Genomic DNA, 72,089 nt, shown 5'->3' on the forward strand with positions numbered 1-72,089 from the left:
AAGGAAAGCTAGCCAGGAGCTTTTTTGCATGGCGCTTCGGTTGACCAATTTTTCAACCATAGGTTTCTACACATATGCAACCCAAGCGTAAAGTGAGAGGTCTGCAGAATAGAATCTCTGATTGCATCAATTGCAAAACACAAAGCCCCTGGCAGCTCAGCTAAAGCCTGGGCTTGTTGTTAAGAGAAAACCTTGAGCATCTGTTTCAAGTGGTCTCTCAAGAATTGACACACTCCAATTGCCGCTACTGCAGGTTGAGCCACTGAACCTGCCAAAGAAAAAATGTTTTTTTTTAACAGGAATTCCAACTTTTTATTGGTTGGATAAGCAATTCAGCATTGTCAACAGGACAAGTCAAACTTTTACTATTTACAGAGGATATAGCACCGTCAATTGCTAGTATACCCCACATCTTTGTAAATTTTTCCTTCATAGGTTAAAGTGTTGAAAACTTTTTAGGAGGGAAAAAGTGCTTATCTGGGTGATCCCACTCAGACTATATAAGCTTTTCCACCAATTAATGGACGGGAAAGGCACGCAAATTGTTGTCACTTTGGTTGAAAAGTCACAAATATTATTTGAAACACAGAGTTTATTTATCACATGGTATTGGAGTGGAATCATCTAGAAAGAATTTGGAGCGGTTTTGCACTTTATATGATATATTTGTTTGAGCAATCATAAATATATTAATATAAAATATTTGTGCACATATTTAAAGTGAAGTCATTCACTAATACACATTTATACAAGGTTTTGTATGTATACATACTATTTGTATAAATCACTTTTTGCATTTTTAATGATTGTATTGGGAGCGCCCTTTATCACAGCATTCAATGAATGGGAAGTGCTCAGTGCTGAGCGGCTTCCCATTCATTCACAAACTAAAACATAGTAAGCATAGTGAGTAAGTATGTTCATGACATATTTACTAGTCCATTTCCCCCACCCTCCATCCTGAAACATCCCCTGCAGCCAGGGGCAGACTGACCATTGGGCCACTCGGGCACTGCCCGAGGGCCCCGTGCCACTAGTGGGCCCCATCAGGGTTGCCAGCCTCAGTAAAACCAGGGAAAGTATGTAAAAATCTGTATTTTTTTTTTTACATCTGTCTCTGAAATGTCCTCTACCGACATCCTTTTGGTCTAAAAATCCCGAGATTATAGCTGCCCCACCTCTTCAGTACCTTCTCAGCCAACAGAAACATGTCTGTGTATACTGTGTGATTGTATACTGTGTGTGTGTGTGTGTGTGTGTGTTTGTGTATACTGTGTGATTGTATACTCTGTGTGTGTGTTTGTGTATACTGTGTGGCCCCATAATGTCTGATTGCCTGGGGGCCCCATAATCTCCTATTGCCTGTGGGCCCCATGAGTTGTCAGTCCGCCCCTGCCTGCAGCAGCTGGGGGGAGAGGAGAGGAAGGAAACCAGCAGCACTGTTGGTTGGGGGGGCCAACACAGTGGAAGCCCAGGCAGTAGGGGGAATTGCCACTGCACGTAGTGATTAGGGTGTGCCCAAGCACACCTGGTACACCCCCTGCACACATGCCTATGATTGCTATATTATGCCTTAATTTCCTATCAGAAAACTGCTTAAAACTGCCATTTTGCTGTTATCGGTATTCTATTATTTTTCTTAAAAACATCAGCAGAAATACATTTGGTCAAATAAAATATTAATCAAAGCAAAAAATAAAGCAAGCTTTATCTTTTTTAAAAGTATACATTAATACAACCCATGTCAAGTCAACAATATTGTGATACAGTAAATATTGTGATAAAAGTACCATGGCACTGCTTGTGTCCTGATGGCCCTAAAGCCATAAACAGATTAATATGATATGTAACAATCAAGGCTTTATTTGTTAATGAAGTGCTATCATTTATTAAATCCAATTCATTGTAGTGACTGTATTTGGAGTGCTCAACTAAACCTATAACAAACTTATTTCCACCTTTTTATTGCTATTAGGTTTATGGATCACTGGTAAAATAAGTAAGTGGATAGGGAACAGTGCAGAAATAAAGTGTGAACTTTGTATGGTTATATTATAGATCTGATATGCAGTATAAGGTTTCATATGTCTCCTAATTTAAACAATCAAAAGAGACACACCATGTGTGGTGTATTTAAGTGTATCTGTCCTCAAAAATTCTTTGCTTGCTTTATTTTCAATTGGTAATAACGCACTTCCTGTCCCTGGGTACCCTTTCATATATCTAAGGGTGTCACCCTAGTCTGCTCTCCTTATATGGACTACAAACATGCCCATATCTCTTCATCTCCATTACATCTGGGAGCAGGGTAATTGGTAGATTGCAGAGGATAACTAGGAAGGAAGGTATTCTTCTGTGCAACTGACAGAAAGTAGACACCGCATTTCTCACAAGTTCATTACGTATTTCCTGAAAACATCTTTAGCTTGCAAAAAAAAAGAAAAAAATCCCCATGTGCCCTTGGCACGATCTCCTTTCTCTACTTGCAGGTTCTGACACCTTTGTTCCAGGAGCCAGTGGCTTATACTGAAAAATGTGCAATGGGTCTTGATATAGAATTAGATAGCCAAGCATAGGCCTAAATTTGGGATACCGCCCATGCTCCACAAATGGACAGGCAGTGAAAACAAACAATTAAGTTATAACTAGGTGGTATCTTGTCCCCACTAGAATGGCTCACTACCCCTCAGAACATTCTGCTCAGTGTTTCCCAAAACTGCTTGTTTCTTCACACTTGGTGGCAGTGTCCCATTGCACACCACTTTTGGTCCACTGTATATCAGATGATCTTGAAACTTTTTGAAACCCCTGCTTGCTATGTGCCCTACAGCAGCGAACAAAAGATTGTTAAAGCGTGGCACTCCTTCACTCTGTCCCCAAGAAAGACTGTTTCTAGAATCAATGCTGTTCTTTTGCATGAAATATCCAAGCACATTTAAAGGATAGGGTCAAAAAATACCAAGCATGCTGGGGACCATGAACTTTACTTTACTGGTCCTTATAGTTGGGCTAACAGATATATCCACCGCAAACTCAATACTATATTCACTGTAAACTATACTTCCTTACTTTTTATACCTTCAATCTTTATGTTCATTTCTGACATCCAATCTGCAGAGCTCATCAGAAGATGTACAGGTTTATGGTCATACTTACATTAAAAACTCAATAAACAAATTGAATAACAAAAAAAAAAAAAGACGCTATCCAAGGCTGAGTTCACACTTATGCAAATTGGATGAGGTTTCTTCGCATCCAATTCACATGACAGAAGAGTGTGCCCAGCTCTTAATGGAGCTGATTTTACACATCACCAGGGCGGCTATGGTACGCATTGGAAAAGGGTCCTGTCAGAAGCGTAACTAAAACCTTCAGGGCCCTGGTGCAAGAAACCATGAAGGACTCCTCCAACACCTCCACCCTTACATTACAGTCCATAGCGTTCCCCTTTATATAGCAGTCTGCAGCGTTCTCCTTTACATCAGAGCTCTCCCTTACATCAGGGTCTGTAGCATTCCCCTTTATGTCAGAGTTCTCCTTTACATCAGGATCTGCAGAGTTCCCCTTTACATCAGAGTTCTCCTCTAGATCAGGGTCTGCAGAGTTCTCCTTTACATTAAATTCCATAATTCCCCTTTACATCACAGTCCACAATGTTCTCCCTTCCATCAGAGTCCGCAGGGTTCCCCCTTATAGTGTACCTTGCTGAAGAGGAGAGCTCTGTGGATCCTGATGTAAAGGGGAACTCTGAAAAGGGAAATATGGCAGACCACTATGTAAAGGGGAATGCTGAAGGCTCTGGTGCCCATGGTCCCCCTTACATCATGTTCCACAGTATTCCCCATTTACATCAGAGTTCCCCTTTACACAAGATTCCGCAGGGTTCCCCCTTACAGTGTAAGGTAGAACTCTGCAGGCCCTGATGTAAAGGGGAACTCTGATGTAAAGGGGAATGCTGCAGACCATGATGTAAGGGGGAATGCTGCAAACTCAAGTGTAAAAGGAAACTCTGAGGTGGCCCCTCCCATTACATCTACAGCATTCCCCTTTGCATCATTGTCCTCAGTATTCCCCTTTACATCAGAGTTCCCCTTTACATCAAAGTCTGCAGAGTTCTCCCTTGCACTGGGGGGAATCTGTCAGACTTTGATGTAAAGGATATGATGTGGAGTGGGTACGCTGGTGACCACAGTGACCCCCCCATAGACTCTGTGTGGCCGGGTTGGAGCTGTCAAACTGACCTCACCTCCTCCATTACTTGGGTGCAGGACAGCCAGACCTTGGCTTTAATCTTTGATCCTCTTCTCCTCCAGGCTCTCCCACTCCCCCTCCTCATATCACCCACCCGTTCAGTGTAATTTATCTCATTCACAAATAACATTTGTCCCCAGTTCTGGGTTTTGGGCGCCATTTTTTGACAACCAACTCCACTCTGTGTATATGGGCAAACTTCAACAAAATGGTGCCAGCAATGGAGACATTTGCTTGGCTGGGGGGCGGGCTCCAGCTGATGGAGAGCTGAGGGCTGATTTCCCGCCCAGGCCAGCCAGTGTGCGACTCTGCAGACATTCTGCAGGATTGGTGTGTGCTGACCTAGCCTCCTCCTCCTTGAAACGTCACCACATGGCCATCCCGCCCCCGAGTCTGTCCAAACCCAAACACTATTTGGCCGTCCTGGGGTAACCCCCCACCCCTGATATTTCTGCCACTGGGTCCTGTGCGTCTTTGGTTCTGATTCAGGTACAAACTCAGGCAAAAATGTGGACCTGATTCACACCGGAATTGGAGCACAAGGATGCACTGGGTCCCCTGCTGCAATCCACGGCCGTAGCATGTCTAAACCCAGCCTAAGACAGGTCACACTTCTAAGAACTGTACACTTTAATATATTGCATTTTGTTCTTGATTTTAGTTGTCCTTTAATTCTATAGAAAAATATGTCCATAAGGACATGAATACACTCAATTGCAATTTCTGATCCACTCATATACAAACTCTGGGAGTGTGAGTCAGAGATCATTACCAACAGGGATCCTAAGAATTCTCAAAAGCACGCAGGAATAGTCTGACAGAGACTAAAGGAAGCCTAAAGTGGTATTAAACCCAAAACCGAAAATTTAATATATTGCAGCTTACCAATCATTAGATGTAGTGGCTATATTTGTTTTCTTTTTAGGCTTTTTTCTCGCTGTTTTCACCTGTTGATCTGGCCAGTAACACACCATCTATATCAGAGGGCCCCCTCTCTGGATGAAGGAGCACAAGGGGCAAATTTGGATAGGAGCTTTGTCAGTTTGGGGAGAGGGGAGTGTGAGATGTACTGGCAGATAGGGATAGCCGAACTGTTCGTCCAGCAGTCGTTTCGTGGCGAATTTTGCGTGTTCGCGATTCGCCCGATCAGCGGACTATTGCCGCTGTTCGCCCAGTGGTCATATGTGTTTACAGTGTGAAAAAAACTTTGACCCATGATGACACATCCATCATGGGGTACAGGATAGCCAATTGAGACATTTCAGCACATGGACAATTGAACATTCCCCCTACCTTATAAATAGACCTGATCTGGCGGCCATTTTACATTCTGTCTTATTTCAGTGTAGGGACAGGACGCTGTGTGCAGCAGGGAGAGACTGTAGTGACACAAATCGCTAGCTATTAGGTCCACAAAAGTAGGACTGGTATGGTATAGGTGTAGTGCAGTATATAGGGTTCAGTGCACTGTTGTGCTGGTGATTGCAGCAGCCTGTCTTTTGTCAGTGCGGGGAGGGACAGTACGCTGTGTGCAGCAGGGACAGTCAGTTTAATCACTAGCTATTACTATTAGGTCCACAAAGGACCTTTTAAGAAATGGTATAGGTGTACAGTATATAGGGTTCAGTGCACTGCTGTGCTGGTGATTGCAGCAGCCTGTCTTTTGTCAGTGCAGGGAGGGACAGGATGCTGTGTGCAGCAGGGACAGTCAGTTTAATCACTAGCTATTACTATTAGGTCCACAAAGGTTCTTTTAAGGACTGGTATAGGTGTCTAGTATATAGGGTTCAGTGCACTGCTGTGCTGGTGATTGCAGCAGCCTGTCTTTTGTCAGTGTAGGGAGGGATAGGATGCTGTGTGCAGCAGGGATAGTCAGTTTAATCACTAGCTATTACTATTAGGTCCACAAAGGTCCTTTTAAGGACTGGTATAGGTGTACAGTATATAGGGTAGTACACGTATAATATACTTTCTTCCAAATGTAGAAAGAATATTATACTTGACTGCTGCATTATTCTGCAGCAGTCCTTTATCAGTGTAGGGACTGAGGTACAGTCTGCAAATCCCTAGCTACTAGGTCCACAAAGGTCCTTCTAAGGACTGGTATAGGTGTACAATATATAAGGTTGTTGTGCACTGCTGCTGACTGCTGCCCTATTCTGCAGCAGTCCTTTATCAGTGTAGGGACTGAGGTACAGTCTGCAAATCACTAGCTACTAGGTCCACAAAGATCCTTGTAAGGACTGGTATAGGTGTACTATTTGGTGTGCAGTATATAGGGGTGTAATACACGTATAAAACACTTGCACATATAGAATGCATAGTATAGTGCATTTCCACTGTGCAGCATTGTGACTGCTGAGCGGTTCTGCAGCGATACTACAAAGAGTGATAAGCGCAATTTAAAAAAAAAAGGATTATAACTGGTGTGATAGACCAGTGGCCCCCAAAAACAACAGATTGAAGCGCGGTGTTATATACCTTCTTCCACATATACTGCACTTCTGTCACAGGGTCATTTAAAAATGACAGGCAGAGGAAGAGGCAGACCCTTCCGCAGGGGTGGTAGGGGTAGGGCAGGAGCAACAGACTTGAGCCAAAGTGGCAAATTGCAGAAGGTGCATGCGATTACATCAAAGGACGCACCAGACTTTGTTGAGTGGCTCACTCTGCCATACTCTTCTGCACCCTTCTCATCCTCTCGAGCTGCACCCTCTTCTTCACTCTCTGCTATGTGCACCCCCAAAGACACTACCACCAACACCGCCACCACCATATACCTTCCACTTGAGTCACAGGAATTATTTTCCGATCCATTTCAAGACATTTCCGATTGCCAGCCACTCATTGGATCAGGAAGAGGAGATAGCAACAACCGCCACTCAGCAGTCTGACGACAGTACCCAGATCAGCCCAAGGAGGAGCTTGGTCCCCGCTGTTGCTGCCTACTCCGAGATCTCTAATTATAGCGGTGGGGAAGGTGACGTTGATTATGACGTGCCTAGTGATGCCACGTGGGTGCCCACAAGAGAGCAAGAGGAGGGGAGTTCAAAGGGAGATATGGACCAGCAGATAGGGAGGAGAAGCAGGAAGAACTTACATTGCACAGGAGGGACAAAGCAGACTGCGAATGTATCAGGAGCGAGGCATCAACCATGTACGGTCACATCTGGCGCTCCCAGGACGCCGACACATGGCTCCGCAGTGTGGTCTTTTTTTAACGTGTCCGCTGCTGACAATAGTGTTGCCATCTGCAGCCTTTGCAGTCAACGCATAAGTCTCAGTAAGCCCCACACTCACCTAGGGATGACCGCCTTAAAGTGTTTGTAAACCCTTAAAAACCACTTTGACCTACAGGTAAGCCTATACGGTTTAGGAGATATTTACCAGAAGACAGCCACCTCTGTCTACGGCGCATGCGCTGTAGACAGCCAGCACAGGCGCACTGAGCAGGCCGCAGATCACGGCGATATGCCGCGAGTGTCGGCTCATGTGCGCATGCACGGGAGTGACTTCATCACTGCTCTGGCGAATCACAGCCCCAGAGCAGCGAGACCCGGAAGTCACTCCGGGATCCATGGCAGCGGCAGACATGAAGATGGAGGACCGCTTTGGGGGCTTCGTTCTCAGGTAAGTTATTCAAAATGAGCTAGTATGCTATGCATACTAGCTCACTAGGCCTTTGCCTTGCAGGGTGTGTTTTTTATTTTTTTATTTTTTTCCTTTACTTCAAGAAGGCACATGAGCTGCCATCACCGAGCCCAGTGGGAGCAACGGAACACACAAAGCCACACTCCAGGCTCTCACCGTCCAGCCTCGTCTTCTACTTCTCCTTCTCCTCTCTCCTCACAATTGTCCTCCACTCCACCTTTCATCATGCCAAGCTCACGTTTTTCTGCAAAAAGGCAGGCTTCCGTGAGCCAAATGTTCGAGCGTAAAAAAATGATGACGCCGGATAACCCTCTTGCCCAACGGTTGAAGGATGGCTTGTCAGAACTGATAGCCCGCCAACTACTGCCATATAAACTGGCGGACTCGTAGGCCTTTCGAAAATTTGTGGCCATTGGAACACCACAATGGAAGGTCCCAGGAAGGAAGTATTTCTCACAGAAGGGCATCCCAGAGCTATATGGCCGTGTTCAGCGCCAAGTGAATGTATCTCTGGCACACAGTGTCGGTGCCAAGATACATCTGACCACAGACACGTAGTTTAGCAAACACGGGCAGGGAAGGTATATAACTTTTACTGCCCACTGGGTGAACCTTCTGATGGCCGTCAAGCATGTAACCCGTGGCACCCGTGTAGATTTGGTTTTACTGCCACGGATTGCATCCAGGCTCTTCTTCTCCTCCTCCTACTCCATCCTCCTCCCTCTCCTCCTCGGCTGACTCCTCCTTTTCCGTTGCTAGCATCTCTTCCGCTGCCCCGCCCAAGCTCCCCAGAACCTATTCGACATGCCAAGTGAGACGTTGCCATGCCGTGCTGCGTCTGTTGTGCCTGGAAGCCAAGAGCCACACTGGCTCGGCACTCCTTTCAGCTTTGCGTTCACAGGCAGATCAGTGGCTAACACCGCTCAATTTGACAGTGGTGTGTGACAACGGTGCCAATCTGCTTAGCGCATTGAAACAGGGCAAAATCACGCACGTGCCATGCATGGCACACGTCTTAAACGTGGTCGTGCAGCGATTCGTTGTCAAATACCCTGGGCTCCAGGACATCTTGCGGCAAGGAAAATCTCGGCCCATTTCAGAAGATCTTACACGGCCATGGCTCGCCTTGCTGACATTCAGCGGCGACACAATCTGCCGGTCAGACGTCTTATTTGCGATTGCCCGACGCGAAGGAACTCCACCTTCTATATGCTTGATAGGCTGCTCCAGCAGAAACGTGCAGTTAACGTCTACCTGTATGAACTCTACGGCAGAACAGGTTCTGGGGAGCTGCTTTTTTTCACCGTGCCAGTGGCTGCTCATGCGTGACGCATGCAGACTTCTGCGGCCATTTGATGAGATCACCAAATTGGTCAGTCGCAGCCATGGCGCCATCAGTGACATGGTACCTTATGCCTTCTTTATGGAGCGTGCATTGCATCGTGTCATTGATCAAGCCATGAGGAGCAGGAGAGGGAAGATGAGGAAGTCGCAATGCTGGATGAATTCCCGGGGGGCTACTCTATCTGAGACAAGTCAACAACAGGAGTTTGAAGAGGAATCAGAGGAGGGTGGTGCCGGGGCAGATGAAGAGGAGCAAAAAGAGCATGCTTTAAACCTTTCTGGGATCCCTGTTGCTGTGCATGGATGGGGAGAGGAGAACGAGGAGGACGACATTATCCTGGATGATGAGCATTCTGCTTTTGCGTGCGCTGGCAGAGGAGCAATTCCCACTCCCAGAGAAAGAGTTGCGGGTACTAATCCAACAGCGCCTGCAAGAATAGGGCGGTTTGAAGATGTGTTGGTGACTTGTGATATGAGGTCATTCTTTCAGCCGACCCATCGACAGGTCTCATCCGGATCCAGCATCAGGGAACGCCTTGACCGACAGGTGTCCGACTACATCGGGTTAACGGCCAATGTGGACGCTCTGAGGAGTGATGAACCCCTGGACTACTGAGTGGGCAGGCTTGACCTGTGGCCAGAGTTTGCCCAATTTGCAATGGAACTGTTGGCTTGCCCCTCGTCCAGTGTCCTGTCTGAAAGGACGTTCAGCGCAGCAGGGGGGATCGTGACCGATAAGCTCACTCGCCTAGCTCACGACAGTGTTGACTACCTCACATTTCTAAAAATGAATGAGGCATGGATCTCGGAGGAATTCAACACATGTGACCTGTAGACCATGTATATCTCTATAAATGATTTATTTAATCGAGCACACAGACCTTTTTTCTACATTTGGCTCACTTCTTTGTAGAAAAAAAGCACACCGTACTATATGCTCGTGCCCTCCTGTTTGAAGAGGTTGAGCGGTGTCATATTTTTGGTGCCCAGCAGCGAGTTGCTGGTATCAGTGCTGCTGTCAGTGCTCTCTATCTTGGTGCTGGTGTCAGTGCACTCTATCTCGGTGCTGGTGTCAGTGCACTCTATCTCGGTGCTGGTGTCAGTGCACTCTATCACGGTGCTGGTGTCAGTGCACTCTGTCACGGTGCTGGTGTCAGTGCACTCTATCTCGGTGCTGGTGTCAGTGATCTATATCACGGTGCTGGTGTCAGTGCTCTATATCATGGTGCTGGTGTCAGTGCACTCTATCACGGTGCTGGTGTCAGTGCACTCTATCTCGGTGCTGGTGTCAGTGCTCTATATCGCGGTGCTGGTATCAGTGCTCTATATCACGGTGCTGGTGTCAGTGCTCTCTATTTCGGTGCTGGTGTCAGTGCTCTCTATCACGGTGCTGGTGTCAGTGCACTCTATCACGGTGCTGGTGTCAGTGCTCTATATCACGGTGCTGGTGTCTGTGCACTCTATCATGGTGCTGGTGTCAGTGCTCTAGATCACGGTGCTGGTGTCAGTGCACTCTATCACGGTGCTGGTGTCAGTGCACTCTATCACGGTGCTGGTGTCAGTGCTCTATATCACAGTGCTGGTGGTCATCTCCTGCACCCTCTTCATAGCCTACCCTGACCTTTCCTCCCCTCCATTGCCTTCATGCGCTCCTGAGTCCTGAATTGTCAAAATTTCACATATAAAAAAAGAATGCTTGTATTTGTCGATCCCAGATTTACTTCATACATGTATTATGTCAGTGGCCATGTGGTGGGACTATGTGTGCACAGCTAGTAATTATTTTGTGGCTGAAAATATGACCTGAAGGTTGTTAAAGTTCACCTGTCATTGAAGTCAATGGGGCCCGCTGCAAACTTTGCAGTTCGCGAACTTCCGGCCGCGTTCGCGATTTGCGTTCGCGAAATGCCCCATCGGAAGTTCGTCCATCTCTACTGGCAGATTAAAATAAATGAATAAACTGAAGCTGAACTCCAGCTAACACTTTTTAATACTTATACATTTTAATCAGTTATAGCACTATATTTACTTTTGGGATAAAGACTTTATATAAATGAAAGCTGATCATTTTAAGCACCCCTGCAAACACCCCTGTACCCTTGTAACTGCAAAAGAGCTTGCTTTGTTGAAAAACAACAGGCTTACTGGCTGGATCACCAGATGAAAGTAGAAGAAAGAAATCCTAAAAAAAGAAAACAAATGCAGCCATCACATCTAAACATTGGTAGGCTGAAATATAATACATGTTTGCTGTTGGGTTTAATACCGCTTTAAAGGTCTTTATCAGTACTAAAGTTTATTCTCAGGCCTATAAACTTAGTTCAATGTACAGCAGGTCCAGGAAAAGTATGTTAATATAGAAAAAAAGTATCTATTAGGAAAGCTTGCCATCAACTTGTGTTACATGGTAAACAAGGAAGTTAACGGCTTTCTTCCAGGTGATAAACAGACCATGCATGCTAAGATTGGCAACTCAGAAGACAGGGGATCGGCTGCAATAGCGTTGCCACTCAAATGAAGGAATTACGGGCAACCGGCAGGACCAACCAGGTATTTTTAAGCAATGCAGAAAGTAATGAGAGAAGTATTTTTACAAGTAGTTTTAGCCCCTGTTCAAACCTGTGCAACTTGTCATGCGATTTGACAGTTCCAAATTGCATGGCAAGTTGCACCCCATTGCCAGCAACTGAGCCGTTCATTTCACTGCGAATCATGTGGCAGCGATTATGAAAAAGGTGCCTGTACTACTTTTTACTGATTTCATTGTGACTTTCATAGACTTCAGGTCAATGAAGTTGCAAGCCACAATAAAATCGGCAGTGTAAATCGCACTGATGTGCAGCTATGATGTCACGCTCAAGTATCGCTATTTCAAAGCCATAGCGGTGTGAACCAGGGCTTTGAGACAATGGGCTTGACTAAAGGCCAATAGGTTTATGTTACAAGAGAAGTTGCATTTTGCAATGGAATTTGTCCCAGAGCTTAGCGAATGTGATGAAGTTTCACTTTGCAAAGAATAATTGTGTACAAAGAAAATTTAAAAAAAACATTTTTTTACCTGCACATGATTTTATGATGGAAATGGCATAAAATCATGTGCAGGCAAAAAAATTTGCCTGCACATTCACTAAACTCCAGGGAAAATTTCCCTGCAAAAGGCAACTTCCCTTGCAAAGTTGACAGCCTATTTGTTTTTAGTAAATCAACTTCAATGACACCAAAAAAAGGTTTAGGTTTGCTGACTCTAAGTTCTCAGCCCTTACAAGTAGCCTCAAACTGTAGCCACCCTGGCAGTATGATTATGTCAGATTTTTGCGTCTCGAAGCAGTACAATTGTTTTGCATAGAAATTTGGCGTTTTATATTGTAGGCCTGTAATTCTTAGTAATAACTCACTTAAATTTGTCCAGACAAGAGTCTAGTAGACATCCCGGGTATGATAAAGTTTGAAACACAAAATCATAAATTATAATATAATAAATAACTATAAAGAATTATAAAAAAATAATAATAAAATGAATTTCCCCACGATTCACTATCGCTCAATTCTGCAAGTGTTCTAATTTACTATCGCTGTTTTCTAGCTGGTCCAAAACCACTTTTGACATAAAGGGACACTTTTTGGTTGCCATGGACAATCTCAAGTTTCCAGGCAGAAAGAACAGTATATATAATATAAAACTGCATGCAGGGCACTGAACAAACCACTAGGGACAAAAGGGAGGTGAAATGATTTCATACAGTAATGTAATCTCTAATCTGTAAGATTACAGTGTACTGTATGTGTTTTGTATTGTGTACTTTTTTTTTTTGGGTTGATTCTACTGTTTTCAGCAATGTTGATATAGCAACTAACCCTAGGGCATGGACGGAGTATGAGCCCATAAGGTCATCTGTTCTAAGTTTGTGTTTTTGTTTGCCTATATAAACCAGCTGTTCATATTTATTTGAATGTATTTGCTTCATTGGCTCCACTTTTTTCCCTTTACGTTACATGCTGTTTGATAAAATTGTAGCCAGATTTGTCAAACCCAGCTCAATGCCCCAATAGGTTTCTATATGGTATGTGAAAGGGTCCACATTTGAAACAAATCAAGGGTATTTCATTTTCAAGACTCCACTTTAAATTGTGATGCTCAGCTTTGTCTTAAATCCACAATTAATCTACAAAATGCACCACGTCTTGGGATACATGATAATTAGGGGTCTCTAGCATTAGTGAGAGCTGATTAATGCCTGATTGACACTATTTCAGCTCTGCAAGCCATGTTTGTGTGGGCAAGGCAGCCCATTCATTTGAATGGGCTGCCGTGCCTTTGTTTCATGCAGGAAAAAAGGTTCCTGCACTATTTTTAAAATGCAGCAGCTGGGAAATCGCATGGTGCTTTGTACCGTGCAAATTCCCAGCAGTTCCCTGACCCTCAAACGTTCTGCATTTTCAGATGTGTGGGGGTGCCATTAAGAATGATCGGCAGCCCTGTGCATGTTTCCAGTTTTAGTAAATCAACCCCACAGTTCTCCTTGTTGTGAAAACAAGTAGAGGGTTAAATGAATGTATTTAAATCCCAAAACAAAATTTGAATATATTGCTGCTTACCAGACTTTAGGATGTACATTTGTTTTTCTTTTTTGCTTTGTTTTTTTTCCCCTTTATTTTCAACTGGTAATCATGTGACTAACACAGGTTCTTGTCCTTGTCCACTATATCTATGGACGGAGCTATGGTTGTCACCCAGGCTGGACTGCAAGCATGCTTGCCGTCTTTGTTTGTCTCCATCACAAAAACAGTATTCAGATTGGTAGTGTACACAAGTGGGATAACATTGCATACCTCCCAACATTTTGAGATGGGAATGAGGGACACCTACTTGCAAATGTATGTAGGCATAGGACACACCCCCTGCCACACCCCCTTAAAGCAGAAATAACCCCAAAAAAGGTTAATAAAATCCATAAGTGCTTTTTTTACCACTTCTATTCCTATTGGCTTTTAAAATGTACAATTGCAGCAATTTAGGAATTGGATGAAAATTTTAGCACTGGGAAACACTTTTTGAAAGATAAAAAGTGCATTTTATATACAACTATATAGATCAGACCAAAATGAGGGACAGAGGGACATTGATCCAAATCAGGAACAGTCCCTCAAAATCAGGGACAGTTGGGAGGTATGACATTGTGTTTGCTTTCAGGCTATCTAACAAGGGGCAAGAATATGGCCTACAGTATTTTGTTGTACTTGCTAAAAATACTCCTAACCAAAAAACAAAGGCAGCCATCTTGTCTAGGATCTGGTAAACTGAATAATATTGCATTGTAGTAGTCATATGTAGGCTGGAGCAGAGGCCACGGAAAATGGCACAGTTATTATTTGGTTCCGTGGAATAACAATTAGCAATTGAAGAACAGCGACAAGGCGCTAGTTTCACAATCTCAAAGTAATGCAATGTCAGAGTCTCTATATCACAGGTAACACAAGTGCGAGTGCACATTGCAGAAGCTCCAGTACTAAAAATAATCACTCAACAAGGCTTAAGTTATTGGAGCAGCATCTGAGTAGTCGGGTGGCTGTTAGGCAGGGAAGCGGTATAGGCATCACTTAGAAGACTAATGACCAGATCCCAGTGGTAGTGTAGCCAGCAGCAATATCCCTATTATGCTCCTCCTTGGCAGAAACCTTTCCCTAGGGATCCTGTCCCTACACTATCCACTTCACAAATGGGCACCAACTGAAGTGGGGCAGTGCTATTTATTAGCATTGCCCTCAATAAGGTAGCCACTGAGGTCATCCAGTGTTGTAGCGTCCAGTCGGACCACAGCTCCCCTGATGACACCTACAGAGGCTTCAGAGGAGCTAAGTACAGCAGCCAACAACACAGCAGTACCTACTGAGGGGAGGGAAAACTGCACCTGCCTACAAGTAGTGAAGTCTAAGCCCCTGTACACACGGTCGGACATTCTGCCAACCAAATCCGTCGGATTTTGTCCCTCGGATTTTGCCCGTCGGATCTTGTCCGAAACTGTTGCATACACACCGTAGGACTAAGTTGTCGAAAAATCCGATCATTCAGAACATGATGACGTAATTTCATTACGATGGGACTAGTAGCCAATAGCTTTAATGTAGGAATTTGATCTGAGCATGCGTGGCACTTGGTCCGATCAAAATTCTCTACACATGATCGGAGTATGTCCGATCAAACCAGTTGGTCGGAAAATATTTCCAACATGTTGGAAAATTGGGTCCGACAGAGATTCAGACAGGAATCAGTCCGATGCATACCACACACAGTCGGATTATCCAACGACACGGTCCGATAAGACGCATTCCGACGGATTCTCCGACCGTGTGTACAAGGCTTTAAAGGCTTTTTACCAAAATGCATTCTCTGGTTTAATATAGAAAAACTCCTCACTGTCTGTCCTTCCCACTTCCATTCCTAAATAGTTACCTGACTCGTGTCACTTCCTCCCCTACCCAACACATCAGGTCCAACACCACACTCAGTACTCTCCTCCTTCTGCCTAGTTACCACCAATTAAGTTGATAAACTCCTCTCCATGGTCCACCTCACCACCTGTCCCCTGGACCCTGTCACCTCACAATTACTGCGACCACCTTCCTACTCCATCCTAAACTCCCTAACCCACATCTTCAACCTCTCCCTCTCCTCCGGCACCTTTCCTTCCCTGCTCAAATATGCACTGGTTACCCCCATACTTAAAAACCCTCACTAGAACCCACCTGTTTGAATAACTTAAGACCCAACTCCCTGTTTCCATTTGTCTCCAAGATCATCGAACACCTTGTCCATGACCAAATGAGTCTCTATTTCCTGGACAACAACCTTCTCGACCCCTTACAGTCCAGCTTCCATCCACAACATTCTACTGAAACTGTCCTACTAAAACTCACCAATGACCTACTAACTGCTAAAACCAAAGGTCATTACTCCATACTCATACTCTTAGTCCTCTCTGCTGCCTTCGACACAGTTGACCACCTGCTCCTCCTCAGCAAACTACACTCCCTTGGCCTCTGTGATTCTGCTTTATCCTGGTTCTCCTCTTACCTATCTCAGTGCACTTTCAGTGCCACTTACAACTCCATCTCCTTTACTCCTCTTCCTCTCTATGTTGGGGTACCCCAAGGCTCTGTCCTTGGGCCCCTCCTATTCTCGCTCTATACCTCTTCCCTGGACCAGTTGATAACCTCCCATGGCTTCCAATACCACCTCTACGCCAATGACACTCAGATCTATCTCTCCACTCCTCAACTCACCCCCTCGATCTCCTCACGGATCTCAAACTTACTGAATGACACCTCGGTATCGTGGATGTCACACCACTTTCTCAAACTCAATCTTTCTAAAACTGAGCTTGCAATATGTCCTCCTTCCCGGTCCCCCCCCCCTTCATGACTTTACCATTAAGATCAACAGTACAAACATTGGTCCCTCCACACATGCCAGGGTGCTGGCTTTCATCCTTGACTCTGACCTCTCCTTCAACCCCCACATCCAATCACTGGCTAAAGCTTGCCGCCTTAAAGCGGAAGTAAACCCATCCATAAAACATGCCGAAAATGTAACACTCCCATTGGTTGTGCTCTCAATCAAACTGTTAAACCATCCAATGGCTGGTGTCATGACTGATCACATGTGCAGCATCATGGTAGTTTTATATTAAACAGAGGCAAAGATGGCAGCTTCCTTGGCTGAAAACCATAGGGGGGTTTACTTACACTTTAACCTCCACAACATATCAAGAATTCAACCCTTCCTGACTAATGACACCACAAAGCAACTTATTCACTCCTTGATTATTTCCCGCCTTGACTACTGCAACTCTCTCCTCAGTGGCCTACCCTTACACAGGCTATCCCCCCTTCAGCCTATTATGAATTCTGCTGCTAGGCTAATACATCTCACTAACCAATCCCTGACTTCTGCCCCTCTCTGCCAATCCCGTCACTGGCTTCCTCTACCCCACTGTATAAATATCAAAATGCTAACAACAACATACAAGGCCATCTACAACATCATCAACCTCATCTGCAGATACCTCCTCTCATGCTCGTCATTAGGACTTCTCCAGAGCCTCTCCCATCCTCTGGAATTCCCTGCCCCCATATATCCGATCAGCTCCTAACCTGTCCACCTTTAGGAGATCCCTGAAAACTCACTTATTCAGGGAAGCCTATCCCACACCCAATAACCCCATCAAATCATTCCCTGCATCTTTTACCTTTTGTACCACCACCCTCTCCCTTTAGAATGTAAGCTCTATGAGCAGGGCCCTCCTGTCCCTTCTGTATTGAACTGTAATTGTGCTCTTCCCCCTCTACATTGTAAAGCACTGCATAAACTGTTGGCATTATATAAATCGTGTATAATAATAATAATCTCTGTTCAAACTCCTATTGTAAAGAGCTGGTAAATATTACATCTTTTTTTTATTTTAAACCCCCCAAAAAAGGTTAGTATTTAGTATCATTCTAATTACTGGTATTTGTTGTTGAGAACCAAGTTAGCTCGTGTTCACCCTGGTGCGACCTTTCATGTGATTTTGCAGGTCCAAATCACATAACAAGTCACACTCTATTTCTGCAATTAAACTGTTATAAACGGTGCAATGCTGACTTTTTTGTGATTTCATGTGCGACTTGCATAGACATCTGTGCATGAAGTTGCACAGATGTCAGCCAAGTCACACCTGAAATCACACTGACATGCGGCTTTGAAATCGAGCGATTGCAAGTGAAGTCGCACAATTTCAAAGTCAGATTCGGTGTGAACCAGGGCTAAGGCTGGATTCACACTGATGCAAATTGGATGCGGTTTCTTCGCATCCAATTCACAATAGCAGGAGATTTTGACCAGCTCTCTATGGAGCCAGTTCACATATCTCCGCTAAGGCTCCGGTGCGAATTTGCACAGGAGCCCTGTGCGTCTTTTGGTCCATTTCAGGTCCAAATTCAGCCAAAAATTCAGGCTGAAATTGGACCTGAAGCAATGAACAATGACTCATCAGACACCTGCTGTGAGCTGCATGCGCAGGTAGTGTGAACCCAGCCTCAAGTATTATTTTACTAGGCACCTGGCTGGTAAGCATGTTTTCTAAGAGCATCTACATTGTTGTACCTGAAGCACTTTCTGATATAAATAATCTTGTGTATTCATGTTACTTGTTCGGACTTGTTTTCTGTTTGCTTGCCACCAGTTAACCTGGTGATAGCCCTGGTGATAGCCCTAGGTGTTTCCAAAACGACCTTGACCTGATTCTTGAATGAAGCGCAACGCCTCTATCTTCTGCATACAAAACCTAAAATATACAGATGTCAACAAAATAGTTGTCCTGTAAACTATTAATTATTAATTATTAATACTTATTTGAAATATTGAAATATTTTTTATTACAATTAAATATGACATTGGGTTAAACGTGATATTAACCACTTCAGTCCACTGCTGAATGACTAGGCCATTTTTTGCAATTCAGCACTGCGTCTCTGACTGATAATTGTGCGGTTGTGCGGTTGTGCGGTCGTGTGGTGCTGTGCCCAAACAAAATTGATGTCCTTTTTTTCCCATAAATAGGGCTTTCTTTTGGTGGTATTTAATCATTGCTGCATTTTTTATTTTTTGTGTTATGAACAAAAAAAGAACGGCAATTTTGAAAAAAAAAAATTATATTTTTTACTTTCTGCTATAAAACGTATCCAATAAAAATATGTAAAAAGTCTAATTTCTTTATCAATTTAGGCCAATTTGTATTCTGCTACATATTTTTGGTAAAAAAATCTTAATTAGCCTATACTGATTGGTTTACACAAAAGTTATTGTATCTACTATCGGATAAATTCAGGGACTTTTTTTTTATAGTAGTAATGGCGGCGATCAGCAATTTTTTTTTAGCAGGACTGCGACATTGCGGCAGACAAATTGGAAACTAAGGGACACTTTTTGGGGACCAGTGACACCAATACAGTGATCAGTGGTAAACAAAAATGCACTCACACTGTACAAATGACACTGGCATGGAAGAAGTTAACATCAGGGGCAATCAAAGGGTTATATGTGTTCCCTATGTGTGCTTACTAACTGTGTGGGGGATGCTGACACTAGACAAAGTGAGAGATCCGTGTTCCTGATTAGTAGGGATCACAGATCTCTCCCTTCCTCTGTGACAGAACGACTGTCATTCTGTCATTCCCCTGAACAAACGTGGGTGATCGTGTGTGGTCAGCCGGGCCTTTTGCCACAGTAAATGAGCAGTGGGCGGTCTGGAACTGGTTATCTGATGATGTCATTGGTTGTTAGGATGCCAGTGTCTAGAAAGTCGTAATGGTGCATAATGAAAACCCGTGGCTTTGAGTAAATAAAAGGCAGGTTTGTATACAATTTTTTTATCAATTTTAAGGCTGGGTTCACAGTATTGCCACATGTGGCTCCCAGCAGGGGTCCAGTGTGTCCCCGTTCACCGTTTCAGGTCCGTTTTCAGCCCGAATTTTTGGGCTGAATTTGGACCTGAAACTGACCAAAAAGACGCATATATGACCCCTGTGCAAATTCACACCAGAGCAGCAGCGGAGATATGTGCACCAGCTCCATAGAGAGCCAGTCACAATCTCCTACCATGCGAATTGGATCCGGAGAAACCCAAATCCAATTCACATAGGTGTGATCACAGCCTTAGGCATTTTGCCAAGGCACCCCTGAAGAAACCTCAAGGCACCCTGGTTGAAAAAGATATAGATAGTGTGTCAGATCTTCATTCATATTATAAAAACAATGCATCCAAAGGAAATTAAATTTAAATAAAAATTATATACTGTAACAATAAAACATCAAACATGATATAAATCCATTCCTGGATGTGTAGCTGATAACTAACATAGACCACTTAAAATGGTTAATAAAATGGGTGAAGCAAGGTTGCCCTCTCAAACATAGGCATGGGGAACTAATATCTGTAGTAGTTTGTGGTTGTAAAGGATTTTTTTTAAAATAAAAAACATGTCTATACTTACCTGTGCGATAGAATTGCACAGAGTGGCCCCGATCTTCCTCTTCTCGGCTCCCCCGCCGGTGTTCCTGGCTCCTCATGTCTTGCTGGTACCCCCAATAGGAAACCGATTCCCATGGGGGCACTCGTGCGGGCTCACTCCCAAGCCCTGCTGCTGCATCCATTGACACACACAGACAATGGGACTCAGCCCCACGCCCCACTCCCTCGTCACTGGAGTTGATTGCCAGGAACCAGAGCCAATGGCTCCCATTGCTATTAATCTGCCCAGGGAGAATGGACAATGCCAGGAGAGCTGCAGCTCTCATGCGCAGCGCTGAATCACAATGGGGTTCAGGTAAGTATAAGGGGGGTGGGGAAGCGAATCTGTGACAGTGTTTTTAACTTAATGCACAGAATGCATGAAAGTGATTGTAAGGCTTAATTTTTTATTTTTATTTAATAACAAACATGCTTATCTCCACTGTGCAATTCGTTTTGTTCAGTGGCCCCGATCCTCGACTTCTGGGGTCCCCTGGTGGCAATGGTAACTCCTCCCACATGGTATAACCCCCTAGGAGAAGCGCTCTCCCAGGGGTTTACCTTGCGGGCATGCTCCTGAGTCCAACATTTGCATCCATAGATGCCCCCCACACCCCAGCGCCCACATCATTGGATTTGATTGACAGCAGTAGGAGCCAATTGCTGCACTGCTATCAATCTATCCAATCAAGAGCAGAGACAACGGGCAGAGGGGAAGAGTGCACCTCTGGCGTGTGAATCACAGGACTCACAGGTTAGAAAAATGGGGTGGGCTGGGGGACCGGTCAGTGACAGACGTTTTTTCACCTTAATGCATAGGATGCATTAAGGTGAAAAAACATGAGGGTTTACAACCCCTTTAAAGTAAAAAACCTTGCGGCTTTAGAACCACTTTCATTTATTGAATAAACAGGTAAAACAAAATTCTCACAAGGGTATGTTTGTCAGGCATATCTGTGATGTGACAACACTTTAGTTCTGCACTCCTGTGACCTGTTTTGAGCCAGCAGCCGACTTTAGCCCTCTGTCGGCTGATGTTACTCAGCTGGTCCAGTCGTTGCATTGATCCTGACTTTACAGTCAGGATCCATCCAGATGGCTGGATTGGCAGCTGTCTCTGCATCTCAACAAGCCGCAGGGAGACTGAGCCAGCATCTTCTGTCCCCTCCACAGTCCAACACTATAGTGAGGCAGGGGTGGATCCAGAGTCTAGTCTTGGGAAGGGCACTTCTATAAAATATGATTTTTTGGGGGCAATTTATATGGGCAATGGCTGGTATTGGCACTTCAATCATTACGGCACCATGGCTGTTATGGTGTCAGGATGATTGAAGCGCATTATTTATATTAATACATTGTAATATAAAATTAAATGGTTCAACTCACCATAACACAGAATCAATGGGAGCCCTGAGGGTGTCTTTGGCCATGTCGCCTGCCACCAAACACGGATTGTCACTTGCCACGTTACTTGTCACCAAATGCGGATTGTTACTTGCCACGTCACCTGCCACACATTGCAGATTACCACTTGCCACATCACTTGTCACCAAATGCGGATTGTTACTTGCCACGTAGCCTGCCACACATTGCAGATTGTCACTTGCCACGTTATCTGCCACACATTGCGGATTGTCACTTGCCACGTAGCCTGCCACACATTGCGGATTACCACTTGCCACGTAGTCTGCCACACATTGCGGATTGTCACTTGCCACGTCACCCGCCACACATTGCTGATTGTCACTTGCCACGTAGCCTGCCACACATTGCGGATTGTCACTTGCCACGGCGCCTGCCACACATTGCGGATTGCCACTTGCCACGTCACCTGCCACGTCACCCGCCACACATTGCTGATTGTCACTTGCCACGTAGCCTGCCACACATTGCTGATTGTCACTTGCCACGTTACCTGCCACACATTGCGGATTGCCACTTGCCACGTCTCCTGCCACCAAATGCGGATTGCCACATAGCCTGCCACACATTGCGGATTGTCACTTGCCACTTCGCCTGCCACACATTATGGATTGCCACTTGCCACGTCACCTGCCACACATTGCTGATTGTCACTTGCCACGAAGCCTGCCACACATTGCAGATTGTCACTTGCCACGTCGCCTGCCACACATTGTGGATTGCCACTTGCCACATCACCTGCCACACATTGCGGATTGTCACTTGCCACGTCACCTGCCACACATTGCGGATTGCCACGTAGCCTGCCACACATTGTGGATTGCTACTTGCCACGTCGCCTGCCACACATTGCAGATTGCCACTTGCCACGTCCCCTGCCACACATTGCGAATTGTCACTTGCCACGTCACCTGCCACACATTGCTGATTGTCACTTGCCACGTCGCTTGCCACACATTGTGGATTGTCACCTACTGTGTCACTTTTCTGCTAAGGTGTTCTTTTGTTGAGTCCAGAGTGAAGATAGGCAGCAGAGAGATGATGTAATCTCTCTGCTGCACACAGCTTCCCGCACAGTGAGGGCAGAACTGGAGGGATGCAGGGCAGTGAGAGATGATGTCATCTCCCTGCTCCCCTGCCCGCTGGCTTCCTGATTGGCCAGCAGCCCTCCTAAGCCGCCCAGCTGCCCCCTCTCACCAGTCCACTCAGCGCAGTCACCCGCAGAACCGGTCGCGCTGGCACCCGCGGAACCGGCCACGCTGGCACCCGCGGAACCGGCCGTGCTGGCACCCGCGGAACCGGCCACACTGGCACCCACTGGTCATATTTTTGGATAGGGCAATTGCCCCGTTGCCCCCCTGGATCTGCCACTGTAGTGAGGGCTGGAGGGGCAGAGCAGAGAGCCTGTGACTGACAGTCAGTCAGGGCTCTCTGCTCAGAGTAGAGGAGAGAACTGAGCGATTCACCACTCATTTTATTAATGCAGAGCAGCAGGGGACAGATGCAGTATATCCACCTAGGTGAGTGTAAATATATTTTTTTTTTCCCCCAGCCCCATACTACTCTTTTAAGGAGCTGGATGAGCCGAGTTCCTCTGCAGTGAGAGCTGCTGAAGCCATGGCTGACGAAGGGTGCCTGTTATCTCCCAAAACTCATTCCCAGCATTCCTAGAGTCCACGGCGGTGTTGTTGTGAGGAGTGTCCTCCATTGATTGCAGCATTTTCAGCAGCCCCTGGTGGCCTGGCAGCTTCAGCAGCTCCCCTTGTAAAGAAGCTTGGCTCATCCAACTCCTTAAACTGATGTCATATTTCTATGTGCTTAACTATCTACATTTCTTATAAATGTAAGCCTGTTGTGATGACACCAGCAGAAGATACTGCTTCATTTGTAGCGTTAATACGCATACAGTGTTTTATTTATAACCATGTAATCATAAAGCTCCCTGCACCTAAGGACTACTAGACTGTCAAAAGTAGTGTAAAGAACTGAGTCTGCATAACAACAATAAATCACTTCACCATTTAACAATACTGTACTAATCAGATCTTTTAGGTAAACACTTAGTAATGGAGGGTATACATTATGAAATATGTTTATTATTTGAAAAAGGTAGCCAGTCATTCCAGTTAAATAATAAACTAATGTGTAAATATCAAACTAAAAATGTTCTTGATTGAGTTGCCATTGATTTTTGACATTAAATTGTGGAAAAGCTGATTAAATAATAACAGTATACAAAGAAAACTCTTGGGAGAAGATGAAGTAGGCAAACAAAAATGCTATGCTTGGGTGGTGTTGCAACAGTATGTTAACTACTTGTATTATATTAATAATGCACAGTAATCCAACCCCAGGCAACCAGGTAAGTGGATAAATATACTATATATAAAAATATATATATAAATATATATATATATATATATATATATATATATATATATGTACTCGGAGTCAATCTGTGGATAGTAAAGGAAAGGAACAAAGAGCAACAGAGAACATAGACCTAAAGTGTGCCACGGTCACGTGGTCAGTATGCCTAAAAGGGGGCACACCCAAGTATGAAATGAAATTAAAAGAAAAAGGGAATGGGTGGGTGGGACACAGGAGCCAGCAACCATGAGGAGAGGAGGCAAAAGGAGGGCAGGCTTTATGCAGCCTGACTCCTCTTACAAACACAGGCTGACCTGCAGTCAGCTTTACACTTGTACTCGGAGTCAATCTGTGGATAGTAAAGGAAAGGAACAAAGAGCAACAGAGAACATAGACCTGAAGTGTGCCGGGGTCACATGGTCAGTATGCCTAAAAGGGGGCAAAAATAATACAGTAGGATGAAAAGCTACCACCCAGAATAATGACCTACTGAATTAACGCTTGACCTGCCAAATTTGACAAATGCTTGTGGAATCTCAAAAAATGGCACTGGGACATGCCCCGAGAACAAGACAACCTCCACCTACCCAATTACCAAATAATAATAGCTGGGCCCCATGGCGCAAGTCACAGAAGCTACTCCTATCCTGAAAGAAATAGTCAAAATATGCTCAAGGGTCCAGACCCTTTTCGGCCAAAGAAGGGACCTGAGAGCATGAAAGATGTCACAAACAATATGACCCACAATGGGAAGACTGCTGAGCACAGGATGGCTTAAAAAAGTGCGCAAAAAAATAAAGAAAAGCCTGTCAGAGGCCTTCAGCAAACATGAAATGCTGAGTCTCAGCCAGAAAGTGCTATGGGCCAATACGAACTGGAAGAGCCAAAAAATAAAAGCAAATAGGAACTGGATAAAACCCGTCATGAGCCTACCTGGTGTCCAAAATAAAAACTAAATGATCAAGGTTGCTACGTTAGTCAAATGGGAACCCAATGCCTCACAAACACTGGAGACTGAATAGGAAGCATGACGCCAGCATCTGCATCCGAGACTTGTGCCTACTGGTACCGGCCTAGGCACCGAGAGGGTTCCGGAGCCCATCAAAACCCCTGAACCAGTAGCAGCTGCAGGAGCTGCAATGGCTGACTTACCAATGGTACAATACTATTACACCACTCCTGGCCGAACGTAGCTAAGGAATGAAAGGTAATGTGGATTTGGGACAGGGAAGAACCACAGTGGGGTAAACTGCTCCGCACTTGACACGCAAGGGAAGAGTAATCTAAATGAGCTTATTGAGCCAAAGCCGGGAAAGTGAACCCCCTGCGTTGAAATACTGCTAACCGAGCAAAAGTTGAAGCTAGCTATAGCTATGTGTAAACAACGAAACCTTGGATGGTGCGGGTTCTAAGAGAGGGTGAGCTATCAAGCCCCGACCCCCCAGCTGGAGTAAAAGAAGCTATAACCCCCAATATGTGCTGCTTGAGACCTGAGAAATGAGAGTAAAACGGGAAAATTAGAGAAACCTGGGAAAATGAGAGAAACCTGAGAAAACGAGAGAAAACATGAAAACATGAGATGTCATAGAGACAACAAAATGCATGAGACACACAAAATGCATGAGAAACGTAAATTGCATGAGAAACGTAAATTGCATGAGAAGAATAAAAAACATGAGAAACATAAATTGCATGAGAAACATGAGATTGGTACGAAATATGTAAGCAGCGTACGAACAGATGAGGAGACTTGCCACCGAACAAGCCACTTAAAAACGATCACCTCAATCTGTTAACCCATAGACGTGATGGGTAACCTGTGGTGGAAGAACATGGACAACTCAGCTGTGTGAAACAACCAGAGAACATAACAGACAACCAGCCCATGACATAACAATCCCCCTGGAACCTAACAAGTATAAGGACGTGGGTGCAGAAATGACAGGACCAACAGCGTATGAATGTGAACCTAATGACAACACCACCCTAGTGTATGCAGAAGTGAGCCCTGCGCCAAGACAGGAAATTAAAACAAACACTCAGGGCTAAGGTACCCACAGACCGTGGTGGGTAGTAGTAAAAGCGCAATGGTGAACGTGCACGTATGACGTATGGACTACAGGTGAGACGATTGTGGTACGACAATCAATTAAAAATGAAGCCTTAGCCCATATGGATCTGAAGACGTGACAGATCCTGAATGTAAGCACCAGCTAACGGTAATGCAGCGAATGAAAGGCAATGACCTAAAAACCCTTGACATGAAACGTGAGAAACCTGGTAAAACTCGGGGAACGAAAGAAACATAGGAAACGCAAGAACATGGGAAACGCAAGAAACATGGGAAACGCAAGAAACATGGGAAACGCAAGAAACATGGGAACATGGGAAACGTAAGAAACATGGGAAACGCAAGGAACATGGGAAACTCAAGAAACATGGGAAACGTAAGAAACATGGAAAACATGGGAAACGTAAAAAACATGGGAAACGTAAGAAAAATGGGAAACGTAAGAAACATGGGAAACGTAAGGAACATGGGAAATGGGAGAAACATGGGAAACGTGAGAAACGTAACATGAGAAACGTAAGAAACATGGGAAAAACATGAATTGGCATGAGAATTAAAAAATTGCAAAAGAACCATAAAATTGCATGAGAAACATAAAAATTGCATGAGACACGTAAATTGCATCAGACACGTAACCTGCATCAGACACATAACTTGCATCAGACACATAACTTGCATCAGACACGTAAAATTGCATCAGGCACGTAAATTACATCAGATATGCAAATCGCATGAGAAACGTAAAATGCAGGAGAAGCATAAATTTCATGAGAACCATAACTGCGTCAGAACCGTAAATCGTATAACAACATCAACTGTGTGAGAAATGCAAATTGCACGAGAAACGCAAATCGCATGAAAAAACTTAAATTGCATGGAAAACCGCAAATTGCATGAGAAACGCCAATTTCATGAGAAAATGCAAATCGCATGACAGATACAAATCGCATGAAAAATGCAAGATTGCGTAAGAAAGTGCGGTCAGCCTTACAGTGCGGCCCCCCTACCCCAAAGCACCTTGTCCCCATGTTGATGAGGACAAGGGCCTCTTCCCGACAACCCTGGCCATTGGTTGTCGGGGTCTGCAGGCGGGGGGCTTATCGGAATCTGGGAGCACCCTTTAATAATGGGGCCCCAGATACCGGATCCACCCTATGTGAATGAGTATGGGGTACAATGTACCCCTACCCATTCACCTGTGAAAAAAATGTAAATAAAACACAACACACAAGGGTTTAAAATAATTCATTGCACAGCTCCGGGGGTCTTCTTCCGTCTTGGGGGGTCTTCTCGCCGGACTTCTCCGCTATCTTCTGCTAGCTCTTTTACTAGCAGAGGAGCCCGGCATTCTTCTTCGTTGCCGCCCGGGGGTCTTCTTCCGACTTCGGGGGTCTTGTCACCCTCTTCGGGGTTCTTATCCCCCTATTCGATTCTTCTTGCCGAGCCTCCGCTTTCTTCCTTTAGCTCTTTTACTAGCGGTGGCCTGGTCTTCTGTCGCCGCCGCCGCCTCTTCTTCCGACTTTGCGGGTCTTGTTCCCCTCTTCGGGGTCTTGTCCCCCCTTCGGTTCTTCTTGCTGGGCCTCCGCTCCTTCTTCCAGCTCTTTTACTGGCGGTGGCCCAGTCTTCTGTCGCTGCCTTCTCTTCTCTTCTTTTCTTCTTCCTTGAGATGTTGACTCGACGCTGTCTCTGGCCGTAATGACAGGGACGTGTTGCGTGGCGACTTATATAGGGACAATGGGCGGGGTCACCAGGTGATGTCCCCACCCATTATGATTGTACAGACCCCCTCCACTATAGGACATGCCCCTACTTTCGAACATCCAACTTACAAATGACTCCTAGTTGCAAACAGAAGGAGACAACAGGAAGGAAATCTACCCCTAGGAAGGGAAATTCTCTCCTGTAAGAGATAATATGGTAAAACATGTCTCCTCTCCACTGATGCTTTATCACCAATCCTTGTTTCACAAAAAAACCCACACTTTCAAAAAACATTTGTCATTGGGACAGAAAGTGAGGTGAAATCTTCTGAAGATGTGCACAGACAGCAAAAAAATGTTACAGGGGTGATAACCCTTCCCTATGTTTTCCAAAAAGCTTAAAAATAGATTTTTTGGCTAGAGCTACACTTTAAAAATGTACCAGTTCAAAATTACAAACAGATTCTACTTAACAACAAACCTAGTCCCTGTCTTGTTTGCACCGCCTGTATACTGCTGTTCAGCCCCACGTCTTTCCTTTTTTTAATTTGGGTGCGGGGTTCCCCTTAATATCCATACAAGACCCAAAGGGGCTGGTAATGGGCTGGGGGGGTACCCATGCCATTTTTCTCAATGTTTTTCATCCATATTGCCGGGACCAGACATTGCATTAAAGCTGCAAGCAATTTTAAATGTCATTTTGTGCAGGGGCAGTTCTAAACACGGTAAACATGTGCCACTTCACAGGCATACTATCATACCCCAGGTATTATATTTAAAGGAATATTTCACTTTTTTTTCACTTTAAGCATCATTAAAATCACTGCTCCCGAAAAAACTGCAGTTTTTAAAACTTCTTTTTGCATTGATACATGTGCCCTGGGATAAGACCTGGGCCCCTAAACCACTTTTAGCACAATAACTTGCATATTAGCCTTTAAAATTAGCACTTTTGATTCTGAATGTTCGAGTCCCATAGACTTTAACGGGGTTCTAAAGTTCATGCAAACTTTTGGTCCGTTCACAGGTTCTGGTGCGAACCGAACCGGGGGGTGTTCTGCTCATCCCTACTACTAACAGTCAGAGGCAGAATTTTGAAAGAATTCAATACAAAAGGTACATTTTTTAGGTATTGCTAGTGCACAACTGACATTTTCTAAATGTTGCCTATATCATAGCAAACCTTCACTTTTTGAGTTGTTTGGTGTGTTTCAAAACATGAAAAAAAACAATACATATAACAGCGAGGGAACACCTATATATAAAAAAAGAAAACTCTATCATCAATATAACTTCCCATGGCACATAGTAACATACTTCAGCTTTTCTGCAGCGCCAAGGCCAGATGGGCATAATTGCCATCTAGGGGTTACTTTAATGGCTGGGGGTAGCTATACTCAGTGGAAAGTCAGCACATCTTTCAGCTTTCTGGGATCCCTGGTCTGGACCATGTAAGATTTGATTGTGGCACTTCAAGACAGACAAAAGCTCATGACAGCAGGAAGTATAATATGGCTCCCACATGTATTTATAATAGAGATTGTATAATAGAGACGCAAGGAAATTACACATTATTAAGAGTGTTTTAAGGGTGATTTTGAAAAAGCGCTGCTAATGTTGTATGGAATCTTCTCTGTGACATATTGTGTGAGTAAATAAAAAATTACACAACTTGAAATATTCATGGCAAAAATTTACAAAAAATAATTAAAAGAATAATTATGAGAGTTCAATAGACTTTTCAGCACTTCAGTGTGTCGGCATCGGCAATACAGCACATCTCCCAGCTTTCTGGGATCTCTGCTCTGAGCCACATGATAAGATTTTACTTTTCAATGATTGAGTCACTTTAAGACAGAAATTGGCTCATGACAGCCGGAAGTCAAGACAGGTATAACAGGTGTAACCATGAACAGCATTCTCAAACACGCACAAGGTAGGTATAATATGGCTCCCACATATATGTACTCAACAGAGAAACATTAAAATTATATATTATTTCACAGCTTGAAATATTAATGGCGAGTGTGAACAAAAAATAATTAAAATAATAATTATGAGAGTTTTATGCAGCATTTTAAATAAACCCTATGTGGTATTTAACACACAAAATGTATAAAGTCATTTACCTAATATCACACAATGTATGATATCAATACACCCTATACTTATGGCATCAAATTTCCTGGAATGAAGATCTAGGACAACCAGGCTGACATGTGTCTTTGTAGATATTGCCCAACTCCACAGTCAGGACCCTGAGTACTTTTAACCATTCCTCTAATAGAAGTACTAGTAGAACTCTGTATCTCTAAATACTGAGATCCCACCCAGCATAAGTAGATTTTGATGGGTGAATGGATTAGTATAGCTATGCTGTTGTAGTGTCTTATCTAAACATTTTAATATTCTTCAAATATAACTTGAAACACAAAATTATATTAAAATATTTATAGGTGCATACATGTACAGGAGTTTATCAAAGTAAATATATTTGTGATAAGTCATGTTTTCCTGTTTGGGAAGAAATTATCCATTCAAACATAATAATTCTATACATAAGACCTGGGAGCTCTAAGTACAATAAATACACTGTACCATCTTTGGAATGGTGACTGTTAAAGCTTGTGAGCAGAGTAGGGTCAAGATGACAGGGCAGTTGTCACATCCTCCATGTTTCTCCTGCTTGTTGAGTGACAAGCAAGGGTTACATGAGGGGCTTACCCCAGTTTGGGTTCTTTTGGGCTACACTAGGCACCTTAACAGGGTCGCTTGCTTTGAACATGGGGTACCTTTACTTCTGTGCCATTTTTATCAATGTCCTGGGACAACGCTGAGGCTGCCATGAGGGAATACTCAATCTTAAGGCAGTCTTCTGCTTTTAGAGATGAATTTACATCATGTACATTTGCACCATAGCGGTTCTCCCCTAACTCTCGCGTTTCCCCGGCATACCTCCAAAGATACATCTACAGACAGGATCAATCAGTGGCATTTCCCAGCAGCTGGTATCTTCAGGGACAAGCCCCAGGTACAGAGGACCTTCTACATTATGGCAGAAGCAGGCAACATTCTTGTGCTTCTTCCACTTACCAGGTGAAGCATACTGTTACAGTGTTCATCATTAGGGATGAGCTCAGGCGTGTTCTAATGCTAGTCTAACCTCACCAGCAGGAAGCTGTCATCATAGGCAGCTGAAGCATTCCCCGATCTGCAGCCGCATGTATACTAGGGGAGTGAATATGTGCAACTAAAGGGGGGGATGCCTTTCCCCCCTATGATTGGCACAGTACAGACAGCTTCCTGGCAGGATCGCTCAGGTGGGTTCGGAGTAGGATCCAAACACATCTGCGTTCATCCCTTCTGATCAGGCCTCAACTGTACCTAAGGCTTATACCACGTACACCCAAGCAGAATGTCTGACAGAAAAAGTCAGACAGGAGCTTTTCATCGTATATTCCGATCATGTGTATGCCCCATCGGACTTTTTACTTTGAAAATTCTGACGGACCTAGAAATGGAACATGTTCTAAATATTTCCGACGGAACCAATTCCTAACGGTAAAACCGCTCGTCTGTATGCTGTTCCAATGGACCAAAAACGACGCATGCTCTGAAGCAAGTACGAGATGGAAGCTATTGGCTACTGGATATAAATAAATATGGTGCCATGCGAAAAAATAAACTACACACAAAAAAATCTCCAAATGATCCCTGGCATGAAATGAATTAAATCTATACATGTGATAAAATTGGCTACTGGCTATTGAACTTCCTTTTATAGTCCCGTCACATGTGTTTTACGTCACCGCGTTCTTGACGGTCAGACTTTGGTGTGATAGTGTGTACACAAGACAGTTTCAGCGGAATTCCGTTGGAAAAACCTTTAGAGTTTACTTCGATGGGAAAACCGGTCGTGTGTACAGGGCATGACATGCACATTTTGAAAACCTGCGTGTCCATTCGGTAGAGTTCCATAGCCAGAATGAAAAGCAATTGTGTTGGAAATGTCTACATGCTGTACTGTGCAGATATGCTCCAAATAAAAATAAATACAATGTCAATGTCATAAATTAGCTCATTAACTCCTTTTACGTAAGAAGCAAACTTTCACCATAGAATTTTCTAATAACTGTCAGACATTTATGCTGAAATCAGTAGCATCAATGCATTGAATGAAGCCACAGTGCAGGAAAAGGATGTGGTTCTGTGGTATGCATAGCTTTGAATGCCAAGCCCTCAGGCACTTCTGGGTTTTAAATATGTAATCTTGGCAAGCTATTTACTATTGTGGATTTTTCTAGTGACAACAGTAATTTGTCTCAAGTATACATCAATTTTTATTTATTTTTTTAAGGACAAGATAGTTTTTAAATAACAGATTATGATATTTAATAAAAGCTGTAAAATACTTGTTCTTTTAATGACAGAAATTATACTAGCCTGTCGTATTTTTGATTTACCCTTCTTAGTTACTGGTTTAAGTAGCAGCACAAGACACACAGTTTGATAGGCAGGTATTCATAAAAAAAACTAAAAAAAAAAACCCTAAATTAAACCCATGCAGTCTACCTAGATGAGCTAGCTACATCCACCCTTCTAAAAATCTGGCCCTGTCTTTTGGGCCCAGAAACCTCCAAAAAGCCCTCACTTTCAAGAGCAGAGTATCCTAGTACAATAGGTGGATATGGAAGGGAAACCAACGTAACTGTTAGAGGTACAACAATGTATGTGGCATTCCACATAAAAAAAGCTACGAAATGGCAAAATCAATCACAGAGTGCCCTCAAGACTGGTAGTCTTACATAACATATCGCAACAACCTTACATAACATATCACAACAGTCTATATGAGGTAAAGCGCTATCATTACCTAATTACAAATAATTATGGCGTCAATAAACAATATTAGTGCAAATACATTTATAGCTGAAGTGCAGATCTCTCACCGTCATTCTACCTACGAGAATGAATAAAAGAGCAACATATCACCTAAAACACCATTGCTGAGAATTCTGTACCCCAAAGCTCAGTAGGCTTTATAGTTCTTGGTTACAACATGACAACTAGGTAAAAAGTTGCAAAAAAAACAAGAATAATCAACTATTGGGTTCTCTTTTTCATGCAAGGCAAGCCATGAGTAAAAAAGGAAGAGCTTTTCTCTGCAAATCCATTGTAAATAGGGTTTGCATGACCTGCCATATTCAGATGCAGGTTGCCCTCTGCCTTGGACAACAGTTCCTATTGGGGCAAAACAACAACAACAAAAAAAAAGCTACAAAGGTTCAAAGAGCCGGGAACACATAAAAGCATATCTGTAAAATCTGGATCGGGGACCTGGACCGTTTTTCCATCCACGCACCAGACATTAATGGCCTAATTCTGGCCCCTGTGTCCAGCTTTCCGGATAACCACCTCATCCCTATAAATGGACCTTCCCAGATTTCGGCTGACTCAACAACTTAGGAACCTTCTCCATAATTCAGAGGAGTGAGGGTTCTGGCAAGGCTTGGGTACACCAAGATAGTCCCAGACACATAGACCACACCATCCTTGGTGCTGTTCCTCAATTTCATTTACTCTATAATGGCCCTTGACACATAGGGATATTCTAGCCCATATTCCATTGTAATCGTCTTCTGCATTGCACCCTGCAGTCTTGAAAAATGGGCCAGTCTCTCTATGCTTCCTTTCCCCATTGTCAGATAAGGATCTAAAGCCTTCTTGATTAAACCCCTGTAGACCTCATTCTACGTCAAGGTCCTAGCAAATGTGCGCATTTGGGACAAATCTGCTCAATGTTTGCTATAAGTGTCACTCAGCTGCAACCTCTTAGCATTTTGAGCCTTTGACTTGCGTGCTCTCTCTCCCTGGCTACTTCCGAGTCTGGTTCGAGGTACCCATTGGCCTCCTGCCACTCAACTCAGTTCCCCCAGGAACAATCAGACTGTGATACCCCACTCCATAATGTCCCTTTCTCTGTTACAGCCTTCGGCTCCTCCACAACACAGTTCACAGGTACCACTGCCACCACCAGCCTCGCTGGTGCGCTCCTGGCCACAGCATCCGTATTGTGGGCAGGTGTAGGTGATTCTAGCTTCTCTATAGTGAATCTCTGTCCATAACTGAAAATGTAACCAATGCTCTACGGTCCTGGCCCCAAATACACATTAGATACTTCCTGCTTGACATTTGGCGTGGAGGCTTCCAAAGCCTCATAAAGTGCCTCAGTCGATCTGGAGAATTCCTGTGCCTTCGTGTAGTAGCCCGTGCTCAAATCCATCTGAAAAACACTTGGTGGCAAGTCCACTAGGCAACTGATCAAGAAGCATTTCCCTGCAGTGCTCACATTATCGCTATATTGCCCAAGCTGGATTCACACTTGAACTGAGCGTCTTCATTTTGCAAGCAGTTTTTTTGAGCATTTGTACAAGTGTTTTTGTGGGCTTTTGCGGCTTGTGTTTTTTTATTTAAGTATTTTTAGCCAATGAAAAGCTTATTCCTAGGGAAAAATAACATGTTTGATATGTGTTTTTACACATTTTTTTGCGTGATTATCAATCACTGCCATTATCTACTGGGGCTAATAACACCTGAAGCTTGTAGCTCATGTACGTTTTTGAGCTGCAGACTCCAAGCTTCAAGTGACAAGCTGTGATCAGGCACGATTAAAACATGTGGGATTTTGGATGTTGAGCATTTAGGAGCTTTGAGCCTTGAGGTACAAAACACTCAGGAATCAGGATTAAATGGAGCCTCAATCTATAGATGTATCCCAGTGTGATCTATGCAATATCCACAAGAAAACATACCAAGTAAAGCGTTACAATAAAAATTTTGAATCTTGAATATGAATTACTGATAGCGCTGGAACAGTAATTTCTCCCCAATTCCCATTATACCACTTTGCCGTTTGATCTTCACAGCTGCTTTTGTCTCTAGCATGCAATCAAATCAATTTTCAGTTGAACAAGGGATCACAATTATTTGTACTCTTAGTGATATTCTACAGTGCCTTTTATTGTATAGCTGCTTTTAGCCTCATGCACATTGGCATTTAGCCTGGGGGCATGGGGCTCTGGAGTATAGCTGTGGCTGAATGGTGCAGGCACACTGTCCAGCCCTGCTTCTGGCAGCAACACTCACAGCCAGGTCCATGCTGCAGGACGGAGCAGCACCACAGACCAGGGATACATATGACACATGGTAAACTCTGGACCCGGGTTGTTGCCTAGGTTTCAAAGGCTAGAGCCTGTCCTGTTTATAATGTGATGTATCAGGGATCATAAAGGGTAGCCAGTGGGTGGTTCAAGGCTGCCTTTTAGTTACACAAAGCCACAGGGTTTCCTTGTGCATCCTTAAAACTTTCTAGCCATCGACATCCTAACAACCAATGTCATCATAAAATGATAAAGAAGACATTGGGTGCTTCTATAACATCCTGTTTTGCCCCACCCGTTCCCCACTCTGTCAGCACTGGGGTCACATTAGCTGAGTTAAGGAGAGAAACAGAGGGAGAAGAGAAAAGTGGAATACTAGTCAATACCAGTGTGCAAAGGTGAGTTTGCTTTGGAAAAATAAATCAAAAATAAATCACCTCTAATGTTGGATGCCCTACATTTGTGGATGTTGCTGCATTTTGTAAAACTATTAGTTTCATTTTTTACATTTTCGAGTTGTGTGCAGATTATTAAAGGGTGCTGAAAAAAGGTTATGAAACAGTGTATTAACCACGTGCCAACAGTACATTTACTGCTGGCAGGTGGCTCCTCCAGGCACCGCGATGTACCACGGATTGTGGTGCTCAGTATCGGGCCTCTGTGCTGTGTGATCACATGTCACATAGTGAACAACAGTCATGAATGGAATCTATTCATGAGATCATTGTTTACTACTGTGTGTGATCTATGATTGGTCACCAGTGATTATATGATACCTGGGCCAATCACAATACCCTGTTCCATGCGATAGCTGTGGGCCAATCACAGCATCACTATAGTAAACAATGAGTCATAACTTAATAAATTAAAGCCATTTATGAAAGATTACACCCCCCCCCCCCCCCCCCGAGTTGTACAGTGTCACTATATCGACACTGAACTACCCTGATGACAAAAAAATGAAAAATGTTTAAAAAACTGAATACAATTTTATTTTGTTTTACATACTGTCACACCAGCCATATGATGACACTGTACTGCACTGGTGATAGCATGTTAAAAATCAAAAATTGTGAAAAAAAAAACAAATGTTATTTAAAGGGGTTGTAAAGGTAAATGTTTTTTCGCCTTAATGCATTCCATGCATTAAGGTGAAAAAACATCTGACAGTACTTACCTCACCCCTCGAAAGTCCCGCGCTCGTCCCCCGACGTCCTTTCCACTGTTAAGCATGGCCGCTGATTGGCTGGAGTGGATGGATGGAAAGCAGCGCAGCCATTGGCACGCGCTGCTGTCAATCACATCCACTGACGCGGAGTGCCGGGGGGGGGCGGCGCCATGTGATACAGCGAGCGGCTATAGCCACCGGCTGTATTACGGGAGCGCGCCCACAGATGCTTCTCACCATGCGAGGGAGCTCGCATGAACATGAGAAGCACCTGCGGGAGGAAGCCGAGACAGCCGCTGAGGGACCCCAGAAGAGCAGGTTCGGGGCCACTCTGTGCAAAACGAGCTGTACAGTGGAGGTAAGTATAACATGTTTGTTATTTTAAAAAAAATAAAAAATTCACTTTACAATCCCCTTAATTTCTTAATTTTTCTAATAATTGCAACAAAAAATGACAACTTAAAAAAAAAAAACTTGCCATGCCTCTTACTAAATACTTCGGACTGTCTACTTTCCAAAAAGTTGTCAAGAAATGAGATAGGCAGTCAGTACATCAGGACTGAAATTTTCTAATATATACAGTATATACCATTATTTATATACTCCATACTTTCACACAGACTAAATAATATTCACTGATTTTGGTTATTTTTATAAAAGAAATGTAGCAGACTAAATTTTGGCCTCAATTTATGAAGAACAATTATTTGTTTGCAAAATTTTATGTCAGTATTTTTTCATTTATATAGCAAAAAAAAATCTGATGATTAAATACCACCAATAGGGGGCGTGGCTAGTATGTGAGAGCGAGTGGATGTGTCTCACAGAGGCTTCTGGAATCCTCTAGCTTTATCCTGGTTTTGGGAAGCCCATCAGCACCATCCTGCTCAGCAAAAAGTTTCCCCCATTGTGGGGATCGAGTCCATCACTGCCTATGTCATCTAGGTGCACATTGGCATGGAAACAACCTCCTGATGGGTCCTGGAGCTTGCCGCCGGCTACATGCGTCATGACCATATTAAATACATGTGCTCCTTCCCGACCATCAGTAGCAGTGCAGACAGAAGAGGAAAGCACACCCGAAATGGCCTCTGAGCTGAGTGAGGGAACCTTGGAGCCTCCTGCAATGCCACCGCCAGAGAAATCTGCTACATCGGCCATCCTGGTGCCCATAGAGGAAATTAAAGCTACACTTATATCCTGGATAGACTCCCTAGTAATACACCACACCACCACCACACTACAACCCTGGCTGAGCTAAACCGCACTGTGCAACTCCTTATGGCGTGCTCGAATGATGCTGAGAGTAGACTCCGCCACAATAATGTGTGGGTGGTGGACCTTCCTGAGGAGGCAGAGGGAGCTCAGTCCGCCATCTTTGCTGAAAACATGTTCAAGCAAATATTAAACCTACAACAACCTAAACCTCCCAAATGTATCAGTTGGAAAGGGCACACGTAGTCCCAACAGGCTCTTTGTCCATTTCTGGTTAGGTTCGTTAACTTTCATGACAGGGACCTGATCCTGGTGGAGGCTAGGAAGCAACAACAGGTGCGCTATGAAAATGTGGTGCTGTACTTCTTCCCAAATTTTTCCCCAGACCTCCCCAAACGCAGAAGACCCTTTGTGGATGTGAGGAGATGGCTCAGGGTAAAAACTCTGCGATATGGTATGCTCTACCCGTGCAAGTTGTGAGTTATACAGTGCCTTAAAAAAGTATTCATACCCCTTGAAATTTTCCACATTTTGTCATGTTACAACCAAAAAACTTCAATGTATTTTATTGGGATTTTATGTGATAGACCAACACAAAGTGGCACATAATTGTGAAGTGGAAAGAAAATTATAAATGGTTTTCAAAATATTTTACAAATAAATATGTGAAAAGTGTGGCGTGCATTTATTTTCAGCCCCCTGAGTCAATACTTTGTAGAACCACCTTTCACTGCAATTACAGATGCAAATCTTTTTGGGTATGTCTCTACCAACTTTGCACATCTAAAGAGTGACATTTTTGCCTATTGTTCTTTGAAAAATAGCTCAAGCTCTGTCAGATTGGATGGAGAGCATCTGTGAACAGCAATTTTCACTTGGATTTAGGTCTGGACTTTAATTGGGCCATTTTAACACATGAATATGCTTTGATCTTAACCATTCCATTTTAGCTCTGGCAGTGTTTAGGGTCGTTGTCCTGCCGAAAAGTGAACCGCCACCCCAGTCTCAAGTCTTTTACAGACCCTAATAGGTTTTCTTCTAAGATTTCCCTGTATTTGGCTCCATCCATCTTCCCATCAACTCTAACCAGCTTCTCTGTCCCTGCTGAAGAAAAGCATCCCAACAACATGATGCTGCCACCACAATGTTTGACAGTGAGGATGGTGTGTTCAGGGTAATGTGCAGTGTTAGTTTTCCACCACACATAGCGTTTTGCTTTTAGGCCAAAAAGTTCAATTTTGGTCTCATCTGACCAGAGCACCTTCTTCCACATGATTGCTGTGTATCCCACATCGCTTCTCACAAACTGCAAACTGGACTTCTTGTGGCCTTACTCTTTCCATTTTCGGATGATAGATTAACCACTTGCCGACCGCCGCACGACGATGTACGTCGACAGAATGGCACGGGCAGGCATATGGGCGTACCTGTACGTCCCTGCCTTCCCGCGGGTGGGGGGCCCGATCGGGCCCCCCCCCCGGTGCCTGCGGCGGTCGGTATTCGTTCGGGAGCGATCCGGGATGAGGGGGCGGCCATTCATTCATGGCCACCCCCTCGCGATCGCTCCCGACGAATGGAAATCCTTCGTGACATCACTTCCTCTCCTGTAATGTAAACACAGGAGAGGAAGTGATGTAATCTCTCCTCCGTGTCGGTATTTTTCGTTCCGACACCGAGGAGAGAGGATCGGTGAGTTGCACCAACACGACACTTCACAGTAGAACATGCCAGGCACACTCACACCCCCCCCTTTACCCCCCGATCACCCCCCCAATTACCCCTGCCCCCCCCCAGTCACAGTGACACCAATGCATTTTTTTTTTTTTTTGCATTGGTGTCATTTGTGAGTGTAATAACTGTTAGGGCAGTTAGGGTTAGCCCCCTTTAGTTCTAATGTACCCCCCCTAACCCCCCCCAATAAAGGTTTAACCCCCGTGATCACCCCCCGTCGCCAGTGTCACTAAGGCTGGGTTCACATTGCAGCGGTTTATGAGAACGGATGTGATTCGCACCGCACTGCAGTGCAAATCACATCCGATCTCTGCGATTCGAGTTCAGCCATTCGCCGCACCCGCCGCACCCGCCGCAAATTCGCACGGGACCCTTTTTTTGGTCCGCAGCAGAATCGGATCGCATGGGTGTTCACACCATGCGATCCGAGTTTGCAGATCGCACTGAAATATGCGAACTGATCTGGGGGTGTCATTAACATTTCACTGACACTAAAAAACAAAAAAGTAAAACTTGCGCTTGGTAAAAATTAGTTGATATGGAAGAAATCAATTTAAGAAAATAGCAGCTAAGCACAAAAAACCAGATACTAGGTCTAAATAACAGAAATGTGGAAAACAGTGCAGCGCTTAATATATAACACGTGACTGAATATAGTGAAACAATAGATCAGGGAAAAAACTTTCAAAGATAATGTTTCCAAAAAGTAAAACATCAATGGTAAAAAATACACATGTGCATATTGTGCAATAAACAAAGAAGCAATAAAAATGGGTTATTGAACCAAAAAGATCAAAAAAAAACACTTTTAAAAAGGACAAATGATTATTTAAACTACAGCTTATTGCTGTGAAGCACAAACTTGTAATTAAGTGAAAAAAATAAACAACAAGATTGAAAAACAAATCAAAACAAATCCCATGCCTTGGGTAAATGAAGTGATTTACAAGGCCCCATATATGTGAAGATAAAGTTCATTAAGTGAAACGTGAATGAAACTTTAAAGTTGGTCCCAGGTGTCACTGGTGTAGGTGCTTGACCACGTAAATTCTTTCACTGTACAATTTAAGTAAGTAGTAAAGGCTTACCAGAGCCACCATTAGTGTGCGCAGATACGAACTCCCCAACGATTAGGATCGGACAAGATCGTTCCTCCGACACTCCTCGTGTAAATGGATGATTCAAATCACCTTTGGGGGTAGGAAGGTGAAAAATGACCCACACCTTTCGGATGTTCCTTGAACGTCGTCCGTTCCGGTCAGTTCGAAAATTTCAAGTTGGCGTATCACCAGATAGATGAAAAAGGAAAAAAGGAAAAAAACGCCCAATCGTGTGATAAAGTCGAAAACACATGAACTTTATTTTCCAACCAAATAGACGTTGAAAGCTACAAATGACTCGATCGAGTCGCATAAAATTGAACGAAGAAAATTGCTAGCAAAAATATAAAATCAAGCAGATAAAAATAGCACGAGATGTAGACGTATCTACCCGACGATCATTTCGTCACAAATTGACGTCATCAGGGGTGTTTTGATTTGTTTTTCAATCTTGTTGTTTATTTTTTTCACTTAATTACAAGTTTGTGCTTCACAGCAATAAGCTGTAGTTTAAATAATCATTTGTCCTTTTTAAAAGTGTTTTTTTTTTATCTTTTTGGTTCAATAACCCATTTTTATTGCTTCTTTGTTTATTGCACAATATGCACATGTGTATTTTTTACCATTGATGTTTTACTTTTTGGAAACATTATCTTTGAAAGTTTTTTCCCTGATCTATTGTTTCACTATATTCAGTCACGTGTTATATATTAAGCGCTGCACTGTTTTCCACATTTCACTGACACTCCCAGCAGTTCGCATAGGGCAGTGTGAACTGCCGCCGGGAGGCATGCGATGCGGGAACCCGCCGCGGATTCGTGGCGTTCCCGCATCGCTCCAGTGTGAACCCAGCCTAATAAGCGATCGTTTTTCTGATCGCTGTATTAGTGTCACAGGTGACGCTAGTTAGGCAGGTAGGTATTTAGGTTCGCCGCAGCTTTTTATAGCGCCAGGGACCCCCATATACTACCGCATAAAGCCCCCTGATTGCCCCCTAGTTAACCCTTTCACCAGTGATCACCATATAACTGTTACAGGTGACGCTGGTTGGTTAGTTATTTTTTTATAGTTTCAGGGCACCCGCCATTTATTACCTAATAAAGGTTTAACCCCCTGATCACCCGACGGGTGTCATTTGTGACTGTAATAACTGTTAGGGCAGTTAGGGTTAGCCCCCTTTAGTTCTAAGGTACCCCCTAACCCCCCCAATAAAGGTTTAACCCCGTGATCACCCCCCGTCGCCAGTGTCACTAAGGCTGGGTTCACATTGCAGCGGTTTATGAGAACGGATGTGATTCGCACTGCACTGCAGTGCAAATCACATCCGATCTCTGTGCGATTCGAGTTCAGCCATACAGATAGTATGGCTGAATTCGCGTTGCACCCGCCGCACCCGCCGCAAACTCGCACGGGACCCTTTTTTTGGTCCGCAGCAGAATCGGATCGCATGGGTGTTCACACCATGCGATCCGAGTTTGCAGATCGCACTGCGATATGCGAACTGATCTGGGGGTGTCATTAACATTTCACTGACACTCCCAGCAGTTCGCATAGGGCAGTGTGAACTGCCGCCGGGAGGCATGCGATGCGGGAACCCGCCGCGGATTCGTGGCGTTCCCGCATCGCTCCAGTGTGAACCCAGCCTAATAATCGATCGTTTTTCTGATCGCTGTATTAGTGTCACAGGTGACGCTAGTTAGGCAGGTAGGTATTTAGGTTCGCCGCAGCTTTTTATAGCGCCAGGGACCCCCATATACTACCGCATAAAGCCCCCTGATTGCCCCCTAGTTAACCCTTTCACCAGTGATCACCATATAACTGTTACAGGTGACGCTGGTTGGTTAGTTATTTTTTTATAGTTTCAGGGCACCCGCCATTTATTACCTAGTCTCACTAGTGTACCCCTAAATTTAGGGGTGTCTACTTTCCAAAATGGGGTCATTTGGGGGGGGTTTGTGCCATCTTGGCATTTTATGGCCTTCAAAACTGTAACGCCCTTAGAAAGCCTGAAGGCGGTGCTTGGTTTTCGGGGCCCCGTACGCGGCTAGGCTCCCAAAAAATCCCACACATGTGGTATCCCCGTACTCAGGAGAAGCAGCAGAATTTATTTTGGGGTGTCATTTTACATATGCCCATGGCATGCGTGAGCAATATATCATTTAGTGACAACTTTGTGAAAAAAAAATAAAAAAAAAAAAGTTTGTAATTTTCCCCCAACTTGTGGCAAAATATAAAATATTTCATGGACTCAACATGCCTCTCAGCAAATAGCTTGGGGTGTCTACTTTCTAAAATGGGGTCATTTGTGGGGATTTTGTGCCATCTTGGCATTTTATGGCCTTCAAAACTGTAATAGGTAGTGAGAAGTGAAATCAAAAATTTACGCCCTTAGAAAGCATGAAGGCGGTGCTTGGTTTTCGGGGCCCCGTACGCGGCTAGGCTCCCAAAAAGTCCCACATATGTGGTATCCCCGTACTCAGGAGAAGCAGCAGAATTTATTTTGGGGTGTCATTTCACATATGCCCATAGCATGTGTGAGCAATATATCATTTAGTGACAACTTTGTGTAAAAAAAAAAAAATATATATTTTTTTGTCATTATTCAATCGCTTGAGGCAAAAAAATAAAATATTCAATGGGCTCAACATGCCACTTATCAATTTCCTTAGGGGGTCTACTTTCCAAAATGGGGTCATTTGGGGGGGTTTTGTACTGCCCTGCCATTTTAGCACCTCAAGAAATGAGATAGGCAGTCGTAAACTAAAAGCTGCGTAAATTCCAGAAAACGTACCTTAGTTTGTAGATGTGACAACTTTTGCGCAAACCAATAAATATACAGTTATTGACTTTTTTTTTACCAAAGACATGTGGCTGAATACATTTTGGCCTAAATGTATGACTAAAATTGAGTTTATTGGATTTTTCTAATAACAAAAAGTAGAAAATATCATTTTTTTTCAAAATTTGCGGTCTTTTTACGTTTATATCGCAAAAAATAAAAATCGCAGAGTCAGTCAAATACCTTTAAAAGAAAGCTCTATTTGTGGGAAGAAAAGGACGCAAATTTCGTTTGGGTACAACATTGCATGACCGCGCAATTACCAGTTAAAACAGCGCAGTGCCAAAGTGTAAAAAGACCTCTGGTCATTTACCAGCAAAATGGTCCGGTCTGAAAGTGGTTAAACAGTGCTCTGTGAGATGTTCAAATCTTTTTTTTTTATAACTTAACCCTGCTTTAAACTTCTCCACAACTTTATCCCTGACCTGTCTGGTGTATTCCTCAGCCTTCTTGATGCTGTTTGTTCACTAAGGTTCTCTAACAAACCTGTGAGGGCTTTACAGAACAACTGTATTGATACTGAGATTAAATTACACACAGGTGGACTCTATTTACCAATTATGTGACTTCTGAAGGCAATTGGTTCAACTAGATTTTAGTTAGGGGTATCAAAGCAAAGGGTACTGAATACAAATGCATGCCACACTTTTCAGATATTTATTTGTAAAAAATTGGCATCTTTAAATCATTACAATCTATATTCAACAAATATGTTCGGGCTTCTAAACCAGTCAGGAATAAACATACTATTCTTCGCAGAACAATAACCCAAATTGGACTGAGCCTCCCTGATATTAAACTTTACTATTTGGCCACTTATCTCCCAAGAGCTATTGATTGGTGTCAACATTCTGCTATTAAACAATGGGTTTTCACAGAACAATCTTTTTCTTCCATACCTCTACCTACTCTTCTCTGGAGCCCAGTATTCCCACATTCGTCCCTACGATCCCATCCTACTATAGAACCTACATGTAAACATTGTAAACACACTTTTAGTGAATGTGTCTCCCCTTTCCCCTCTCCACTCCTACCAATTTATAACTCATCCTAAATTTACTCAAAGAAAACTAGATAAATCTTTTCACACGTTAATCACTTCAGCCCGGACCATTTTGCTGGTCAAAGACCAGACCACTTTTTGCGATTCGGCACTGTGTCGCTTTAACTGACAATTGCGCGGTCGTGTGACGTGGCTCCCAAACAAAATTGACGTCCGTTTTTCCCCACAAATAGAGCTTTCTTTTGGTGGTATTTGATCACCCCTGCGGTTTTTATTTTTTGCGCTATAAACAAAAATAGATCGACAATTTTGAAAAAAATGCATTATTTTTTACTTTTTGTTATAATAAATATCCCCCAAAAATATATATAAAAAAAGTTTTCCCTCAGTTTAGGCCGATACGTATTCTTCTACATATTTTTGGTAAAAAAAATCGCAATAAGCGATTATTGATTGGTTTGCGCAAAAGTTATAGCGTTTACAAAATAGGGGATAGTTTTATGGCATTTTTATTAATATTTTTTTTTTTACTAGTAATGGCGGCGACTGTTGTGACTATTGTGACATTATGGCGGACACATCGGACATTTTTGACACATTTTTGGGACCATTGTCATTTATACAGCAATCACTGCTATATAAATGCAGTGATTCCTGTGTAAATGATGCTGGCAGTGAAGGGGTTAACCAGTGGATGGCAATGTAGGGGTTAAGTGTTCCTAGGGGTGTGTTACTAACTGTTGGGGGCTGGGCTTTAATTTAGTGAACACTGATCTCTGCTCCAATCACATGGAGCAGAGATCAGCGTCACTAGTTGCTAGGCAGAATGGGGAAATGCTGTTTACAACGTCATTTCCTCGTCCCCCCGTGAGATGATTGCGGGTATGCCTGCGGCGATCGAGTCCGCGGGACCCGCAACCGGACTCACGGGGTCCTGACCAGCACGCGAGCGCGGGGCATTTTCCTCATGTCCGTTCATTCTCCTATAAAATCTTGCTTTCAGATGTTATACAATCAGTTCCAGTATTTGTAGATAAATGGGAACAAGATCTGGATATTAAATTTACTCCTCAGGCTAGATACAAAATATTTACATTTTCAACCTGTTCTTCTACAGGTAATGGATACCAGGCATCTAGTTATAAATTGCTCGCTTGCTAGTATCGTACCCCTAAATTATGACACTCTATTTACCCACTTGTTTTAGATACCTGTTGGCAATGCCACAAACCACAGGCAGACTTACTACATATTTTCTGGACTTGTGCCTATGTATATAATTTTAGGACTCACACCGTTGGAGTCCATTCACACAGGGGCGACTTTGGATCCAACTGAAGTCTCCCCGAGTCACCTCAAGTCGCCTGACATGATAAAATCAATGTAAGTGAATGAGAGCCATCTTAAGGGCCGGTTCACACTGCGGGCGATGCGAGGCGACACCGACTTGCCTCGCCGCGACCTGCCGCGACCTCAGCGGCGACTTGCAAATGACTTCTGTATAGAAGTCAATGCAAGTCGCCCCGAGGTCACCCAAAAGTAGTACAGGAACCTTTTTTCTGAGTCGGAGCGAGTTCCATTGTACAGAACGGGGGCGACTTGTCAGATCGCGGCGAGGCAAGTCGTGTCGCCTCGCATCGCCCGCAGTGTGAACCGGCCCTTAGGCACACTACTGAAGTTGCTCCGACTTCAGAAAAGGTTCCTGTACTACTTTAATCCGACTTCTAGGCGACTTGTACCCATTGATTTCAATGGAAGTTGCCTTCAACTCGGATCACCGTTCATAGTGAGGCAACTTTACAGGAAGAGAAAATTGTTTTCTCAGGCAAACCCCTCCCTCCCACAGAGCTGATTGTTCTTTGATTGGCCACTGGAAAGTCGCCTGTCCTGGAGTTGACTTGAAGTCGTCTTGTAAGTCGCCTGGAGGCGTTTTGAAGTCGTCTTTTAAGTCGCCCCAAGTCGCACTGTGGTGCGCACTCAGGTCGTGTCCAGGTTGCCTCACAAAGTCGTGGCCAGAGTCATGTTGTCCCTGTGTGAATGGACTCTTACCCAAAAGTTCACAGATCATCCAATTCCTAAAGACTCAAGTTTCTTCCTTCTGCACCATACTGACATTCCTCTTAAAACATACAAAAATTTGACATTATTCATATGGTTAAAATCCCAATAAAATTTATTTACGTTTTTGGTTGTAACATGACAAAATGTGGAAAATTTCAAGAAATATGAGTATTTTTTCAAGGCACTGTAAACATCAGGATGGTTTATGTAAATAGCAATATTAGATATATACACGCTAATGTGTTTTTAATGAACCAATGGGCAATATTTATTCATTATACATTTATTATACATTTCTTCGGATTTTGTATTTTTTCATTTACCGTATATACTCGAGTATAAGCCGAGATTTTCAGCCTCTTTTTTGAGGCTGAAAGTGCCCCCCTCGGCTTATACTCGAGTCATCGCCGTCTGACTGCTCGATCAGCGTATCGAGCAGACAGACGGCGGACATACTACAATTCGAAAGCCGCGCCTCCGCCTCCGCCTCCGCCTGTGATAGGCGGAACACTGAATTTCCCAGCAGCCTGTGTTCCGCCTATCACGGACATCGTCTCATCCTCGTCCGTAGTACGAGGATGAGACGATGTCCGTGATAGGCGGAACACAGGCTGCTGGGAAATTCAGTGTTCCGCCTATCACAGGCGAAGGCGGAGGCGCGGCTTTTGAATTTTAGAATGGCCGCCGAGGCGCCGGCGAAGAGCGGCGATCCTGGCAAGGCACGGGACGGAGGCAAGGCAAGGCACGGCACGGGACGGGACGGAGGCAAGGCACGACACGGGACGGAGGCAAGGAGGCAAGGCACGGCACGGGACGGAGGCAAGGAGGCAAGGCACGGCACGGGACGGAGGCAAGGAGGCAAGGCACGGGACGGAGGCTCGGGACACAGGCTCGGGACACAGGTAGGCTGGACACACACACACACACACACACACACACACACACACACACACACACACACGGACACACACACACAGGGATGGATGGATGGAGACACACACACACAGGGATGGATGGATGGATGGAGACACACACACACAGGGATGGATGGATGGATGGAGACACACACACACAGGGATGGATGGATGGATGGAGACACACACACACAGGGATGGATGGATGGATGGAGACACACACACACAGGGATGGATGGATGGATGGACACACACACACACAGGGATGGATGGATGGATGGACACACACACACACAGGGATGGATGGATGGATGGACACACACACACACAGGGATGGACGGACACACAGGGATGGACGGACACACAGGGACGGACACACACACAGGGATGGACAGGCATGTCTCACCCTCGGCTTATACACGAGTCAATAAGTTTGCCAGTTTTTTTGGGGGTAAATTGGGGGCCTCGGCTTATATTCGGGTCGGCCTATACTCGAGTATATACGGTACATGCAATATATTTCACAAACTGTCTCCTTAGTTGGTTACAGTAGGCCTATAGATTTCTGTTTTGTTGATTTCTTGTTTGATAAAGTCCCTGCCTAGATTCCATTAACTTGAAGGAATGCCGTTCAGCCTGTTTATGTTAATTCAAATGTTGCATAACTATTATAAGACCCAATGCAAACATTGTTTGTGCACACTGCTCTACTTTTTAGCATTTAAAAACTGTAACATTCTTTGATACACAAGTATGAACAAGAAGGTGAGCTTGTCTAACTTTTTAGGAAATTAACTGTGGGCATCATATATGCCATCCGTATATATGGTGTAAATTACAGCATCAGTGTTTTTACATGTTTGCTGGCAACCCCCTGTGTCTAGAGAAAGTCAGCTGTGGGTCTATTAAAGGGGAAACCCGCTGGTGTCCTGAAGAGCTTTGTCCATATGTTCATATACTTTAAGGGACTCTGCTCTTGTGGCTTAAGAAAGGAATTCACAGTTACTACTACAACTACCTTGAAGTTGAAATCTACTGTTTGCTACCAGCACAGACTTTCAAATAGCTTGTCCTGAAGAATACCTAAGTCCTCAGTTGTACATACTTCTTGTTTTTGGAGTATCCCACCACTTCACTCAACCCTATCCAAGTTCTAAAAAAAACAAAAACACCCTTAGACTGGTCATTGAAGATACATGTAAATGAGCCTGTGTGCCAGCCTGCGGGGCAAAGCCTGTGGGGAAGACCTGGACAGTAATCCTGCGGCTCCTACGGGCGTACTGATATATATTATACTGTATATATATATATATATATATTTATGGTGAAGAGCCCTCTGACCGATACGGATAAGGATGATAGACAAGGACAACATAAACTCGCTACTTGAAATGGACCTGAAAGTGTGCCCTGGTCTAACGTACGGTATACCAAAATAAGGGGGCATACCTTAAAATGAAATGAATATGAAATGGGTGAAATGAGTCCTCGTATGAGGAGTATGCTAGAGTGAAGGCCTGATAAAGGGGACGGGTGGGCGGGTATCGCGCACCGGAACCGACAAGGAAGATGGGCGAGCGGCTGGTTATATACACCACCGGGCTCCTCCCATAATTTCAGGCCACCATACTGGCCTTTCTATTTATGGTGAAGAGCCCTCTGACCGATACGGATAAGGATGATAGACAAGGACAACATAAACTCGCTACTTGAAATGGACCTGAAAGTGTGCCCTGGTCTAACGTACGGTATACCAAAATAAGGGGGCAAAACACTCAGGTAGGGAATGCATTTTTATTGAACCAAGACTGTTACTGGGTAAGTTTGACAAAGGCCTGGGCCATCTCAATTTGCGGATTGGGTACGTAACGGGCAAAACAGGAGGACTTCCATCTACCCAACTTTTTGATAATATGGACCGGGACTCCTTGGCGGGAGGCCGTTGAAGCTGCCCCTATGCGAAATGAATGTCCCGAGTAGTGCGCAGGATTGAGGTGAAGGATGCCCAGGAGTATCCTGACATGCTCCATGAACTGGGCTGTGCTGAGAGGTTTTGAGTGAAAGGGCAGAAGTGGGCCAGTCCCTGGTTGATCAGCCAAAAGGGTCAGCAAGCGGGTGAGGACGGCAACCGGACACCAGCGGTTGTAGGTCTTGTAGAGATGTATGTCCGTACCTGGACCAAGCTGCTGTGTCTTTGAAACCGCTAAATGTAAGATGAAATGGTCCTCGAACCTGACTAGATGGTGCTTGCACAGCATGCGTGCCGAGGGGCTAGTACAGGTAAACTCGCCTGGCCGCAAGAAGCCGTAGAAGGCCAGATGTATGGCTGCTTGCAGGACGACACTGACATGGAGACCGAAAGGTGAGGAGGCCAGAATGTCTGACATGTCCCTAAACACTTCGCCTGTGATAGGCAGCCGTTTGATGCTGGAAACCGGCCGACGTTTCTGAATGCCGCGCATGAGAGCTCGGACGGCGTGACAGGTGAATAAGGAGGGCTTGGTAGGGTCTTGGAGGGACGTGAAGTGTTGTACCCCGGCCAAGTACAATCGGATTGTGTTGAAGGACAATGCCAAGTCCGAATGGCAGTAGGAAAGGAAGGCAAGGACTTGTTTGACCCGGGAGGACTCTGTATTGTGAGATGATGTGAAGCGAGTAAAGGCCCTCCAGGCCGACTGATAGGCCTTGCGGGTATTGTCTGAGAGGGAGTGATCAATAAGTTGAGTCGCTGCTGACAAGTGTGGGGCTAATCCAAGGTCAGTTGAGACCAGTCCGGGATAGCTGCTGAAGTTGGTCCGGCTCCGGGCACCTGATCAAAAAATGAAACAAAGTTAAAGCGGGAGAGGGCATCCGCCGCCTGATTAAACTTGCCGGGGACAAAAGAACAATGAAGGTTGAACTGAAACAATAATGAGAGCTGGGTCAGTCGCCGCAGGAAGGACATAATCTGTAGAGACCTGGACCTGCCTTTATTAACAATCTCCGCAGTGGCCAGGTTATCTGTAGAAAAGACCACCGTCTGGCCCGACCAGCTGCGGCCCCAGGTGTGTGCAGCGGCTACAATGGGATATAGCTCAAATAGGGAGGACGTCTCAGTGAAGCCAGGAATAGCCAGTATCTGTGGAGGCCAGGGGGCTGCGAGCCAGAGGTTGCCAAAGATTGCCGCGAAGCCCGTGGAGGCCGCCGCGTCGGTCACCACCCGAGGTGAAAGGGCGGACACGGAGGGGACGAACAGGGACACTCCGTTCCAGGAAGATAGGAATTCCTCCCACATGGCTAGGTCTGCAACGGCCGCGGAATCCAGGCTGAGTACTTGCTCCGGGTCCTGAGAGTGGGATAATAAGGCTAACAGGCGTGACACGAACGAGCGCCCTTGGGGGATGATGCGCATCGCAAAATTGAGCATACCAAGAAGGGACTGAAGCTGTCTCTTGGTACAAGTCCTGGCATGAGTGAAGTCCCTCAGGACCGTCCTAATGCGGGTCAGTTTATCCGGGGGAAGGCTGGCCTGCATAGTGTTAGTGTCTAGGCTGACCCCGAGGAAGGTGATGGCCTGCGACGGACCCTCCACCTTGTGCTCGGCAATGGGGACATTAAGATTATCGAAGACTACCCTCAACTTACCCAGATCTTGTGGAGGCGAGCCAGGCGGCTCTATCAGCAGGAAGTCATCCAGATAATGAATGACTTCCCGACACTGGACTACGTGTAACAAGATCCAAGCAAGAGCCTGCGCGAAGGTGTCGAAGAGCCAAGGACTACTCTTGGACCCGAACGTGAGCTTAGTGGCAAAGTAGTACCGCTGCTTCCACTTGATTCCATGCCAGCACCAGAGGGAAGGATGGATAGGAAGAAGTTTAAAAGCATTTGCGATGTCGGCCTTGGAAAGCCAGGTACCTGTGCCTGTCTTAAGAATGGCCTGGATGGCCATATCTACTGATGCATATTTAAGGGAGAACTCCTCAGAGGGAATAAGGGAATTGAGGCTGGGGACCGTAAAGGAATGAGGTGCTGACAAATCATAAACCAATCTGAGTTTATTAGAGAACTTGCCCTTGACAAGCCCAATAGGGCTGACTCGCCAGGTGATGAACGGGGGCTGAACGAAAGGGCCGATGACAAAGTCCTGATCTAATTCAGATTGCAGCAGTTGATCAATGGCTTGTTCATCCGTGGCTGCTGAGCGGAGGTTCTGGCACTCGTGCGTGAGGTGAGGGAGAGAGATGAGTCCAGTGTGAAAGCCTTCCGTGAAGCCCTGGACGAGGAAGGTGGACAGTGAGGGGGTAGGGTGGCCGGACAGGTAGACGCTAAGCCATGACACATTGAGCCGGCTTAGTCAGGACCTTTTGAGCTGCTTGATCTCACACATGAGCCGAGGGTGAGCTCTATGACATTGGGTACACACATGGAGCAGCCTACACTGGCTGAAATTACACGACCCACTATTGTAATTATTGCAGATCGGAGCACCGCCCATGGTCTTAACTGGGCGCCCTAGCTTATCGGTCTGTGGCGGGCGAGCTGGTGCTTGCAGGCCCTGAGCGGTACCCGAGGTAGACGGCCCGTCGAAGGGTGGGGCTGCCACTGAGGTAGCGCACCAGGCCGCAGTATGTGTTGCTGATTGGCAGATTGCACACAGAGGGGACCGTAGCCCCGCGAAGTGGCGGCAGAACAGTTCGGTGTCCATGGTGCTCCAATCCGTAGGGGTCTGGAACTGGGAGAGCCTGGCGGCTGCTTTAGCGGAGAAGGATCGGTGGTAGTCATAAAATGAAAACCCGCCGTACTTGTAGCCCAGGTCAACTACCACATGGAGGTACCGATCCAGCTCCTCCCTCCTGCCAGGGGAGGCTGAGCAAATGATGTCCCTCATCATGCCGAAGGCTAAGGTAAACTCGGTGACAGAGAGTTTCCTATCTAATCTGGGATCCTTGGCTTTGAGGACCACTGATACGTCCCCCCAAGTATAGGCCTTATTCTCTGCCAGCTCGTGAATTGAGATCAGAAGGGAAGCCAAATTGACGTCCTTGCCCTCCAAGATGTCCTTCCTGATGTTTGCTGACACCAAATGAGATGGGTACACTATTGGTGCACCTCCGGAGATACCTGTAGGAGGACTAACAACTGGCAGGGATGCTGGTACAGGCGGAGAAACAGAGGGTTGGGTCTCGAGGAGGGCCACTCGGCCCTGCAGATCTGACATCGAGGTCGTGATGGATGACACCATGGTGTGGAGCTGCGAGATAGAAGAGGCGATGGAGCCTAAGGAGGCCTGCTGAGCAGAAGCCTCCACCGCCGCGGGGGGAGGAAACAGGAGCCGGAAAAGCTCTGCCTTCCTGGCTGTTGCTGGAAAGGGCACTCCCCTGCGTCTCAGTTCGGCTGTTAGCCTGGGAATAGTCCATGCCCTGAAGGCCCTTTGGCTGCCATCTTCTGAAACGGATGGAGACAATGGAGCCGTGAGGTCCTCACTGCCAGCCTGGGACATGGTGGCAGAACGTGGGTCTGACGAGGCTACAAGCCCTCTGATGCGGGTTTTTCTCCTAATACGGACCTATAAGGGGTGACATGGATTACAACTGGTTGGAGACTGCTAAAGAAATACCTGTTTTAACGAAGGACGTTTTGCTGAAGGGCGTTTTCCCCTGCTAGATGATTATGCTTACCTGAGGAGGCACCGTCCGACCAGGTGCAGGCTGGACCTACTGAACTCGACTGACCTGAGGAGATGAAGGTGAAGTTTGTTTGAGACTCCCACCTAACGAAGGCCAGCTAACAGTGGAGGTGAGACTTCAGACATGAGATAAAGGCGACACCACCCCCTTTTTTTTTTTCTCTTTTTGAAAGAAATAAATGAATTTTCCTCTTCTCTTCTCCCCGGAATCACCCCCTTTATTGCATATATACATACTATATATTTCCTCTTTTCCCCTTTTTTTTTTTTTTTTTAAACCCCCCCCCCCCTTTTTTTTTTTTTTCCCTTTTTTTTTTTTCTTTCGAAATGAGGCTGATGAGCAAGAGTCCCCCGACAAGAATCCAACATTGAAGAATCAACTGGACTAGAAGCGGGAAGCGACACGTGAGCGTGAAATGAGTGAAATTGCCATGACAGAGATCCGAATCGCCATGCCACAAACTTGCGACCGAGCACGAAACGGAACCTGGAGCATGTACTGAAATGAGGCCATTCCTGGGGCACGCCGGGACGAATTGGTCCCTAAATGTGACTATTCGTACCGGAACGTGATAGGTGAAATGAAATGAAACCCATGACAAAGACTAGAATCAGGAGACGAGCCCATGCACCTAACAATGAATCCCGTCTTTGGAGTATGTACTGAAATGAGGCGTAGCAGCTGGGCACACCGGGACGAATCGGTGCATCAAACAAATGCAACAAGATTCGAATCGGAGCGTAATAAGTGACAGAAATGATATCCCATGACAGAGACAAGATTCAACGACTGGACTGACGGTAGCAAATAAAGAATCCGTCTCTGGCGCATGTACTGAAATGAGGCGTAGCAGCTGGGCACACCAGAACGAATCGGTGCATAATAATATGCGACAGGATTTGATTTGGAGTGTAATAAGTGACAGAAATGATGTCCCATGACAGAGACAGGATTCAACGACTGGACTGTAGGTTACAAAGAATCCGTCTCTGGAGCATGTACCGAAATGAGGCGTAGCAGCTGGGCGCACCAGGACGAATCGGTGCATAGAGGAATGCGACAGGATTCGAATTGGAGCGTAATAAGTGACAGAAATGGTATGCCATGACAAAGACAAGAACCAGGGACCGTGCGTGAACCTGCGAGTGATTCCGTCTCTGGAGCATGTACAGAAATGAGGCCAAACCCTGGGGCACTTCAAAGCGAATCGGTGCACCAGAGGTGCGACAGGATTCGCGCCGGAGCGCGACTAGTGACAGAAATGATTTGGAGCGGTAGAAATGACTGGGACTGAAATGATTGAACGAGATGAAATGAGACATATAACATAATTGCATAATGAAGAGACATATTCGAGCAGAGCGAGTGAAACGTGAGGACTGATTGCCTTGTCGTAACAAGCAGTCGGTTGTGAGTCGAACGATTCGACCGGAAAAAATAGAAATGCACGGGCAATCGAACAGTTTCAAAATGTATCGCCTGACGTGGCGTAATCGAACGTGTCGAATAATGATAACGACTATGTCGAAAGTAGCATATAGTGACATGCGTACGAAGCCACCGAAACATTCGATATGAAAGAACCGAGCGGCTCGTGTGTACAAGCGTGGTGACGGTACATCGAAAACATAATGAAAGAGAGGGTGCCGAAGCCCTACCTGCGACAGCCGGCCCGAGGCGTAGCGACAAATTCGATGGGTACGACGACGGCGAACCTACGGACGCTGATGGACGAGACGGGTTTGTCAAAATCTGAAGACGAATAACGCGGGAACTGCCGAACGGCACGCTGCGTCTGGTGTGGATAGTCGGCCCTTGATATCTGACGTATCAGATATCGCGCACCGGAACCGACAAGGAAGATGGGCGAGCGGCTGGTTATATACACCACCGGGCTCCTCCCATAATTTCAGGCCACCATACTGGCCTTTCTATATATATATACACATACATATATATATATATATATATACACACACACACACACACACACACACACACACACACACACACACACACACACGGGTTAGACAAAAATATGTAAACAACCGGTAAAGGAACAAATCGTTACCTAATTTGTTATTGAACCAGACTGAATTTTCCTGGAAATTTACATATATTATTCTGGGTCACAATCCCGTGCAATGTCTTTGTGTCTCTTTCGGTCAGTTGACCATGTCGACCATGTTTATGCTTATCAGATGATATTTTCCGTATATATGCCATCATAACCTTTTTTAATACTGTACATCGTGACACCGCAAATAAATTGATAACTTCAGTCACAGAGGCACCAGATAAGTGGGCTCCAACTATTTTCTTTTACCATTCTTTTACCATCCAACAATTTTCCCTCTTTGAAACTCAGTAAGCTCTGACGTGACTCCATATTACTAACAGCACATACAGTGAATGACGAAAGTTAGGCTTCCCTGCCTGTTAGCTAGGTGTTTCATCACAAAGCGAAAAGCACAAGAATGTGAGGAAAGGGCAGATACCCTGTTTAAGGACCCCCTTTCCCTCATGGGATGGTAGAGGTAGGAGTTTCAAGCCCTCCCATTGATTGATTTCAATGGGGGGGTTTTGTGATAGGTCTAAAAAGGTCAGCTGATTGGGAATGTTCTGGATGTTCTGAGGGGCCTCTAGGATAAGTAATTTAAGGTCACCTGACTCTCCAGAACATTCCAGAAATTTCCATGACCCATATTTAGGGTCAGGGTGAGGGGGGTCTTTGCCAGTCACCAGAGGGATATTTGAAGAGCGCTCCACTGATTTTGGCTGATTTTGTTTACAGTTTTAAATTATTTATTGATTAAAAGAGTTATGGTGAATTGTTAGTTGTTTATATTTGCGAAAACCAATAAACAAGAACGCGATCATTAATAATCCAGTTAGGTGTGTCTAGTGTTCTTTGTATGCTTGAAGTTCATGCCGTGTACCGTCCCATGTTATATTATTTACGCTTTCAATGTGAAATATGTTGTCACTTTCACACCTGCAAATCATGTAGTGTTTACACATTTTTTTTCCAACCCCTGTATATATACAGTATACTTTAACCTGTTGACGTGTGTTTGTTGTTCAGTATTATATGTATTATTATTGGTATTGACGTATTGAGATGACGTGCACAAGTGATGGTGTGAATACTGTGATCTCTTAATTCAAGTCAAGCTGTCAACAACTTTCTTAGTTCTTTAATACAATGTGTTTATTAAAATGGCTTAGGGCATTCCTCTAATCATTCCATTAGCCACAAAAACTGACTAATATTTCAGATGACTAATATATGAGATGAGAACTTGAAATGTCAACATTAACCCCTAATATGTAATCTCTGGAAAGTTCTCCCACAATATGCCTGATTTCCTGTGTTTTATAATAATCAAGTAGTAAGATACATTCACCACACTAATCATATTACATCAGAACTGAGAAACCTTTCAAGGTTTTAAAATACACCTGCATAGTTATATTATAATCATATTAGGAACAGTTTTGTGTATAGGCTAGGTCAGATGGAACATTTTAGTGTCTCATCAGTTAATCAAAGGGAAATTGTGTATTTTCAATGAATGCATATATTGAGCTATTATTGTAATGTTTACTGTAAACCAACTTTATGGGTATATGCGTTGCGTCAGAAACCCTCCCTAATTTACAATTAGAGAGGGTTTCTGACCCAAATAGCCATATTAAAGTGTAAGTTCACCTTTTCAGAAAAAAATTAAAAGGTAAACTATGAACTAACATCTTACACCTTCCCCACCCCTACAGTTCTTTCTGTACTTACCTCCATGGGTGATGAGTAAGGATGGTTCCGATGTTTAAGTCAAACGTAGGTTCGACTTGAACGTTGTGTGTTTGTGCGTAGACCAAACAAACATATGGGGCGCTCGTGGTAAGTTTACCTGCTGAAGAGCGCCTCATAATGCACTACAAGATCGCAGTGCATTGACGGCTGCTGATTGGCCAAAGCATGCACCTGACCTGCATGCTTTGGCCAATCACTGCACGATGTGCTGTCAGAGCCATGATTGGCCAAAGGCAGGTCCACGCCCCACTATATAAGGCTGCTTACACAGCGGCTGTATGTAGTGTGTTGGAGTGGAGATAGCATAGGCAGGTTAGTTAAAGCGGTAGTAAACCCGCACATTTTTTTATTTTTTTTTTAAACCTGCAAAGCAAAAGGCATAATGAGCTAGTATGCACCGCATACTAGCTCATTATGAAATACTTACCTTAGAACGAGGCCCCGACATCTCGCCCGATCCACGCCGAGGGAGCTGACATGCTCCCTCGGCGTTTCTTCCGGGTATCGCGGCTCCGGCGCTGTGAGTGGCCGGAGCCGCGATATTGTCACTCCCGCGCATGCGCGCGGGAGATTTCAGTCCGGCCGCTCGGCTGCTGCCGGATTTTGATGGCGAGAATCCCCTTGTGCGCATGCGCCGCTGCAGTCAGCGGCGCATACCGAGGGGAATATCTCCTAAACCGTACAGGTTTAGGAGATATTTTTTTTTACCTACAGGTAAGCCTTATTATAGGCTTTCCTGTAGGTAAAAGTTAAAAATGTGGGTATACAACCACTTTAAAGGATAATGCATGTAGTCAGTGTAGTATTATATAAAGAGTGCAGGCAGTGTAGAATATATTTTGTAGTGCAGTCAGTGTAGAATATATTTTGTAGTGCAGTCAGTGTAGTATATATTACAGTGCAAGCGGTGTAGAATATATATCACAGTGCAGTCAGTGTAGTATATATATTACAGTGCAGTCAGTGTGAATATATATTACAGCGCAGTGTAGAATATATATTACAGTGCAGGCAGTGCATAATACCTAATACAGTGCAGTTGTCAGTGTAGTGTACATAACGCAGTGCATAGTATATGCTACAGTGCAGTGCAGAGTGTATACACTACAGTGCAGAGCAGAGTATATCATGCAGTGCATAGTATATACTACAGTGCAGTGCAGAATGTATAGTGCAGTGCAGAGTATATAGTGCAGTGCAGTGTATATATATTACAGTGCAGTGCACAGTATATAGTGCAGTGCAGAGTATATAATACAGTGTACTGCCATGTGAATTACACAGTATAGTGCAGTGTATATAATACAATGCAGTGTAGTGTGAATAACACAGTATTGTATTGCTTTTAAAAGTGACGGTGTGTCACCACTGATTTATTTTTCTTTTTCTTTTTTTTCAATATCCGGTTCTGTTGCTGCATTATTAGTACTCCCCTTTCTATTTTTTTTTTACATTTATTTTATTTTTATTTTTTTTTGCAGCACCAGCAGTGAAAAAAGAATCTCCGCAGTTACTGCATCGTTATTTTCTTAATATATATATATATATATATATATATATATATATATATATATATATATATATATATATATATATATATATATATATACATATTAAAATGGTTTATAGTGCACTAAGCACCATATTACCTTCCCACACTCTGTAATAAAGAGTTATAACCCCCCCCCCCCATAAAATAAAAAACAATAATAAAATGGTTTATAGCACACCAAGCAAAAAAAATTTAAAAAATCCCCATCTGTCTGTCTGGAAGGCCAACAAGGTGAGTCAGACATTCACAAGCCACTAAAAGAGGGCAAGCAGCCTCTGTGTCTACAGTAAATAGCAGTGGTCGTGGACAGGGTGCATCCTCTGCAGGTGGGGCACGCTTGGCCTTTTTTTAGGCTGCTGGCCATGTTATTGAGCCACAACAAGCAGAAGACTTGGTGGAGTGGATAAGTAAGCTGTCCTCATTCTCCTTGTCCTCTGTCACCCAGGCTCATGCTAGTTTGCCTTCCACCGCAACTCCCAAAGCAGCCTATCCCACTGGCTCCTTGTCCACAGCCACTACTTCTATAGCCCCACTATCATGCACGGAGGAGTCACCAGACATAGTCGATCATAGTGTCGGTTACATGTTGCTTGAGGATGCGCAGCAATTTGAAGACTCCGATGTTGGTTCCTAGGTTGAGGAATGCCACCATTTAAGGAGGCCACAAGGATGGTGAGCAGCAACAATGCATGCATCAGTGACACTGTCCCTCTGGTCTTCCTGCTGGAGCACACGCTTCATGGCATCATGGACAGGGCACTTGAGGCAGAACAGCAGGAGGATGAGGAGGACTTCCTTTCCTCCTGTGTCAGCATGTGTGTGGAGGATAACATACAGCAGTCTTCAAGGGATGGTTTTCAGTCCCCAGAAAACCAAGGAGTTGTACATGGGAGAAGGTAGTTCCTAACAATGTCATCCTTAGTGACACAGAGGACTCAGAATTTCATTCCTCTTCAAACTTACGCTGCATGGGCTCTCTGATTCTGCAAAGCTTGCAAAAGGACCCAAGGATTTGTGGTGTCAAGGAGAGGAATCATTACTCTTCTTGATCCATGTTACAAGGGTAAAGTTGCAGAGCTCACCCTGCCTTTGCAGAGGGAGCAGAGGATGAAACATATTCATCAGAATGCCTTGAAGAATAATTTGTGTAATGCCTTTCCGCCTTTCCAGACCCTGGGAGGTTACCATTTCCTGGACAACATGTATCTGAAGCTTTGTTCGGTCAGAGAAAGAGTGGTGGAGAAGGTGGCCGGCTGACCGATGCCTTTAAACAATTCTTTAGTCCTTTAGGCCTTATTTGCAAACTTTTATAATAGATAATTAAAAAAAGTGTTTTGTTTTTTTCAAAATGTTCCTCCTTATATAGCAAAAAAGAAAAAACACAGTGGTGATTAAATACTTCCAAAAGAAAGCTCTATTTATGTGAAAAAAAGTGATAAAACTGTTGTTTGGGTACAGCGTTGCATGACTGAGTAATTGTCATTCAACCTGTGAGAACACTGAAAGATGAAAATTGGTCTGGGCAGGAAGGGGTGAAAGAGCCCTGTATTGAAGTGGTTAAGGGGAACCTCATGACAGAATTAAGAAAAAAAAACTGCATGGGGTCCCCCCAAAATCCATACAAGGCTCTTTGGGTCTGGTATAGATGTTAAGGGATCCCCCAAAATCCATACCACCCCCTTATCCAAGCAAGCAGTCTGGCAGGCTAGGAAAGGGGGGGGTGAGCGATCGCCCCCCCTCGTCCTGAACCATACTAGGCCACATGCCCTCAACATAGGGAGGGTGCTTTGGGGTGCCCCCCAAAGCATCTTGTCCCCATGTTGATGGGGACAAGGGCCTCTTCCCAACAACCCTGGCGGGTGGTTGCCGGGGTCTGTGGGCGCGGGGCTTATCAGAATCTGAAAGCCCCCTTCAACAAGAGAGCCCCCAGATCCCGCCCCCTATGTGAATGAGTATCGGGTACATTGTACCCCTTCCCATTCACCAAAAAAAGTGTAGAAAAGTAAGTACCACAACAGACAGTTTTTGACAATTTCTTTATTAATCACTTACAAACCGGATTTTCCCCCTTAATGACCAGGCCATTTTTTGCGATACTGCGCTGTGTCACTTTAACTGACAATTGCGCGGTCATACCAAAACAAAATTGATGTCCTTTTTTTCCCACAAATAGAGCTTTCTTTTGCTGGTATTTTATCACCTCTGGGGTTTTTATTTGTTGCCCTATAAACAAAAAGAGTGCCAATTTTGAAAAAAAAAACTATATTTTTTAATTTTTGCTATAATAAATATCCCAAAATTAAAAAAAACAAAAACAAATTTCTTCATAATTTCAGGCCAATATATATTCTTTTACATATTTTTGTTAAAAAAATGCAATAAGTGTATATTGTGTGGTTTATACAAAAGTTATCGAAGCGTCTATAAAATAGGGGATATATTTATGGCATTTATTTTATTTTATTTTTTTACTAGTAATGGCGGCAATCTGCAATTTTTAGCGGGACAGATCAGACACTTTTGACACTTTTTTGGGACCATTGACATTTATACAGTGATCGGTGCTATAAAAATGCACTGAATACTGTGTAAATGTCACTGGCAGGGAAGGGGTTAACACTAGGGGTGATCAAGGGGTTAAATGTGTTCCCTGGGAGGTGTTTCTAACTGTGGGGGATAGGACTGACTGAAGGAGGAGAGAGATCGCTGTTCCTAATCACTTGGAACAGCAGATCTCTCTCTCCTCCCCTGTCAGAACGGGCATCAGTCTGTTTGCATTGACAGATCCTCGTTCTGGCTCTTTTTCCCATGATTGCGGGTGGCCAGCGGACATTGCAGCTGCCGGTCACATGTATCGGGTCCCCCCGCCATGCAGCTGGCTCACGTGCCTGCTATGGCTCTTACAGGAGCCGACATACACCTACAGCGATTTGTGGGAACGAGCAGACCTGCCACAGTATAATGATCGTGGCTGGTTGGCGAGTGGTTAAAGAAGACAAAAAAAAGTGTCCCACGATGTCCATCCATCTTCAATCATGCCGCCACAGAACAATCACGGCCAAGAAAAATAGTAAAAATTCAAAAAGCTCCGCTTCCATGGGAGGCCTCCCAACGACTGCTGTCGCTTGGCTTTGACAGATGTTATATAGGTAAGGGAGGGGCCACCCAGTGATGTAATCAAGTGACCCCACCACTTCTGACATCATGTGATGTCAGAGGGGGCAGGGTCATCTGGTTACATCACTGGGGGCCCTGTCCTTGCCTATATAAGGGCTGACAAAGGTCCATCTTGCGGCACGGTTAACGATGGATGTACGTTGCGGGACACTTTTTTTTCTTTTTTAATAAAGCCATTGGCTCCTACTGCTGTCATTCAAATCCAATGATGTGGGCGCTGGGGGTGTGGCCGAGTCCTGCATTCGACCTCTATGGGCTCCAAATGCTAGACTCAGGAGCATGCCCGCAAAGTAGTCCCCCTGGAGAACGCTTCTCCCAAGGGGTTATCTGATGTGGGGAAGAGCCGCAAGAGCCGCCGAGGGACCCCAGAAGAGCAGACCCCAAAACGAGCTGCACAGTGGAGGTAAGTATAATATGTTTGTTATTTAAAAAGAAAAAAATCACAATCACTTTAAAGGTAGTTAAAGGTATCTGCCTGTACCCCTTGGTAGTAATATACCAGGCTGGCCCCAACCTATTAGTTCTTCTACTCGGGGCATCGGTTATGCATCAAACTTTCATACCTCATTGGGCTTTCTGAAATCATTACAAAACTGCAGAGTCCCTTTGGGTTTCGGTACAAACACACGCATCCCCTTTCTGTCAGGAGAGGAGACAGAGAGATCGTCTGTTCCTACTTATCAGGAACAGGGATCTGTCTTCTGCTCCAGTCAGTCATATTCCCCACAGCTGGAAACACACACAAGGGAACACATTTAACCCCCTGATTACCCCCTAATGCGTTATACCAAAAATATGTAGAAGAATATTTACATTTTTTTGGAGGATATTTATTATAGCAAAAAGTATAAAATATTTTTTTTTTTTTTTTTTTTAATTGTCGCTCTCTTTTTGTTTTTAGCGCAAAAAATAAAAAACACAGAGGTGATCAAATACCACCAAAAGAAAGCTCTATTTTTGGGGAAAAAAGGGACATCAATTTTGTTTGGGTACATCGTCGCACGACTACGCAATTGTCAGTTAAAGCGACGCAGTGCCGTATTGCAAAAAATGACGTGGTCATTAAGGGGGAAATTCTTATGGTCCTTAAGTAATTAAAATGGAAATGAAAGGCAAAACATTTATGTATATATATATATATATATATATATATATATATATATATACATATATATATATATACACATATATACATATACATATACATATATATGAACTTTAATGGCATCCCAATCTTAGTCCGTAGGGTTCAATATTGAGTTGGCCAGTCCTTTGCAGCTTCAATTCTTCTGGGAAGGCTGTCTATGGAAATGTTTAACTATTCTTCCAGAAACGTATTTGTGAGGTCAGACACAAGATGAGAAGGCCCGGCTCACAGTCTCTGCTTTAATTTATCCCAAAGGTGTTCTGTCGGGTTGAGGTCAGAACTTTGTGCAGGCCAGTCAATTTCCTCCACCCCAAGCTCACTCATCCATGTTTTTATGGACCTTAGTTTGTGCACTGGTCCAAATCGTTTGATGGAAGGGGGGTTATGGTGTGGGGTTGTTTTTCAGGGCTTGGGTTTGGCCCCTTAGTTCAAGTGAAGGGAACCTAATGCCGCGTATGCACGAGCGGACTTTTCGATCGTGTGTGGGCTCCATCGGACCTTTGCTGTCGAAAAATCTGATGGACTATAGAAATAGAACATGTTCAAATTTTTTTGCCAGAACTCCGCTGGACCCAGGTCCTATGGAAAAATCTGCTTGTGTGTATGCTAGTCCGATGGACAAAAAACAACCCTAGGGCAGCTATTGGCTATGAACTTCCTTATTCTTTTCTGGTCGTACGTCATCACGTTCAAATCCATCGGACTTTAGTGTGATTGTGCGTGGCCAAGTCCGTTCGTTCGGAAAGTCGGTAAGACCGTCAGACCTAGTCCGTCGAAAAGTCCCCTCGTGTGTACGCGGCATAAAGCGTCAGCATACCAAAACATTTTGGTCAATGCTCCCAACTTTGTGGGAACAGTTTGGAGATGTTCCAACATGACTTGCCACCAGTGCACAAAGCAAGGTCCATAAAGACATGGATGAGTGAGTTTGGGGTGAAGGAACTTGACTGGCCCGCACAGAGTCCTGACCTTAACCTGATAGAACACTTTTGTAGTGAATTAGAGCGGAGACCGCGACCCAGGCCTTTTCGCCCAACATCAGTCCCTGACCTCCCAAATGCACTTCTGGAAGAATGGTCAAACATTCCTATAGACACACTCCTAAAACTTCTGAACATCCTTCCCAGAAGAGTTAAAGCTGTTATAGCTGCAAAGGGTGGACCAACTCAATATTGAACCCTACTGACTAAGACTGGGATGCCATTAAAGTGGTTGTAAACCCATTACAATCACTTTAACCTACAGGTAAGTCTAGATTAAGGCTTACATGTAGGTGTAAGAAATATCTCCCAAACCTAAAAGGTTTAGGAGATATTTGCAGGAATAGTGACACCAATGTATACGGCACATGCGCCTTGGACATCAGGCGCACTGAGTGTGCCGTCTCTAATGGCGATCATGATGTTAGTGGCGGCACCAGCGCGCATGCCACGATACCCGGAGCCGCGATACCCAGAAGCCACTCTGGAATAGATAGCGGCGTTGGAGAAGGCAAACAAGGGCGATGCCGGGGCTTCGATCTCAAGTACGTAATTCATAATGAGCTAGTATGCTGACAACAATATTCTATGTCTGTATAATGAATGTTGAAATGGTTGCCTTTAATCCCCATAGGAAGCCTGCGTGACAGAGTGAACACAACGTTGTAACCTGATAATAAGAAGTGACTGCACAAGAACCTGCTTAGCAGGATCACCGGGTATCCTTTCAATGGAAACTGCAGATTTCAAAACATTGCAAAATGATTCAAGTTACATTAAGGGCCCAGTCAGATCTGAATGCGGTGCGGGAAAGCTGCCTTTCATGTAGGTTTCCTGCAGTTGTGATCTGCAGAGGGTGTCAATGACATCCCAAACATAGGGCATTTAACTGCACTGGATCGCATTGGTACAGAAGTGCCATGGAGTCCGGTCGCAGGGAGTTTTTGGATTTTCGTATGGACCTGACAGCGGCGGAGTTTTATACACATTTCTGGCGGCTACAGCCACCGAAATTGTGTGTAAATCTAACAAACAGACTCCTGCCTGTCAGGTGGAATCATTCAGATGGTTACGCTGGCGTCTGATTGCTTGCACACGCCCCCGGTAATGGCATTCCCCCCACACACGCCCCCACTATGCTGATGCCGCCGGGTAGACTCGGAAAGCGATGTGTTTGACATCACTGTCAGGTCCAGCCAGCATACTTGGGAAAGAATGTATTACAATGCAATCTGCATTGCATTCCATTCAGAGGAACACAGGGGTGACATTAGGGTTGCCACCTGTCCGGGATTCACCTGTACAGTCCGGGTTTTAAATAATGTGTCTGGGTTTCAGTCCACCTGAACAGGGCTTGGCAGAAAGGTGAGGGGGCACTATGTGCCCCACATTACTATTCTCTTTGGAATGCCCAAAGGTGTCCCAGGTCTGTTACAATCCTATAGTGCATGGGTCTTCAAACTATGGCCCTCAAGTTGTTCAGGAACTACAATTCCCATGGGTCTTCAAACTATGGCCCTCCAGTTGTTCAGGAACTACAATTCCCATGGGTCTTCAAACTATGGCCCTCCAATTGTTCAGGAACTACAATTCCTATCATGCCTAGTCGTGTCTGTGAATGTCAGAGTTTTACAATGCCTCATGGGATGTGTAGTTTCGCGACATGGCCATAGTTTGAGGATCTCTGCTATAGTTTATACTAAAACAATTTTTTTTTTTACTGTGCGCCGCTAAAGTGTTCAGGTTTTTTTTTTAACAAGAAGAAAAATGTTTATTCAATCTTTACAGTACAATCGATGTATATACACATTTGTTCACAGGAGTATGTAACATAAATCGTCACAGGTCAAATGAGCTGTACATTAAGGCAGTCAAAGAATACACCAAGCCGTTGAATTACAATACATGAAGATATGGGTACGGAAGTGGTAGATTTCAGCGGAACTAAAAAAGGATGTCCTAGGGAAAAAAAGAGGGGGGGGGACAGGTCGTGGGGAGGAGAAAAAAGGGGGAGTAAGGCATAAGGGGGAAGGGAGGGGGGAGGGATGGGAACAAAGGAGGGGCCTCATATGTTGTACTAAGTTCACTCAAACAGTGATTAGACAATCAATAGAGCGCATCAGTGGAGCACCATTTGGGGGCAGGCCCAGCAGTGAGAAGTTATTGATTGTCCACCAGTTCTGTGCCGCAGGAATCTATCCAACCCGACCATATTTTGTCAAATTTGGCAGGACAGTTGCGATTGGCATAAGTGAGCTTATACAATGGCAACACCGAGCTCAGTGTAAGGTGGCACGAGGACACCCCAGGAGGTGCAGCATCCTTCCAATGTAGGAAGATCTCTCTATGGGCATAAAAAGTAGCGTAGCTCAAAAACAATCTACTATACTTACCCCTTATTCTGGAATCAAAAACATTTAGCAGCAACATCTTAGGGGTTTGTACCCAGCTCCAGGGAGGTCACCCGACTAAGGGTACCAGTCCAATAGTCTCGCAGATGAAAAAATGAGGCAGAACATTGATCACATCTGAGGCAGACCACAGGATTGTCAGGATTCATAATTGTTAGTCTAGGAGTATAGTAGGCTCTGTGGAGGAACTTGACCTGCATAAATCGGTCTCTTGCTGAGATCATGTTAGTGACAAAGAGGGGTACACATGCCTCCCATTCCTCCTCTGACAGGTCTGGGACATCCAACTTCCACTTTGCCAAAGTTTTTTCAAGTTTCTTCAGTGGAGCTATAGACAAGTGAAAGTAAAGAGAGGAGAGGGGTCTATCTATGAGCCTGGCAGTGATTAGTCCCTCCACAGAGTCTGATTTCAGTATGAGCTACACTGGGAACTGTTTCTTATACCCATGGAGAAGCTGGTAATATCAAAACAGCATCCATCCCGGCAGGGAATAGGCTTCTTTAAGATCAGAGAAGGTTCTCAGTTTACTCTACAGTATGTAACTATATGTTTCAACTTGACTATACCCTTCCTTGCCCAGACTTGGTTGTCCGGGACCATATTCATTTGTGATAGGTTGGGATTGCCCCAAAGAGGGATGTGGGGAGAGAACATCTCAGGGGAACTAAAACGTGTCTTGGCCTTATTTCATATTTTAATGGTTGTGCGCATCAGCTCCGTAATGCTGGGATGAGATCTTGACTCCCTGAATACCACGTTACTAAGGGAGGAATATGAACCCATTATGGCCACCTCCAGGGTCACTGCCGGGTTGTCCCGTGGTTGGGAGAACCACCATCTGACCATCACCAGGACAGCCGCCCAGAAGTAGGTCTGAAAGTCTGGCAGGGATAGACCTCCCTGGGCAACGGGCAACTGAAGGGTGCCAATGGCCAGCCAAACAAAGGAGGATATTATACTTTTCAGTTTGGCAAGAATGAGGATGGGGGGATCAGAAGGGCATTTCAAAAAAGGTATAGGAATTTGGGGAGATAGCCCATCTTAATTAGATTTATCCTACCTACTGGTGATAGGGGAAGGGTCCTCCAGGCTGCACATTTCTATGAGAAGTTTTTAAGTAATTGTTGAAGATTAAACTCGTGGTAAGAGGATAGCGGAGTCCCAATCCTTAATTCAGATGTCCAGTTTAAAGGGGTGCTCGTTGGTGGGTGGTGACCCGATGGGTTTAGCGAAAAAAGAGTTGATTTCCCCCAATTAACTTTAATACCCGAGAATGAGCCAAACTCGTCTATTATTTGGAGCGCTGGCGGGAGGGAGAAGATGTCTTGAAGGAAAAGGAGGTTATCATCGGCCTTAACTAAAGGGGCAGATCTGATGCGAGCTGCCATGGGTTCCATGGTTAGCGCAAATAATCCAGGGGATAAGGGGTAGCCCTGCCTGGTGCCCTTGGACAAGGGAAATGGCATGGATAGTGTGTTATTTATTTGTATATGGGCCGTAGGGTTGTGGTATAGCATCTGGACCCAGCTAATAAAACGAGGACCAAATCTGAATTTGTGAAGGACCAACCAAAGGTAGCGGCACTCAACCGAGTCAAAAGCTTTTTCGGCATCTAACGAGGCAACTACTTCCGGGCCGTCCCCTCCAGCGCTGGAGAAATGTTGAATATTTATGTCTGTCCCTATGCCCGGCATAAATCCGGATTGATCTGCGCGAACCAGTGCCGTGATCACAGTGGTCGGCCGGCCAAGACCTTGGCCAACAACTTGGCGTCCACATTAAGGAGGGATATTGGGCGGTACGAGGAACACTGTTCGGGGGGTTTTCCAGGTTTAAGGATGACCACTATGACTGCCTCAGCCATTGTTGGAGGCAGCAGCTCCCCCTCCATGGCTTTGAGCAGTACTGATTTAAATGACAATAGTATGTCCTCTGTGTAAGTTTTATAGAATTTGGCAGGTATTCCATCTGGGCCAGGCGTTTTACTATTTTGTAGGGAAGCTACTGCCCTCTGTAACTCCTCCAGTCAGATAGGGCTATCTAGAGCATCACTAAATGTGGATGTCAGGCAGGGGAGCTCCACACCATCAAGGTATGTCAACAGTTCATCGTCTGTGCACCGCATTCGAGAGCAATACAGGTCTCGATAGAATGAAGCAAATCTGTCATTAATGGATGAGGGATCTGTTAGAGTCATGCCATCCGAGTCGCATATGCTTGAGATCGTCACTGGCATACTACCAATATTTTCCCCATGTTTGGGATTCTTTGGGATTGGTGTAGAAATTTGGTCTTGGTGGCTGATATCCACAATAGGAGAAAATCCCTCAATGCTGCCTGGAAGTTAGAGTATGCCCCAGGAGTCCCTGACTCAGAGTATTTCTCCTCTGATGCTGCCACCCTTTCCTCAGCCTTTCAAGTCTCTTCCCTTAGATCCTTACGGATCTTACGTATATGAGGGACTGCAAACTACCCCTGGTAAAAGCCTTAAATGTGTCCCAAGATGTGATCAGGGACACCGAATGATCCAATTCCCGCCAGTACTGCCTCGCCTCAGACCTATATGGCTCAGATATTCTGGAGTCAGCCAACCAAAACCTGGGCAGTCTCCACAAACTCTCCCCCGGTGTGCTGGTCATGTTTAGCTTCAAAGCAATCGGGGCATTATCGGATATGCCTAGGGGCAATGATGTCCCTGACCCTGGGCAAGACCCCCCCGCATAGGCAAGGTCTATGCATGAAAAGGTCTTGTGCGCAGCTGAGTGGTTTGTATAAGCCCTCCGAGAGGGGTTACGCCTCCTCCAGACATCAGTAAGATTAGAGCCTGTCCAACCCAGGATCAGGGGCCAGGTTAAATTCTCCCAGCATCACCACATTATCTGTAGCATAAACCGCTACTTTAGAAATAAGTTGATTGAGCAACCTTGTGGAGGTCGGAGGGGGCAGATAGAGACCCACCACCACCAGCTCCAATCCGTCTACCATGGCGTGGAGTATAACAAATGGTCCCTCAGGGGTCTAGTTCCAAAGCCAGTAGCATAAAGGGCAGGGATTTATGAACAAGAATGCTGACCCCTCTAGAGTAATTGGTGTATGGGGAGTGGTATTGATGTCCCACCCAGGGCCGTCTAAGACTCAAAAGCTTGCTGTTTGTCAAGTGGGTTTCCTGTAATATACATATTTGGGGATGGTAAGTTTTAAGAAATTGAAACACTAATGACCTCTTCACTGAGGAGTTCAAGCCCCTGGTGTTCCATGAGACAATAGTACAGTCAGCCATAGTCATCTATTGTTACATTGTTAAACCATGGGCCTCTGTCCAGGGCCAGATGCAAGATCCGGACCACTGTGCGGGTCAGGATGTGGCATCTCAAGAATCCAGTGACATACATGATTACATCGCTTGTGAAAAAAACAATACAAGAGCCAAACATAACAGAACATGACATGCTGGTATGTATTTACTCGGTGCAACTTACTCTTTTATATTTTACCAAAAATGGGTAATGTATTGCATCTGTGTGCCCAAAAAATAAAGGAGTTGTAAAGGCAGAAGTTTTTTATTCTAATGAATTCTATGCATTAAGATAAAAAGCCTTCTGTGTGCAGCAGCCCCCCTAACACTTACCCTTCCCTTACACTTCCCTCTCTGTCCAGTGATGTCCAGGAGTGTCTCAGCCATCCAGATTCTCCTTCCTGATTGGCTGAGACACAGCCTCGGCACCATTGGCTACCGCTACTGTTGATCAAAGTCAGCTAGCCAATCAGGGGAGAGAGGGGGTGAGGTAGGGTCAGGTCTCCGTGTCTGAATGGATACAGGGAACTGTGACTCGGCTCGGGTGCCCCCATAGCAAGCTGCTTTCTGTGGGGGTACTGAACAGGAAGGAGGGGCCAGAAGCGCAGAAGAAGGACCCAAGAAGAGGAGAATCTAGGCTGCTCTGTGCAAAACTGTACAGAGGAGGATCTAGGAGGTAAGTATAACATGTTTGTTATTTTTATAGGAAAAAAAACAAGACTTCACAATCACTTTAACTTTAGTGTATTTTTTTACTGCAATTTTGCATTTTCTAGAAATTTGCGGTAATATTGTATGATATAATAATTTTGAACTACAATTATTTTATTCTCTAGGGTCTGCTTTCAAAAAATATATAATGTTTTTGGGGGTTTATGTAAACTTCAGGCCTAAAATTATTTTTTAAGCATTTTCAAAAATGACTCTGGCAGCAAAAGGATTAAAGTAGTACATACTTTTGGTGTGGTCTGGAGTGATTCAGTCCAAAATAAATGGATTCAAATTGCAACCGACTGCACCACATATGAATCACACAGGAACATGCTGTAAAGAGGTTGTATACACTGGAGGGGGGGGGGGACATTTTTTTCACATTTCTGCAAGTATATCAAAAGGACAGATTTTAACATTTCCTTAGATCAATTTCTATTATTTTTCTTTCACTTGTAATATTTACTCTTTCACCAAAAATCCCTTTCCGCACAGACCAGAGACTTTTCCTTAAAAGCCCAAATCTTCTTCCCTGGAGGTAGTCCCAGAGCCTGCTGCACACTGCCCACACCCCACACAAGGGGGAGCCAGCCCTTGGGTCCACAGGCTTACAAGAGGTGACAGTATAATATGACCACCCCTCCCCAAACTGGGGGACAGCCCCTTTGGGGGGGCGGCTCCACCTAGAAATTATAATAATGATAATAATTGACTAATGATTTAGATACCTAGATATCTACATGTTAGGACCAGGGTATTAACTGGCTTTAAAATGCTTATATTTTATAAATAGCATATTTTATATATTTTATTAAATATTATTTTATTAAATATTATTTATTTAAAATTTTATACATGAATTGGATTGAATAAGATAATATAGTAAAATAATTATTTGTAGAATTATTATTAAATTAATAGAAAATGTTTCTTACCCAATTGTGACTATACTTAGAGTTGAAAAGTGAATATGCTTATTGATGCAACACTAAAATAATAGTGTTGAATTATATTAATACGTGGTTTAATCATGATTATGAATGAATGAATAAATTGAATCTATGAAAAATATAATAAAAATCAATATTTGTGACGTGATAAAAATGAATAATCAATTGTACAATACATGTGATGAAACATATCAAGATTAAAATAGTAATGCAAATAAGTGCTATAATGGAGATGTGTGACCCTGATAATGGACATATAAGTGGTGCAAAATATGAATGTGCAAATACAAAAAAATAATAAATAAAAAATAATAAATTGTTTAAACTTGTTAGTGAAAACAACCAACGAATGATTTTCTATGTATTTCAAAATACTCCTGTACATCTTATACCACATCCACCTTTGTATTTACCGAAAAGAGGTCAAAAGTAGCCACCCAAGGCAAAACAGGAAGGAGAAAACCAAAAGTAAAGAGGAAAGGCCCATTTTAAATGCAACCCCTCTCTGCCAATCCCTTCACTGGCTTCCCCTACCCCACCATGTAAAATTCAAAAAGCAAACCATAACACACAAAGCCATCCACAACATCGCCCCCATCTACATCACCAACCTCATCTGCAGATATCGCCCAAATTGTCCCCTCCACTCCTCCCAGGACCTCCTCTTCTCTAGCTCCCTTGTTACCTCCTGCCATACTCACTTTCAAGACTTCTCCAGAGCCTCTCCCATCCTCTGGAACTCCCTGCCCCAGTCTGGCCGATCAGCCCCTACCCTGTCCACCTTTAGGAGATCCCTGAAAACTCATTTATTCAGGGAAGCCTATTCCACACCCACCTAACAACTGCCCCAGAGCCACCTCCATCAAATCATTGCCTGCATCTATTACCCTTTGTACCACCACCTCCTCCCTTTAGAATGTAAGCTCTATGAGCAGGGTCCTCCTGTACCTTTTGTATTGAACTGTACTGTAATTGTGTTGCCCCCCCCCCCCCCTATACATTTTAAAGTGCTGCGTAAACTGTTGGCGCTATATAGATCGTGTATAATAATAATAATATAATCATTTTAAATGTATGGCCTTAGTGCCATCTTTTATGACCCTGCTGTCATGCTCAGTGTCATGAGTGCTTAATGATAATATAATCCTGCATAGCAGCTGCTATTTACTATATATAGGCCATACAGATCCCAAAAAATGATTTATAGAAAACAAAGAAATAAGCATGTGCAATATTCATTAAGGTATTTACTTTTCTCTAACTGTACACAGTGGGGGTTCCATAAAGACATGTGCTATTACTATATCTGGTACTAAGAGAAACAGTGAACAATG

This window comes from Lithobates pipiens, unplaced genomic scaffold, assembly GCF_037356315.1.
Source record: "Lithobates pipiens isolate NorthernLeopardFrog02 unplaced genomic scaffold, aLitPip1_a1.2 Scaffold_16, whole genome shotgun sequence".
Classification (NCBI taxonomy): Eukaryota; Metazoa; Chordata; class Amphibia; order Anura; family Ranidae; genus Lithobates; species Lithobates pipiens.